The 72089-nt window shown below is 40.3% G+C and overlaps 2 protein-coding genes and 1 long non-coding RNA gene across 3 annotated transcripts; 1 reads left to right on the forward strand and 2 right to left on the reverse strand.

Annotated features, from left to right (window-relative positions):
• Positions 1-25234: 25234 nt before the first annotated feature.
• On the reverse strand, positions 25235-25782 carry LOC133853886 (uncharacterized). Its single transcript, XM_062289906.1, has 2 exons — positions 25365-25782; positions 25235-25257 (listed from the first exon to the last, which is right to left on the reverse strand). Exons 1-2 carry the CDS (start codon positions 25780-25782, stop codon positions 25235-25237), a joined length of 441 nt encoding a protein of 146 aa, XP_062145890.1.
• Positions 25783-29454: 3672 nt separating this feature from the next.
• LOC133853887 (uncharacterized) lies at positions 29455-41892 on the forward strand. The gene is made up of 6 exons (XM_062289907.1): positions 29455-29974; positions 30222-30346; positions 31714-31823; positions 35778-35932; positions 36059-36133; positions 41414-41892. Exons 1-6 carry the CDS (start codon positions 29455-29457, stop codon positions 41890-41892), a joined length of 1464 nt encoding a protein of 487 aa, XP_062145891.1.
• Positions 41893-65271: 23379 nt separating this feature from the next.
• Positions 65272-67160, reverse strand: LOC133853638 (uncharacterized). The gene is made up of 3 exons (XR_009896694.1): positions 67073-67160; positions 66305-66338; positions 65272-65722 (listed from the first exon to the last, which is right to left on the reverse strand). It is a non-coding gene; the product is annotated as an uncharacterized LOC133853638 (long non-coding RNA).
• Between the last annotated feature and the right edge of the window lie 4929 nt (positions 67161-72089).

A 72089-nucleotide genomic window follows, 5' to 3' on the forward strand; every position in this document is an offset into this window, starting at 1 on the left:
TCCTGTCCAGACGCTCATCTATCCACTGTTCCATCCATCCGGACGACGTCCCATACTGTCCAGACGCCCAGACAGACCTAGCATCATTCGTCCAGATGACGTGGATTTTCGTCCGGACCCTTCACTGCATCGAGAAGCTTCTGTTCCAGCTTGCATCCGTCCGGATGTCTCAGCAGCCCGTCCGGACGACGTCCAGTGATCGATCAGCTTCAGATTTTCTTTCCAAAGTTCAAATAAGGGAAGATTGATGCAACCGTCCGGACGGCATGGATTCCCGTCCAGACGCGCTTCTCCTTAAGGCAAGAATCGCAATTCAAATACAACCGTCCGGACATTTAGCCAGCTTGGTCCGGACGAGTGCTCATCTGATATGGAAATTGCGAGTTGAAGATTAACCGTCCGGACTGCCATTCCCCTTGGTCCGGACTCGTGAAAGCTTTATATGGAAATTACTTGCAGCGGATGTACGACCATCTGGACGACAGTACCTCACCGTCCGGACGCGGCTCTCAAACAGGATAGATTTTCAGCGAAAATCTTAGAAATTCTGTGGTACAGTTGTCTGTCCGGACGGCCCAGGTTTACCGTCCAGACGGCGTCCGTACATATTACAGCAATCGCCCATTTGAACCCTCAGCCTATAAATAGAGGCCCATGGGCATTGAGAACTGCAAGAATTCGGTATTGAAATCCACTAGAGCTTAGAGAGTTATTTGTGAAGTTATTGGAGCTAATTTGTTCTCTCTCAAGCCATTGCAAGTGTGTTGTTGCTGTGTTACAACTGAAGTCTATCTTAGGGGTTGGCCCTAAGGTAAAGGATTCCATTGAAGACCCCTTCAGGTAGGAGACCTGGTTGGGAAGCATTCGTGTTGGGTTACACGTTAGAGAGCAAGGTAATTCCACTGCATCAGGGGTACGTGAGTGTTACTGCTTTGTATCTAGCTTTGTCTTCTGAATAGTGGATATCCTGGGTTTGGCTGCCCCGGAGTGGTTTTTCTCTTAATTGATTTTCCACTTCGTCAACAAAATATCTATCTATTTTAATTCCGCATTGTGATATTTTGTTGCACACTATAGCACACACTTGTTATTATTTTAGAAGTCAATTCCATTTTCAATTGGTATCAGAGCTTGGTACACTCTGAGAAAATTAATTCCTTGAGTGTTATTTTTTGACTTCTATCATGTCTAATTTGAGTATGGATAAAGTTGCTTCTATTTCTCATGATATGACTGTTCATAGAACCATGTTCATTAAGCCTATCATGTCTCATAATCATACTCAATCTATTTGTGGGGTTAAAGGGGTAAATCAGTCTATACCTACATGCCACTACTGTGGTATTACTGGTCATATTCACCCAAATTGTTTCCAGATTAGATCTCAAAAACCTTGGAACAAAACTCTTGTTCCTATAAAAGATGAACCAGGCGTTGAAGAACAAGTTAAAATGTTAAGTGATCAAGTTAAGCTCATTAGTGAGAAGTTAGTCTACCTCACCCCAAATGAGCAAAGATTTGTCCTGGTCAATAATCATAAGAAAGCTTCCAAATAAGTCTGGGTAAAAAAGGAAGATAATCTGTGTTTAGTTTCTCATACTGCACTGAAAATTCTTGATACTTGTTTGTGGTATTTAGATAGTGGCTATTCTAAACACATGACAGGTGACAAGACTTTACTCAAAGAAGTTCAGATGGGCAAAGGTGGACGGATCACCTGTGGAGATGGGAGCCAATCCAAAGTCATTGGAAAAGGAATCATCGACATTCCAGGTCTCGAAACATCTCAGGAAGCTTTATATGTAGAGGGGTTCAAGGTAAATCTCCTTAGCATCAACCAATTCTATGACAATAATTTGGTGGTTCAATTCTCCAAGAAGGAATGTAATATATTTGACAGCAGTGGCAAATGGCTTATGGGGGGAGAAAGAACTGCTGACAATTGCTATGGTCTTCCTGGTCTTACTACAGATCCTCAGATTTTCTGTAACAAGGCAACCATAGATAACAGTGAGCTGTGGCACCAAAGGTCAGGGCATCTGAATTTCTCCGATATGTTGACAATTACAGGCAAAGACATTGTTAAAGGTCTGCCCAAAATGGAGAAGACTGAAAGAGGAATCCGTGGTTCTTGCCAACTAGGGAAACAGACTCTAGCAGCCCATAAGAAGACCTCAGGTATTCAAACTTCCAAAAATTTAGAATTACTGCACATGGATCTCATGGGTCCCACTAGAACTGCTAGTCTAGGTGGGAAAAGGTATATTCTGGTAATTGTGGATGATTTCTCTTGGTATACATGGGCTATTCCTATTCGGGAAAAATCTGATGCTTTTGATGCAGCTCAGCATTTATTCAAGAAGATTCAGGTTGAGCAAAATTGCCAGATTATGAGAATCCGCAGTGATCATGGAAGAGGATTCGAAAATTCCAATTTTGAAGAATTCTGTCTCTCATATGGAATCAAGCAAGAATTTTCTTCTCCTATCACTCCTCAGCAGAATGGAGTTGTTGAAAGGAAGAACAGGGTAATTTAGGAGATGGCTTGTGTGATGATCCACTTTAGGAATCTTGCTTAACACTTCTGGGAAGAAGCGGTGAACACTGCATGTCATATTATCAACAGGGTCTAATTTGGCGAGGTAAGAAGCCCACGGTTAAGTATTTCAGAACTTTTGGAAGTAAATGCTATATCCTTCGTGACAAGGAGAATCTTGGGAAATTTGATCTGAAGAGTGATGAAGGCATATTTTTGGGATATTCCTCAACCAGTCATGCCTACAGAGTTTTCAATAAAAGAACATAGACTGTGATGGAATCCATAAATGTTGTCATTGATGATGAAGAGGTTGAAAGACCAAGTAGCGGGAAAGAAAATCAGCTTGTTTCAGTTGAAGTTACAGAAGGAACAACTGATATTGTCAAGTCATCTCCAAGTGTGTCTTCGAATGAGCCTCCTTCCCCTCCCACGGCTTCAGATACAACTTCCAGTACTTCTGAAGATGAAGATACTTCTGCAGATCCTCCCAAGCGGTCATGGGTGAAGAACAATCACCCTCCACATCAGCTTCTTGGAACCATAGATGAAAGGCAGAGGCTAAGAAGCAGAGTCATTCATCTTACCAGTGAAGTAGCTAATCAAGTCTCCCATAGCTGCTACCTTGCCCAGACAGAACCAAAGAAAGTTGATGAAGCCCTACAGGATAAAGGCTGGGTGACTGCCATGCATGATGAGCTCCATCAATTCACTAGAAATGATTTTTGGACCTTTGTTCCCCGTCCTGTAGAACAGAATATCATTGGTACTAAGTGGATTTTCAAGAATAAAACAGATGAGCATGGCACTATGGTTTGGAATAAAGCCCGCCTTGTTGCACAGGGATACACTCAGATAGAGGGAGTAGACTTTGATGAAACCTTTGCTCCAGTTGCCAGGTTAGAATCCATCAGAATTCTTTTCTCCATTGGTTGTCATCTTGGGTTCAAGTTGTATCAGATGGATGTAAAGAGTGCCTTTCTGAACGGTGTTCTTCAAGAAGAAGTTTAGGTAGAACAGCGGAAGGGTTTTCAAGATCCTCATCATCCCCATCATGTGTACAAGCCGAAGAAGGCTTTATATGGGCTTAACCAGGCTCCTCGGGCATGGTATGAGCGCCTCACCAATTATCTCCTGGCTAAAGGATTTAAGGGGGCAAGCTGATCGAACCTTGTTCATCAGATATCAAGGTACTCACAAGCTCATTGCTCAGATCTATGTTGATGATATCATTTTTGGAGCTACCTTAAACTCTCTTGCCCATGAGTTTTCTGAAGAAATGAAGCAGGAATTTGAGATGAGCATGATTGGTGAGCTGAACTATTTTCTTGGCCTTCAAGTCAAGCAAACTGCTGAAGGCATCTTCATCTCTCAGTCCAAGTATGCTAAGGATCTAGTCAAACGGTTTGGTATGGATGGAAAGAGTCGTGCTCGAACTCCCATGAGCACCAGTGTCAAGATTAGTAGTGATCTTGCAGGAAAATTCGTTGATCCATCCCTTTACAGAAGTATGATAGGAAGCCTCCTGTATCTTACAGCCAGCCGACCAGACATTGTCTTCAGTGTGGGAGTTTGTGCTTGCATTTAGGCAAATCCAAAGGAATCTCATCTCACTACAGTCAAGCGTATCATCCGGTATGTAAATGATACCCTTCTTTATGGCATTTGGTATTCTAGAGAAACAAATCTTGTTGTTGTAGGATAATCTGATGCAAATTGGGCTGGAAATGCTGATGATAGAAAAAGCACCTCCGGAGGATGTTTTTATGTGGGGAACAATCTTGTAGCATGGATGAGCAAGAAACAAGCCTCTATATCTCTCTCCACTGCTGAGACTGAATAAATTGTTGCGGGTAGCTGTTGTACCCAATTATTGTGGATGAAGACACTACTAGGTGACTACAGATTCTCTCAAGATACTATGATTATCAACTATGATAATACAACTGCTATCAACATCTCCAAGAATCCAGTTCAGCACTCTCGGACCAAGCATATCGATATTAGACATCACTTCTTGCGTGATCTTGTGGAATCCGAGGTAGTGTCTCTCTCTTTCATCCCTACTGAGAACTAATTGGCTAACATTCTTACCAAACCTCTAGATGGTAGCAGGTTTGAGTCCCTTCGGAAAGCCATTGGTGTTTGTGCCATGTCGTAGACATGTGTTTCCATGCTAGGATGAGCTTTTTGTCTTGTCCTTTGACAGCATGATGTTGTATTTTTTTTTTTTAAAAAAAAAAAAAAAAATTTGGGGAGTTGTGTAGCAGGTTGGTTCTTTCTAAGGTATGTCAGCTATCACACGTATTTTGCTTGAGTTATTAGTTCATTATGCATTGATGAATTATTCTTACATATGGTTGAGAACATAAGTTTAACATATGCAAAAGTTTTCCTGCTCACTTGTAATGATTGATAGTTTCTTTCCTCATGCGATGAAAATGTGCACTATCCGAGACTCCCTTAAAGGTACATCCTTCCTTCTCTGACTTTTTGTTTCTAGAAATTCTGGATAAGAGAAGAAGTTTTTGATAAGATGGTCAAATTGACCACATGCTAGTTGAACCTAGAGCCTAAAAACTCTGGCATTCTCCCTAGGTTGCAGCACCATAAGGATCAAGCGGTAATACATCTGATTTCTACCCTTTCATTGTATAATCACTACTTATGTGCTGAATTTGCATTTTGCCTTGCCCTCTATGTGCAAGTAAAAATTTACCTTGTCCTTCATGGTACAAGTAAAACAAATCACGTGCTGCACCTTAGGGGGAGTGTATCAGATGAGGGTGCCTAGGCCCTAGTAAGTTATAAGGTTTGACTTTTGACTTATCTTTCACTGATTTTCTCTCTTATCTAGAAAATCTGGTTGTTTTTTGTCAAATCATTGAAAGTCATACCTTATGGGAAATGTCTTCACACACCCACACATTACATGCGCTGAGAAAGCTATTGTCATTATTATGTTTGCATAATTTTGACATACTCTGTGACTATTTTCTCAAGACAGGGGTCCATGCGTGTGCTATTATACTTGTGAAGGACCTAACCATGCTGCTCTTCCTTCTTCAGTTCAGCTTGATGTTTCCTTACTTCGTCCTTCCTTTTTGTAAAACTTATGGACTATATTACTCTGTTTACCTTGGTCCTTCTGAGACCGTTACGGGGAGTAATTTTTATTTTTATTACTCTGTTTTACCCTTTGTCCCTTTGTGACAAAAAGGGGGAGTAATTTTTATTAATTTTTATTTTTGGACCGGGAATGTAATTCCAAACCGGTTAAGTGATTTTTGTCCTAGAATGGCCAAAAAGGGAGTTTGTTAGTTTGTGATTGGCCTCATTCTATTTGGACAAAATCACTTGTATATAAAGATGCTGTTTTACAAGGGATTCCGCTATTCAGAAGTGTTTCAGAAGATTCTACAGTCAGAAAAGTCGGTTCCCTACAAGCCGCCCAGACGACGTATCATCCCGTCCGGATGCTCATCTGTCCACTATTCCATCCGTCCGGACTACGTGCGATACCGTCCGGACGCCCGACAGACCTAGCATCATTTGTCCGGACGACGTGGATTTCCGTCTGGACCCTTCACTGCATCGAGAAGCCTCTGTTCCAGCTTGCATCCGTTCGGACATCTCAGCAGCCCGTCTAGACGACGTCCAGTGATCGATGAGCTTCATATTTTCTTTCCAAAGTTTAAATAAGGGAAGATTGATGCAACCGTTCGGACGATGTGGATTCCCGAACGGACGTGCTTCTCCTTAAGGCAAGAATCGCAATTCAAATACAACCGTCCGGACATTCAGCCAGCATGGTTAGGAAACGCGCTCATCTGATATGAAAATTGCGTGTTGAAGATTAACAGTCCGGACGGCCATCCCCCTTGGTTCGGACGCGTGAAAGCCTTATATGGAAATTACTTGCAGCGGACGTGCGACCGTCTGGACGACAGTGCCTCATTGTCCGGACGCGACTCTCAAATAGGAAATATTTTCAACGAAAATCTCAGAAATTCTGTCGCACAGTTGTCCGTCCGGACAACCCAGGTTTACCGTCCGGACGGCATCTGTACATATTACAGCAGTCGCCCATTTGAACCCTCAGCCTATAAATAGAGGCCCATGGGCATTGAGAACTGCAAGAATTTGGTATTGAATTCTACTAGAGCTTAGAGAGTTATTTGTGAAGTTATTGGAGCTAATTTGTTCTCTCTCAAGCCATTGCAAGTGTGTTGTTGCTGCGCTACAACTGAAGTCTATCTTAGGGGTTGGCCCTAAGGTAAAGGATTCCATTAAAGACCCCTTCAGGTAGGAGACCTGGTTGGGAAGCATTCGTGCTGGGTTACACATTAGAGAGCAAGGTACGACCACTGCATCAGGGGTATGTGAGTGTTACTGCTTTGTATCTAGCTTTGTCTTTTGAATAGTGGATATCCTGGGTTTGGCTGCCCCAGAGTGGTTTTTCTCTTAATTGAGTTTCCACTTCGTCAACAAAATATCTGTCTCTTTTAATTCTGCATTGTGATATTTTGTTGCACACTATAGCACACACTTGTTATTATTTTAGAAGTCAATTCCATTTTTCAGAAAGAATTTGTGGAAATCTAACACATGCACGGCTCCAGCTTTTAAAAGTCTTGTACACCAAAGTGCCGCACCACATGTGTTTTATGTTAAGAATATTTGTTCTGTATGGCACATCCCACGTGTCCTTCGGTGTAAATTGAAAGTTAATGGACTTCTAATTTACCAAGTGTGTGCAATAGTGTGCAACAAAATATCACAATGCGGAAATTAAAGAGACAGATATTTTGTTGACAAAGTGGAAACTCACTTAAGAGAAAAACCACATCGGGGCAGCCAAACCTAGGATATCCACTATTCAGAAGACAAAGCTAGTTTCAAAGCAGTAGCATTCACATGCCCTTATGCAGTGCTCATACCTTGAACTCTGACGTGTAACCCAACATGAAACGCTTCCCAACCAAGTCACCTACTTGAAGGGGTCTTCAATGGAATCCTTTACCTTAGGGCCAACCCCTAAGATAGACTTCAGTTCAGCATAGTAACAACACTTGGCAATGGCTTGAGAGTGAGCAGAATAGAACAATAACTTTTACAATAAACTCTCTAAGCTTCTATGGAATTCATTGCCGAATTCTTACAAACAACATGCCTAGGGGCCTCTCTTTATAGGCTACAGGAATCCAAATTCGTGTCTGACTTGAATTTCCTAGGCGGCATCCGGATGGTAGCTGAGGGCATCTGGAAGGACAACTATGCAACCTGCTTTTCAAATTTGCACGATATTCTTTCCTGAATAGGGTCGCGTCCAGGCAGTGTTTCCCTAGCGTCCGGACGGTTGCACTTTAGCTACACGCAATTTCCATATCAAGGCTATGAGCATCCGGACTATGAAGTTTGATGTCCGGACGGTCGACCTGATGCATGCTCTTTCCATATATAAGACTTGAGTGTCCAGACCATGAAATCTGACGTCTGGACGGTTGAACTTTGTATGTACGACTTGCCTTATAAAGGATAGAGTCCGGATGGGAACACACATCGTCCGGACGGTTGCAGCTATCTTCCCATATCTATGTTTTGGAACGAAGTCCTTTTCCTTGTCGAACACTGAGAGGCATCCGGCCGTGTTGTTAAGAAGTCCGGACGGATGCAAGTTGGAACAGTTTGAAGGTTCTCGACACAAAGGAAGTTCCGAACGGAAAGTTCTCGTCGTCCAAACGGATGATGCTTGGACAGTCGAGCGTCCAGATGAAATATCATGTCGTCCAGACCGATGCAAGGGATCCAATTTCTATGACTTGGAATTTGAGCAGAATCTTCTAGAAACATTTATCTAAATATGAAGACTCTGAAAATATTGAACCCCTGATAAAAAGCATCATTACATGAAAGTGATTTTGTCCAACAGAATGCAGCCAATTACAAACCATCACAAACAAAAATATATGCTCTCCATGCACTGCACCACGTGCTCTTCAACTAGACAAAATATTATTCTCTTCAAATTTGCTCTAAAGCTTCTAGATTCTTGGTACAGTTTGACCAAACTGTGAAAGATAAATAAGCTTTCTTTCCAATTTCACATAAAGACCATCATTTTCTTTCAATGAACTGCAAAACATTAAGATTCCAAAACTAACCAAAGATATCAGAAAATAACAAAGCTAAAGGTTTTGCAAATGCAAATTAAGAGGTCCAAATATACAATATTTGGCACTCATCAACTATATATATGTTGTATTTTAACCAAAACTGATTGATCAAAGGAATATAGCCGCACTCATTCCTGTGGACGTAGGTGAATTGCTGAACCACGTTAAATTTGTGTCTTACTTCTTTCTTACTTTCTTCTTGTTTTGATTCCATGTTATTTGTCATTGTTGTGTACTGTAACAACAATTGGTATCAGAGTCAGGTTCATTATGATGACTGGGGTTGGCACATCTTCTGCAAAATTTGACGTGATGAAGTTCGATGGAACATGCAACTTTGGGTTATGGCAACGGCGTGTCAAGGATTTGTTGGTGCAACAAGGGATGGTGAAGGTGTTATATGGGACGAAACCAGATAATATGCAGGACATAGATTGGAAGGAACTTGAGGCGAGAGCGGTGGCTACTGTTCGGCTTTGTCTAGGAGATGACGTGATGTATCATGTCATGGATGAAGAATCCCCGGTGGGAGTTTGGTTGAAATTGGAAAGCTGACCACGTCTAAGTCTTTGACGAGCAAGCTTTATCTAAAGCAACATTTGTACGAGCTGAAGATTGCGGAAGGCTCAAATTTGAGCCAACACATCAACATATTCAATCAGATAATTTGTGATTTGAAGAGGGTTGATGTGAAGTTCGAAGACGAAGACAACACATATATGCTGTTGAATTCACTCCCAGCTTCTAACACGTATGAAAATTTGGTTACAACTCTCACATGGGGGAAAGTGTCCTTGGAGTTAGAGGATGTTACAGGAGCCCTGCTGGCTTTTCATTAAAGGAAAAAAGTTAGTGACAAAAGTTCTCAAGGAGAAGGGCTAGTTGTGAAGGGTAACCAGGAGTGTGGAAGAAACAGTAACAAGGGGGGTTCGAAGGGAAAGAATTCTCGATCAAAGTCTAGGAAGAGGAAGGACGTCAATTGCTACAATTGTGGGAAGAAAGGGGTGCATAAAGTGAGATTGTCCAGATTGGAAAAAGAACAAGGATGATGAGAAAGAAGGTTCCTCAAGGTATGCAAATGTAGTGGAGGAAGACTCAGACGCTATTGATGGTATGCTCTCTATTACTTTAACTTCAGAGCATCCTGTGGATTCTTGGCTTATGGACTCGGCATGTTCGTTTCACGTGATGTCCAACAGAGATTGGTTTGACACCTACAGGTTAGTTAATTCTGGTATAGTTACTATGGGTAATGGTGCACATTGTAAAATTACTGGCATAGGTAGTATCAGAATTCAAATGTTTGATGGTGTGAATAGAACGTTATGTCATGTTAGACATGTACCAGATGTAGAAAAGAATTTGATTTCAATGGGTACTTTATACTATAACAGGTTTAGTTATAAGTCTGAAGGTGGAATACTGAAGGTAACTAAGTGGGCAATGGTTGTGATGAAAGGGCAGAAAAATTCAAAGAACATCTATAAACTATTAGGGAGTACAGTTGTAGGTGGAGTAGCTTATATGGAGTCTGAATCTGATTGTACTGTTTTGTAGCATATGTGGTTGGGTCATATCGGTGAGTGGGGCATGTTAGAACTTCATAAGATAAATCTGTTGAAGGGTGTCAAAACGTGCAAACTTGAGTTTTGTAAGTTCTGTATTCTGGGGAAGTAGAATCGGGTGTAATTCAAGATAGCCACACAAAAGACAGAGGGTATTTTGGATTATGTTCATTCAGATGTTTGGGGACCAGTGAGGACAACATCATTGGGAGGGCACATGCATTTCTCAACTTTTATTGATGATTTCTCCATAAAAGTTTGGGTGCACTTCATACGGCACAAGTTAGAGACGTTTGCCAAGTTCAAGTTGTGGAAAGCTGTAGTGGAGAACCAGACTGGGAGAAAGATAAAGTGCCTCAGGTCAGATAATGGTACCGAGTACACAAATGACAAGTTTAGGGATTTTTGTGAGCAATATGGGATAAAGAGACACTTCACAGTACGCATGACACCGCAACAAAACGGTGTGGCGGAAACAATGAATAGGTCAAATGCAGAGAGAGCACGATGTCTCAGGTTGAATGCTGGACTTGTAAAGAATTTATGGGCAGACACAGAGAGTATGGCTTGTTACTTGATAAATAGGTCATCGAGGGTAGCACTAGAAGGCAAGGTTGCAGAGGAGGTATGGACAAGTAATGAGGTAGATTACTCTAGTTTAAGAGTATTTGGTTGTCCAACCTATGTGCACATACCTGGTGAAAAAGGATTGAAACTTGACCCAAAGTCTAGACAATGTTTCTCTCTCGGATATGAGAAAGGGGTTAAGGGTTACAAGTTGTGGGATCTGAAGGCAAACAAAGCGGTGATCAGCAGAGATGTGGTTTTTGATGAATATTCCATGTTGAAGAGAACTCAGGGTGAAGAGCAGCAGGTGCCAAAAAGCAGTAGCAGTGTTAAGCAAGTGTTGCAGGTGGAGCTAGAGAGTCCTGTACAGGAGAACATCTCTCAGGGTACAGAGACCTCTACTTCAAACGTTGAGTAGCACACTATAGCCACAGACAGACCCAGATGCACTATCAGTCCACCAACCAGGTATTGTTTTAAAGATATGGCTTCTTATGCTCTTGTTATTAGCAGTCGAGATCCTACTACTTTTCAAGAGCCTGTCAATAGCCAAAAGAAGAGTAGATGGGTGGGTGCTATGGTGGAGGAGATGAAGTCTTTATATAAGAATTAGACGTGGGGTTTGGTCGAGCTTCTAGGGCGATAAGGTGGGATGTGGTCTTTTGTTTACCAAAATATATAAATAATAAATAAGTACTCGCAATAGGACGAATCCTTGTAGGATAAGGCTACAGAGAAGGTATCGAACCTCAAGTACTGCAGGGGTATTGTTATCAAGTTTGTGAAGATTAAAAATAACTAAAGAAAAGATTGTTGAGTTTGTGATTAACTAAAGTGCACAAATGTAAAAGAGAATTGAAATATAAGAGAGAGAAAGAGTAGAGTATTGACTTCACCACTATCCGCACAACAATGTTTAATCATATTTAATTAGAGAAATTCATTTTTTGCATGCTATAAATAAATAAGAAATTACCATATTAAAGAATAAGTATAATCCATCTTCGGTTGGCACAGACCATCCACCTAACCACTAAGATGCGGTATGACCCGTCTTCCTTAGGTATGGATTAGCTGCATCTTTAATAGGATACATACAATCAATGGAATAGTGTAACCCATCTTTAGTTGGCATAGATCGTCTACCTAAATTACACTAAACTAGGGTGTAGTACGATCCGTCTTCCCTAGGCATGGCCTATCTAATCCTCTTGATCACATGTCAATTAAACCCGTTGTATAATCGTCATTCTTATAATAACAGAAAATAAGAATGATTTGAGTTCAATAAAGGTAAAAAGCTTTCTAAGACAAGAAAAGAATTCTACCAATATTGATTATGAACTTGAAGAACAATTGCATTAAAAGATTAAGAGCAATATCGAATTGTTGCAATTCTCATAATTATACAATCAACATGCATAAACTACAATTCTCTAAATTAAAATACAATCAAACCATTGTGCTTGGATAGGGCTACATCAATAACCTACAAAGGTTTTTAGCCGCTCATGACGCTGCTGCAAAGGCCTCCTACCATGACTACTTCTCTTCAACTCTTCAAGCCTTTAAGAAGTTTTTCTCTGAATTAGCTCTAGGTAGCAATGCGTCTTTCTTCAATGTTTGGAGGCCTATTTATAGAGATTAGGAGAGACCTAAAGCCCCTAGTAATCCAAGAAAAATCGGAACTTAGTCTTCTAGTCCAAGTAGGAGATTGAATATTCAATCCTAGTAGGAAAAGGATTCCAAATTCGTCCAGATTTGCGGTCTTTTATGATGGGGCGATTTTGGCATAGTAAACGTTCGAATTAGGAAAAAGCTTCTTCTAACATATTTGTTGCATTTTTTATTAGCTTTTTCCAACACCACCATTTTCATTGCAATCCGATATCTGAACCAAAAGTTATGATCAAAAACTGAGACATGTGCAGAATCTAAATTTGAATCCAATCTGATTTTGACTCTTAGTGGAGAAATTCTAATTTAATCATTTCCTTGATTTGACTAATCTTAACACCACATCATATAAGTCTTCTATTCTGATTGGTTAAGCTTACCAATATCTTTTAGGTCTTCTCAAAGTGTGCTTTAAGCCCAAAATCAATGGAATTAATTGCTTCATTATTTAAAACCTAAAAAAAATAAAACAACACAAAATCAAACAAATAACAATGAAAAATTAAATGGACTTCTAATTTAACAGTGTGTGTGAACAGTGTGCAACAAAATATTAAATGCGGAATTAAAGGAGACAAATATTTCGTTGATGAAGTGGAAACTCAATTAAGAGAAAAACCACTCCGGGGCAGCCTAACCCAGGATATCCACTATTTAGAAGACAAAGCTAGTTACAAAGTAGTAGCACTCACACACACCCCTGATGCAGTGGTCGTACCTTACACTCTAACGTGTAACCCAACACGAACGCCTCCCAACCAGGTCCCCTACCTGAAGGGGTCTTCAATGGAATCCTTTACCTTAGGGCCAACCTCTAAGATAGACTTCACAGCTGATCAAATCACACACCGGCAAAGCTAGAGAGCTAGCAGATCTTCAATATCTCCCTAAACACCCTCTCTAAGTTAGAGAATTCACCACTGAATTCTATATTGAAAGCATCCCTCAAGCCTCTTATTTATAGGCTTAGGAAACCCAAAAACACGTCCAAAATAGAGTCTGAAACACGCGCGTCCGGACGGGAGCCTTGGGCTGTCCGGAGGGGTCAAGTTTTTCTTGTCCGGAAAGTAATTCTGGGATTTTCTGCAGGGCCGTCCAGACGGGAAAATCTTTCCGTCCGGAAGCTTATAGTGGCCGTCCGGTTGGTCAGTTGACAGAATTTTTTGTTAACTTTCCAACGACGCTGATTTTGTCCCAATCCGATATTTAAGTAAAAAGTTATGATCAAAATACCGGAGGGCATCCGGACAGCTTGACCGAGAGTCCGGACGGTCAACCGCAACCGCCTTTCCAAAATAGTACTGAAAGCTCCCATAACAAGGCCACGTCCGGACGGTGTTGCCCTAGCGTTCGGACGGTTGCACTTTGGCTGCACGTAATTACCATAATAAGGCTTTGGAGCGTCCGGACCCTGAAGGGTGACGTCCGGACGATTGAACTGGTGCATGCAATTTCCATATATGAAGCTTGATCGTCCGGACCATGAAGGCTAACGCCTGGACGGTTGAACTTGGTATGCATGTTCTTGCCTTATAGAGAACATTGTCCGGACGGGATCACACATCGTCCGAATGGTAGCAGCCGTCTTCCCATAACTGTGTCCTGAGGCAGAAACCCTAATACTTGTCAAACACTGAATGGCGTCCGGACGGTATCACCACGTCGTCTGGACGGATGTGCTGGAACACTGGGGTCTTCTCAAACTCTGAAGAGCATCTGGACGATTTGCCATTACGTCTGGACGGATGAAACCTTGACTTGTTCGAAGCATCTAGACATTGATGAGCATCCGGACGGAAACATCTCGTCGTCTGGACGGCTGCCAGGGAACCGAAATAAATCCTTGAAAACTTCACAGAATCTTCTCGAAGAACATAGGTGAAGAGTAGACTCTGGATAAAGCAGCATCCCTGTGAAAGCAGCAACATTACATAGAAGTGATTTTGTCCAACAGAATGCAGCCAACACAAAAACTAACAAACAATGCTAAGGAATTAGCATATGCAAGTTAAGGGTCTTGAATGTGCAACATTCACCATTTATTAGGGTGTAAATGGGTGTTCAAGAAAAAGAAAGCAGTATCAGAAAAAGGGGGGGAGAAGTTCAAGGCTCGTTTGTTAGCAAATGGGTACTCATAGCAGAAGAGGGTAGACTGTGAGGAAATATTTTCTCCAGTAGTCAGTGTAGCACCCCAGATTTTAACACATCATAGATTTTAAGACATAAAATATGATGTCTTAAAATCGGAATTTAAGATTTGATAAATAATATAAAAGAATATATGGATTTACAAGTATAAATATTCACTATGAATATTTATAGGATTAAATATTCATTAATATTGAGATATATTTATAGTTTTCAATTGGCTAGTCTAAACAACCAAACCTTAAAACTGAAAAGGGTTTTAAATTGGCTAGTCTAGACAGCCAACCTCTAGCCCTCTCTAGGGTTTCCTCTCTTACAAAAGACAAGCAAGAACACCTATGCTACGTGAACTGCTGCAAAAAGCATAGAAAGAGAGGCATTTGGCTTGGAAAAATCGTTGATTGGGGTTCTGGGTACGACTCTGCGTTTGTCAGTTCTACAGCATGCGTTCGATTGCACACTAGGCGCAATCGAGCGTACTTGGGTATTCATCAGGCTATCGCAATGTAGCGCATGAGTGTTGCATGCTGTTATAGGTGGGTGTGCGCTCGAGCGCACTCCTTTGGAGTCCAGATTTTCCAGCCTTCTATGCATTTTTACTAAAAATTGCCATTTTTCTCTCAATATCCTGTAACATTAATGTTAGTTTGTAATTGGCCACATTCTGTTGGATAAAATCACTTCTTTGCAATGATGCTGTTTAACAGGGATTCCGCTATTTAGAGTGCTTCCAGAAGACTCTGCACAGTTTACAAGTCAGAAAAATTGGATCCCTTGCAGCTGTCCGAAAGACGAGATATACCGTCCGGACGCCCAACTGTCTAAAGTATCATCCGTCTGGATGACGAGAACTTTCCACCCGGACCTTCATCTGTGTCGAGAAGCTTCGAACTGCTCTAGCTTGCATCCGTCCGGACGTTTTAGAAGCATGTCCAGACGCCACTTAGTGTTCGACCAGCTATGGGATTTCCTTCCAAAACACAGATATGGGAAGATCACTGCAACTGTCCGGACCACATGGATTCCCGTCCGGATGCGCTCATCCATAAGGCAAGTATCGGATTCAAAATCCAGACGTCCGGACGCTAGTCTTTATGGTCCAGACGTGCTAGCATCAAATAAGGAAATTGCGTGCATCAGATCGACCATCCGGACGACCATTCCTTTGTTCTGGATGCGTGAAGCCTTAATATGGAAATTGGGTGCAGCGAAGGTGCGACCATCCGGATGACAAGGCACCACCGTCCGGACGTGGCTCAAATTAGGAAAGAATTTCAGCGAAATTTTGGAAAGCCGATTGCACAGTTGTTTGTCCGGACTCCCTATGACTACCGTCCGGACGACGCCTTGGTTTTATCAAGCCAGATGCTCATTTGAACCTGCAGCCTATAAATAGAGGTCCATAGGCTTGAGAACAACAAGAATTCGGTATTGAATTCCTTAGTGCTTAAAGAGTTATATTGTAAAGTTATTGTGTTGAGTTAGTCTCTCTGAAGCCATTGCTGTGTGTACTGTTGCTGCGCTGATCTGAAGTCTATCTTAGGGGTCGGCCCTAGGGTAATGGATTCCATTGAAGACCCCTTCAGGTAGGAGACCTGGTTGGGAGGCATTCGTGTGAGGCTACACGTTATAGTGCAAGGTACGACCACTACATCAGGGGTATGTGAGTGCTACTACTTTGTAACTAGTCTTGTCTTCTGAATAGTGGATATCCTGGGTTTGGTTGCCCGGAGTGGTTTTTCTCATATTGAGTTTCCACTTCGTTAACAAAAATCTTGTGTCTTTTAAATTCCGCATTGATATCATTTTGTTAACACTTTGTGCACACACACACTCATTTATTTTAGAAGTCAATTTAAAATTTTCAATTAAAACACAAAACCTAGCCAAAAACATTAGAAAATAGCACAACTAAAGGATTAGCTCATGCAAATTAAGGGGTCCAAATATACAATATTTGGCACTCATCAAATACCCCCAAACTTACATTTTGCTAGTCCCTTAGCAAAACAAAATGAAAAACAAAATCAAAGCATGAAACCTAAGTCAGGTGTGGTGGGAGAAATGATTGCATTAGCATATGCAACAAGCCTTTTAAACCCTTAGGACTCCCTAGTGGACAAGTGAAATCTCGTGAGGGTTTATCAGAAATGATACCCACAAACATTTTAAAGCACTATGTTGTCAATCAAGCAAAAATTTCCATGCAAACACATGGCTCATACATCATGAGCATGTTGAACAAAATGAACATCACATCAATAGGACATAAAAAATCAATCAACTCATAACTGGAATATTGAGATAGCACATGTTCAAATAAGTGCAGAGTGAGATTGACATAGACTCATGAGGCTTCAATTTTTCTCAAAGCATGTGTACCCAAAGACTCATAGAAGTTCTATCAGATGAAAATAAACAAGGCTTAAATCAACATATGCAATTTTTTTTTTATTATTATTTTCAACATATTGTGTAGGTTGTGCAATGCTTGAGTCCCTTAAGCTTTCTAATTGACCTATGTAATGAGTGTTGGGCTAGTGACTCCCAAGCCAGATGGTTTTAGGGCACTAGATGAAGAAACATCCCCAAGGGCTTAATTACTCAAGTCAAAAAGGCTACAAAGCCAAACTATCCATACAATCAACTAACTTGAAATTCTCTTCTTTTTACGCGAACACTCAATGCTTAATGAGGCAAAAGGATTGGTTACTCAATGAGAACTCAAATTGATGATATTATTCTATATATATATATTTTTTATTATGCCAAGGTTTCATCAACAAGTCATCCTACAAATCTCAAGACACACATTCTCAAATCAAATTTCATACCTCACAGACCCTATGCTAATGTGCTTGTGATAAACAATACAATACCGATTGGGCGATGCAAGTCGGGCACAACGTAGGAGAACTCTCCCCTAAACTTGGATGGCAGACACTACCCTGAAAATCACAACAAAAATAGAACAAGCAAGATCAAATGAAAAGGAAAATAACGAGGGTTGCCTCCCACAAGTGCTAAGTTTTCAGTCTTCAGCCAGACTCTCCACAACTGACGACAATCACTCCGAGTAACTTTGATTCTCCAAAAGGGTCGTCTCAACCTCCGAGCTCTGCAACTCCAAGAATGGTTTCAGTCTTCGTCCACTAAACTTAAAAGTAGTACCATTCTTTGGATCCTCAATCTCAATGGTCCCATGAGGAGAAACTGATCGAATAATAAATGGGCCTGTCCATCGAGATCGGAGCTTCCCTGGAAAAAGAAGTAGAAGTGAATTGTAAAGGACTTTCTGGCCAGGTTCAAAAGATCATCTCAAAATGCTCTGGTCATGAGCCTTTTTCACCCATGCCTTGTAGAACTTCGCACAATCATAGGCATTGTTAGTTTGTAATTGGCCTCATTCTGATTGGACAAAATCACTTGTATGTAAAGATGCTTTTTAACAGGGATTCCGCTATTCAGAAGTGTTCCAGAGATTCTGCACTGTTTGAAAGTCAAGAAAAATTGTTTCCCTGCCAGCCGTCCGGACGACGTGTCATCCCGTCCGGACGCTCATCTGTCCATAGTTCCAACCGTTCAGACGTCGTGCCATACGTCCGGACGCCCGATAGACCAAAACATTATCCGTCTGGATGACGTGGATTTCAGTCCGGATGACGTGGATTTCCGTCTGGACCCTCCTCTTTATCGAGAAGCTTCTGTTCCAGCTTACATCCATCGGGACGATTAAGTAGCCTGTCTGGACGACTCTCAGTGATCAAGCTTCAGATTTTCTTTCCAAAAGCAAATACGGGAAGCTTGCTATCACCGTCCGGACGACGTTGATTCCTATCCGGACGCACTACTCCTTAAGGCAAGTTCGTAATTCAAACTCAACCATCTGGACGTTAGTCTGCCATGATCCGGACGCGCGTCCAACAGATATGGAAATTGCGTGTAGAAGATCAACCGTTCGGACGTTCATCCCCATGGTCCGGACGCGCGAAGCCTTGTATGGAAATTACTTGCAGCGGACCTGCAACTGTCCGGACGATAGTGCCTCATCGTCCGGACGCAGCTCTCAAACAAGAAAGATTTTCAGCGAAAATCTCAGAATTCTGGTTGCACAGTTGTCCATCCGGACGGCCCATGTCCACCGTCTGGACGGCGCCCGTATTTATCAAGGTAGTCGCCCATTTGAACCCTCAGCCTATAAATAGAGGCCCCTGGACATTGAGAAATGCAAGAATTCGGTATTGAATTCCACTAGAGCTTAGAGAGTTATTTGTGAAGTTGTTGAGCTGATTTGTTCTCTCTAGAGCCATTATTGTGTGTGCTGTTGTCGCGCTTAAACTGAAGTCTATCTTAGGGGTTGGCCCTAAGGTAAAGGATTCCATTGAAGACCCCTTCAAGTAGGAGACCTGGTTGGGAAGCGTTCCTGTTGGGTTACACATTAGAGAGCAAGGTACGACAACCGCATCAGGGGTATGTGAGTGTTACTACTTTGTATCTAGTCTTGTCTTCTGAATAGTGGATATCCTGGGTTTGGTTGCCCTGGAGTGGTTTTTCTCTTAATTGAGTTTCCACTTCGTCAACAAAATATTTGTCTCCTTTAATTTCACATTTAATTTTTTGTTGCGCTTTGCCGTACACAAGACGGTAAGGTGACATGCCAATCGGGGTCTTAAACGTTGTCCGGTAAGCCCACAATCCATCATTCAAACGAAGAGACCAATCTTTTCTTGACGGGTTCACCATCTTTTCCAAAATCCTCTTGATCTCTAGGGTTGAAATTTCCACTTGACCAATCGTCTGAGGGTGATATGGAGTGGCACCTTTATGTGTGATGAAATACTTCTTCATCAGTTGCTCAAAAATCCGGTTGCAGAAATGCTTACCTCCATCACTAATAATTGCTTGAGGAGTACCAAAATGAGCAAAGATAGTGTCTCTCAAACATTGAACTACAACTCTGTGGTCATTGGTCTTGCATGCAACAACCTCCACCCATTTGGCCACATAGTCCACAGCAACAAGAATGTACAGATACCCAAAGGAGTTTGGGAATGGTCCCATGAAATCAATGCCCCACACATCAAAAATCTCAATAATCAGAATGGGGTTGAGAGGCATCATTTTTCGTTTTAAAATACTCCCTAGCTTATGAGAATGCTCACACGAGACACAATAAGTGTGACCATCTCAGAAAATGGTTGACCAATAAAATCTGCATTCTAGAATCTTTGCAGAGGTCTTCTTTGCACTGAAGTGGCCTCCATAAGCATGATTGTAACAACCCGCACTTTTACAAAAAGGCGTAAGTGAAAATTTCAATTTTCAAGTATCATTATGACAACAACAACGACATCATCAGAGTATAAATTGACAGTGGAATACATTATTTTCTTTTACAATAACACATCAGAGCTGACTGAATAACCTCAATATATAAATAATAACCATTTGTTTTGATATAATAAAATACATCCAATTAACAACATACGTACCACATGCGGTACAAACATTACATAACCATTGTATATAACATTTACAAACTAAAAATCTCATCCATAACCTAGCAGCTCTTGCCTTCGTTCCTGCAAAACTCGCTTGTGATTGTGGTTAACACCACAATCCCATACTGTGGTTGAGTGAGTCAACGGTCCTTAACCACATAGTGACACACTGATTTATATAACCATATACAATGCATCCAAACGTTGACAGTTATATCGACATACATATCATCACACATTCACATATAATCATGCTACACATTCACATAACCATATCCACATATTATCATACTGGTTCATCTACTTTACCTCTTTACTACTCATAGCCACATCTCTTCTTAATACATTATTAGCGCTATCTTCTCCGCTAATTTAACACATTATTAGTCAACCACATACTTCATTCTTCTATCACTACTTTTCTCTATTACTCCCTCAACCTTTGGTTCATCCATCGGTCTTATCAGTGTATTGATGCCTTGGTACCTAAACTTTCGTTTATCCGTTGGTCTCCTCAATTCACTGACGCCTTGGTACCTAAACCTCCATTATTTTTATCAAGACTTATATCATACCACAGTATAATCATACAAGCAGCATCACATTCATAATCTCAACCAAAACATGTTACACTTATTAAATGCCAGACATCAATTAGCATATAATCAAATAAAACAAAGATCACTACATTGCTAAAGACTAAACCACACGTATCACCCTCAGTGAGTAAGAAACACTCACAGTTCTTTCCTGCTACAAAGATTGGTCCACAGATATAATCATTGCAATATACATATATAATACAAGCAAATGGTGAATCAGTACAATTCACTAAACATAGATTTTAACCCTTTACTCATTTCTGATTTCTTAATTCGATAATTGTTTTGATATAGTAACGGCGTACAAAATCCTTCAATCATAATGCTATATATTTCATGTGGACATTATAACTGCATTCATTATTAAATTACCAAAATACCCTTAACCATAACAATTACCAAAATTCAGTTCCTTTAAAAACACTAATTTTAGCATCACATAATCAATACATAGTTAACACTACACAGCCTTAGCTAGATTAGCAAATCCACAATATCCCCACATCACAGTCCATTCGGCCAACTACCACAATTCTAAGATTCCCAACTATTCACACCAATAGAGTTTATATTTAAAACCCAAATCACCCAACCTTTCACACTACCCCAATATTTGGTCAATTAGACTGCAATCGCTTAACCAACAACAAGGGATTAAACTCCACTTTGAAAACCTTATTAAAAAAATAATAACTTAAATCATTAAAGGATAAGAATCTTATCCGAAATATCTAAAATATCTTTTTAGGATATTTTGTAAAATATCTCAAAATATCTACTAGGATATTTTGTAAAATATCTCAAAATATCTTCTGGGATATTTTGTAACATACATAATCGTAAAACATGTTATTCTTTTCGTTTCTTAATCGGTTCTACCTCTTATCTTTTAAAACGTCATTTCCATTTTCTTATCTTTTCTACTAATCAAGAGATAACATAGAGAGGATCTTAGAGATTCTTACCTTAATCAAAATCTGAGAGAGAGAGATCCTTCTTTCCTCTTTCTTGCTAGACACCCGAGAGGAAGAGAAAGAGAGGAATTAAGAGAACTTCTCCCACAACACTCACACACACCAAATCCGGCCAAGATAGAGTCATGGAGATCTGTAATTCTCCTTTTTTTGTACCAATCCGAGAGGTAGAGAGAGTTAGAGATATCTATATATATTCGTGAAGAAGAAAAGAGATTTCTTCTTTTGAACCGAAACTAAAAGGGAAAGAGCAAGAGCTCTTCATGCTATGGCATCCATGGATGGAGTGATGCAAAGAGGCATGAAAGAACTAGAGAAATCAAGAGAAGAGAAGGTAGAGACTTACCAAAAGTTGATGTCCAAGGGAGAAGAAGATAATCCTTCTTCTTTGATTTCTTTCCTTTTTGATTCTAATCATGCACAACAAAGAAAGGGAGAAGGCTGCCACTGATTTGAGGGAAGATCAGAGCTTCCATGCTCTGATTTCTGTTGCAAGAACAAAAGAAGAACACTAAGAGAGAAAGAGAGAACCAAGAGAGAGATTTGAGAGAATTTCTCCAAGAGAAGAAGAAGATGAGATTTGTGAGAGGAGCCATCCTTATATAGAGAAATAAATGGTCCAGATCAATCCATTTTGATCTGATCTAATGGCTAGAAGACTAACTTGAAGGGCAAGTTAGTGAGTCATCACAATCATAATTACATTTCATAAAAGACAAGAATCTTAGTAACCTTATCCTATAGTTAGGTAATCTTATCCTTAAATATTTACTTGACCTTATAGTAACTATTAAACTACCATAAAAGACAAGAATGGACACTTGTCAACTCAAGAAAGCATCAGAAAATCAATAGGATGATGTGGCAGTGACGTGGGTTGCCACACATGCATGCTAACCAGTCCAGGGGCAGTAGGTTCACGGACAGTTTCGGCAACCTACAAATATCTGATTTCTATGAAACTTTATAGGTAGATAGAGGACTCCAAGTTGAGTGTTTTGCCTTTTGAATTGACCAAAACGGAGTTCGTTTGGCCCTATTTTTGTTATTCCAAAGTTTAAGGTCTGTTTTAACATGCCGATACACTTATACATACATTTTCAATAAACATTTAATCTCTTTGAACATATATTTATGAATATTTATGAATAAATATACATATTTAGTTTATTAGGCCATAAGTCTTATTTTAAGATACTAAATTCAATATCTTAAAATATAGGGTGTTACAATGATCATGACAAAAGGAGATGACATTGGATTGGTCATGCTCAGGGATACATCTCCTAATGATCTGATTGGGACAATACTTGAAAAGATAAGGATCGTCCCAGAAAAAGTACTTCACCATGGTCATAAACTTGGACTTATATTGCCACCCCCAATGCAAAGGCATATGACCGGTGACAAGATAGTTCACTATATCAGCAAACCACGGTGAAGGAGTGTGAGCAATGTGCATCAATTGCTCATTAGGGAAGGTCTCAAAGATGGGGGTAGCCTCCTTAGTGAAATCCACGGTAATCCTCAAAAGATGATCAGCCACCACATTTTTGGAACCCTTCTTATCCCGAATCTCTATGTCAAACTCATGTAGCAGTAATATCGATCAAATGAGGCAAGATTTAGCATCTTTTTTGGAGAAAATATACTTCAATGCTGCATGATCCTACTAGATAATGACTTTCAATCCTAGCAAGTTAGATCGAAACTTGTCCAAAACAAAAACGATTGGGAACAACTCCTTCTCAGTGGTCAAATAGTTAAGTTGGGCATCATTCCGAGTTTCGCTCGCATAGTAAATGACATGGGGGAGCTTATCAATGCGCTCCCTAAAATAGCTCCAACGACAAAATCTGATGCGACACACATTGTTAGTTTTTGTGTTGGCTGCATTCTGTTGGACAAAATCACTATCATGTACTGTTGCTAATTTCACAGGGATGTTGTCTTAATTCAGAGTCTTCAAATATTCAGAGTTTATTTCTCTGATATGGAAAGGGCCTTATTATGACAAGATCAGGGTCACAAGCGTCAAGAAGGAATTTTTGGACTCCAAGAAGACTCTGCAAAGTCTACAACTCAGCAAAAGTCGGATCCTGAGTTTATCATCTGAACGGCCTAGTGAAAAGCCTGGACACTCATCAGTCTGTAACATAAACAATGATGCTTTCAATTAGGGGTTCAGTCAGTTTTCAGAAGTCTTCTTCAAAGATATATTTCTAGAAGATTCTGCACAGTCTACAAGTTAGTAAAATTGGATCCCCTGCAGTAAAATTGGATGACGTGGATTCCCGTCCGGATGCTCAACTGTACAAGCATCATCCGTCTGGATGACTAGAACTTTCAGTCCGGACCTTCTCGTGTGTCGAGAAGCTTCGAACTGCTCCAACTTGCATCCGTTTGGACGTTTCAGCAGCATGTCTAGACGCCACTCAGTGTTCGATCAGCTACGGGATTTCTATCCAAAACACATATATGGGAAGACAACTGCCACCGTCCGGACGATGTGGGTTCCCGTCCGGATGCGCTCATCCATAAGGCAACTCGCGCATTCAAATTCAGACATCCGGACGACTGTCTTCATGGTCAAGACGCGAGAGCTTCATATATGGAAATTTGGTGCATCAGATTCACCATCCGGACGACAAATGTCATGGTCTGGACACGCTAAGCCTTGATATGGAAATTGCGTGCAGCTAAAGTGCGACCGTCTGGACGATAGGGCAACACCGTCCGGACACAGCTCAATTCAGGATAGAATTTCTACGAAATTTGGAAAGCCGATCACACAGTTGTCCGTTCAGACGGTGCTAGGTATTTCAAGCCAGAAGCTCATTTGAACTTGTAGCTTATAAATAGAGGTCCCTGGGCTTGAGAATGGTAAGAGTTCGGTATTGAATTCTATAGAGCTTACAGAGTTTATTGTGAAGATTATTGTGCTGAAGTGCTCTCTTTGAAGCCGTTGCCAAGTGTTGTTGCTGTGCTGAAAATGAACCCTATCTTAGGGGTTGGCCCTAAGGTAAAGGATTCCATTGAAGACCCCTTCATGTAGGTGACTTGGTTGGGAGGCATTCGTGTTGGGTTACATGTTAGAGTTCAAGGTACGACCACTGCATAAGGGTATGCGAGTGTTACGGCTTTGTAACTAGCTTTGTCTTCTGAATAGTGGATATCCTGAGTTTGGCTGCCCTGGAGTGGTTTTTTCTCTTAACTGAGTTTCCACTTCGTCAACAAAATATCTGTCTCTTTAATTTTCGCATTGTGATATTTTGTTGCACATTATTGTACACACTTGAAAAAATTAAAAGTCTTTTAATTTTTACACATGATCTCAAAAAGTGTACCCTATCTGGGTGGCTGAATAATGGGTGTGGACGTCAAAATGTTCTTCAGGACCACAAATGCCTTCTTGAAATCCTCATCAAATACGAATGGAGCCTCCTTCACCAACAACTTGCACAAGGGCTTGGCGATCTTGCTGAAATCTAGATGAATCGGCGGTAGAATCCTGCATGGCCCACACCATACGTGGAAGTGGAAGATTGGAAATCAGATCCACCTTCACTTTGTCAGCCTCAATCCCCTAATGAGAAATGACATGCCCAAGCACAATACCTTGCTTCACCAGAAAATGGCATTTCTCCAAATTGAGTACCTGGTTCTTCTCCTTGCATTGCACCAAAACCAAAGTGAAGTGGTGCAAACACTCCACCATTTGATCAATAGATGGGAGTGGAAAATGATCCTTCTTAGTGACGGTGTTCAACTTGAGGTAGTCTATGTAAACTCTCCATCCTGACTGAATCTGAGTTGGCACCAACTCGCCATCCTTGTTTTGCACTACCATCACTCCAGCTTCCTTAGGCACAACATGAATTAGGCTCACCCACTTGCTATCAGAAATCGGATAGATGATACCTGTATCCAACAACTTTATCCCTTTTCCTCTCACAACTTCCTGCATAGCTGGGTTGAGCCTCCTCTGTGGCTCCCTTGATGGTTTGGCGTCTTCCTCCAAATGTACCTTATGCATGACGACCGAAGGGCTGATTCCTTTGATATCTTCAATGGTCCAGTCGATAGCTTCCTTGTGCTTTGTCTAGACATCCAATAACTTCTTCTCTTAAGCAGCAAGTAAATCTGAAGCTATAATCATAGGCAAAGTCTCTCCTGGACCTAGGAACTTATACTTGGCAATTGCCTGGGTGTTCACCATGGTAGAATTCTTCATGTCATTGATAGATTGGCCTGTGAGCTGCATGAAGGCCTTGAGAATGTCCTCCAAAGTAGACTGTGAAGAAGAGGCTAGGGCTTTAGTAGGTGCGCACACAGGTGCAGGATGTGCTGGACGACTCTGATTGTAAACCAGTTGATGGAATCTAGGGGGGTATTGATTATGGGCATGATGAGGTGCCCCCCCTTGAGTCATGGGTTGGTTCTGCTTCCACAAAAAATTAGGGTGGTTTCGCCACCCAGGATTGTAGGTCTCAGAGAAGGGTCCATTGGCTTGCTTCTTAAAATCATTGAAAGCGTTCACTTGTTCCATCGGAGACTCGACAAAAGTCTGCAAAGATGGACAAGTCTGTGCTAAGTGCATAGGACTAGCACAAATGGAACAACAATCACCATGGAATGTGTTGGCAGGATTGATGGACTTTCCTACTACGAGAGCATCAACCTTCTTTGTGTGAGCATCTTTCTTCATCTTCAGCTCTATGTCTTCCTTCACCTCATAGATGCCTCCTTTCTTGGGGATACGGGCAGATTTATCCTGACAACTCAAAAAATCCCACTGTTGTGAGTTATCGGACAACTAATCTAATGTCCTATAGGCTTTATCTCCCGTCAAACTCAGAAATGCTGCTCCATTCATTGACTCGATCATACTACAATTGGATTGGGCAATCCTTGGTAGAAGAACTGCACGAGTCTCCACTTCTCATATCCATGTGGAGGGCACTTTATCAACATCTCATGAAACCTCTCCCAACTTTCTGAAAAATTTCTCATCCTCCTCCTAAGTAGAAGAACTTATCTCCTTTTTGTAGTCATTCACTTTGGACATTGGGAAAAACTTATTATAGAACTTGTTCATCAGGGTCTCCCAAGTTCTCCCAAGATGTGATAAGCATGTTTGAGTCCAACCATGCCTTGGCTCTATCATGAAGAGAGAAAGGAAATAATCTGCGGTGAATCGACTCCTTAGAAAAGTTTTGGAACTTGAATGTGGCACATATGTCCTTGAACTTTTTCACATGGCTATGAGGATTTTCAAGATCTAAGCCATGGAATGAGGGTAGGAGTTGGATGACATGAAGTTTAAGATCAAAGTGGGTGGCATTGGTTGGTGGCAACACTATACATGAAGGAGAGTCCGTTGCAACGGGTGCGAACAAATCCCTAAGTGATCTAGTATAATCCACATTTTCTCCCCTAGGCTGCTCATTCTCTCCTGTAACGCCCCAAATTTGAACTTGCAAATTCATAAGCAGAAACCTCCAGTTTCCATGTGACATTTCTATATCAGAGATAAACTCTCGCAGCGGAATTTTTTTTTTCTAAAGTATTAGGAACTGATAGCATAACACGTTAGAGCTAACTGAAATACCTCGATATAGGGGCGGAGGCACGTATGTTGCATGCCCACCCCCAAAAATTTCAAAGCCCTCAATTTTTTTTAGGTTAAGCATTGGCCCCTGCAAAAATAGAATCAGGCCCCCCCTAAAAAACCTTTACTCTAACTACAAATATAATTTTTTCCTTGGTTTTTTTTTAAAATATATATATATATATATATATATATATATATATATATATATATATATATATATATATATATATATATATATATAAAACCCTGCAAGTCCACGGCAAACGCAAGGGATTTAAAAGGAAAAAAAAATAGCAATAACAAAATAGCAAATCCTCCTCAACACAGCAACCCAACCTGGCAATGTCAATCAAAAAATCAAAAAATACACTGCACAAGGAAACACCGCCAGCTGTCCATGGTCCACGTACCACTGGTCCACCAGCACTGTGGTCTACTCGTCTGTCACTCTGTGAGTTATCTGCTAGATCTCACTTCTCTGTAGGGCCGTAGGCTATTTTGCAATTTTTGCTTTAAAATTTGGGGCTTTTCTATGAACAAAAAGAAGAAGAAGAAGAAAGTGTAGAGAAAACTAGAGAAGTGAGGAAGATAAAAGGGGACGAGGAGACGGAGGACGGGAAGAGTGAACTGTGAAACTGAAGGTTGTGATTGTGATTGTGATTTTGTGAAGGCTTGATTCGCTTGAAGTACTCGTGCCTTTTTGCGTTGACAATACGTTGGGGAGAGAAAAAATATTAAAGGCAGAAAGTGAGAAGCCAAGAAGGTCCTAGAAACTAAGAAACTAGAAGTGAATACTGTGGGTCATGAGTGAATCAATGGGATATTGGGCTTAAAAAAACCACTTTTTGATAAATTGATAAATTGTGTTTGTCATTTTGTTGGATCACTTGGATGAGTGCATTGAGTGGTGCTGTCGTGGGGACCATCAACCATTGGTGGGGAGGAAATTAATTGAGAATTAAATATTGTACATTGGGGAGGGAATTAATCAATGACCTTTTTTTTAAAAAAAAAAAAAAATTAGGAATCAAATTATTTAAAATTTCAAATGTGATTATGTGATTAATATGATAAATAACCAATTAATCAAATATGTTTTGTTAGTATTTGTCTTTGAATGATAAAATTTTTTATATGTTTTTATTATTTAATTTGTTTTTTCAATATTTAGTCTAGATTGAATTCTTAAGAAACTTACAAAATACATACACAAAAAAAGGAACTAAGTACGCATTTTTTTTTTTTTAATTGTGGTCCATCACTTATTCTTCTAATTCATTATTATTTTTTATTGGTTTGCAGCATTCAGCTAGCACATTATTGTCTTTGATTTGTTTTCAAGAAATCCTTCAAACTCAAGATAACGTTGATTCACTGAAAGGTACTCATTTTTCTTATACTCTATTAATTGTGCTTAATTTATTTGTCAAATAGTTTATATTTTTTCTTGTTTGCTATTTTGATGGGTTATTTGATTTGGTTAATTATTCGTTGCTTTTTGCCTTTTTCAATTGTTAATGCTAATAAGAATTATTATAATTAAAAAATTCTAACAAAGATCTTATATTTCTAAGGGTACTTTTCGGTTAATTTATTAATTTATAATTTTTTTTTACAGATTAGAAAAATATGAGCAGACCAAAAACAATCGATTCATTCTTTAAGGGTCATTCAGAGGTTGAGAGTGATACACTTTTAAATAGACCGTTAGCAACGGATCTTAATGAGCGGCCTTTTAAATGTCCAAGAATCCTTCCTGAAGAAATTGATGCCACCATTTTGCAACGTGATCAAGGGAAACGTCCTCAAATATGGGAATATCCTATAAACTTACAAGATGAAATGCGACGTGCTTATCTTAGAGCTGGACCATGTCAACCTATTCTTTTACCTACTGAATATCCACCTTTAGGATCGGAGAATCATCCTCATCGATTTCAAGCTTCTTGGTTTTAGACATAGTCAAGTTGGTTGGAGTATTCGGAATCAAAGGATGCCATCTTTTGTAATTCATGTTACATTTTTGCTAAGAAATCAACAGGCCGTTCGAGATCAGATGCATTTAAAGTGAAAGGTTTTAGGAGTTAGAAAAAGATGAACGATGGAATGAAATGTCCTTTAATGGGGCATGTGGGGACAGATCCAAATTCACCACAGAAAATTACTGTGAAATGTTGTGAAGATCTGAAGAATTATTCACGGCATATTGTCAAGTTGATTGAAAAGCAGTCATCACAGGATATAGAGAATAATCGATTGCGGCTCAAAACCTCAATAGATAGTGTTACATGGCTAGCATTCCAAGCATGTGCATTTAGAGGTCATGATGAAAGCTCCGACTCAAAAAATCAAGGTAACTTCATTGAATTGATAAAGTTACTAGCAATTTTTAATGATAAAGTTGATGGAGTTGTGTTGACAAATGCTCCATGGAATGCCAAATATACATCACCCCAAATTCAAAAAGAAATTTTGCGTATCTTTGCAACTAAAGTGCGAGATGTGATTCGTAAAGAAATTGGGGATGCTAAATTTTGCATTCTTGTTGACGAAGCTCGGGATGAGTCAAAAAGGGAGCAAATGGCAATCATTTTGAGATTTGTTGATAAAGATGGTTTTATTCGAGAGAGATTCTTTCTTATTGGCCATGTCAAAGATCTACTGCATTAACTTTAAAAAAGAAGATATGTGATGTCCTTTCTTGTAACGACCTTAAAATTCAGACTATTCGAGGTCAGGGATATGATGGAGGTAGATGTGTGGTGAATGGAATGGGCTACAACCTTTATTTCTTAGAGAATGTCCATATGCATATTACGTGCATTGCTTTGCTCATAAGCTACAATTAGCTTTGGTTGCAGCATATAGAGAAGCAAAATCTGTTCATCAGCTCTTTGAGAATTTGAATTTTACTATCAACATTGTTGTTGGTTCTTCAAAACGCAATGATGAATTCCAATCTACTCAAGTTGCAGAGATTGAAAGTGTTAGTATTTTGGCCTCATTCTGTGTTTGGACAAAATCACTTATATGTAAAGATGCTGTAAACAGGGATTCCACTTGTCAGAGCAATTTCAGAAGACTTTGCACTGCGAAAAAGATAGAAGATTTCAGATTCCCTGTCAGCCGTCCAGCTTGCATACGTTCGGACCTTTCAGCAGCCCATCCGGACTTCCATCGTTGATCGATCAGCTTTAGATTCTTTCCAAGTTCAGAATATGGGAAGATTGATGCACCGTCCAGACGACGTGGTTTACCGTCCGGACGCACTCATACATAAGGCAAGAATCGCAATTCAAATATCACCGTCTGGACGTCAGTCAGCATTGGTCTGGACGTGCATGCATCTAATATGGAAATTGCCGATTCGACTTCAACCGTCCGGATGTCTGCCTCTCTTGGTCCGGACACACGTATAGCAGATATGGAAATTGTGTGTTGAAGAATTGCCGTCTGGATGTTCATCTCCCTTAGTCTGGACGCGCTAAGCCTTATATGGAAATTACTTGCAGCGGACGTGAGACCGTCCGAACGCAGGTCTTAAACAGGAAAGATTTTCAGCAAAATTTTGAAAAATCCTTTCGCACAGTTGTTCGTCCGGACGGCGTCCGTACATATTACAGCAGTCGCCCATTCTGCATCTCAGCCTATAAATAGAGGCCCCTGGGCATTGAGAACTGCAAGAATTCGATATTGAATTCCACAAGAGCTCAGAGAAGTTCAAGATCCCTCTGAAGCCGTTACAAGTGTGTTGCGCTATAACTGAAGTCTATCTTAGAGGTCCGCTCTAAGGTAAGGAATTCCATTGAAGACCCCTTCAAGTAGGAGACCTGGTTGGGAAGCGTTCGTGTTGGGTTACACATCAGAGAGCAAGGTACGACCACTGCATCGGGTTAATGTGAGTGTTACTATCTTGTATCTAGCTTTGTCTTCTGAATAGTAAAATTCCTGGGTTTGGCTTCCTCGGAGTGGTTTTTCTCTTGATTGAGTTTCCACTTCGTCAACAAAAATTTGTGTGTCTTTTATTTTCCACTGTGCTTAATTTTTGTTGACACTTGTTGCACACACTTTGTTTTTAGAAGTCAATTTCAATTTTCAATTGGTATTAGAGCTTGGTACACTCTGAGAAGATTAAATTTCTTGAGTGTTATTTCTTTGACTTCTATAATGTCTAATTTGAGTATGCATAAAGTTGCTTCTATTTCTCATGATATGTCTGTTCATAGAACCATGTTTGTTAAGCCTATTATGTCTCATACTCAATCTATCTGTGGGAGTAAATGGGTAAATTAGTCTATACCTACATGTCATCACTGTGGTGTTACTGGTCATATACGCCCTAATTGTTTCCAGATTAGGTCCCAAAAACCTAGGAACAACACTCTTGCCACTAAAAAAGATGAACCAGGTTTTGCAGAACAAGTCAAAATGTTAAGTGATCAAGTTAATCTCATTAGTGGGAAGTTAGCATGCCTCACCCCTAATGAGCAAAGATCTGTCCTGGTAAATAATCATAAGAAAACTTCCAAACAAGTCTGGGTCAAAAAGGAAGATAATTTGTGTTTAGTTTCTCATACTGCACTGAAAATTCTTTATACTTGTTTGTGGTATTTGGATAGTGGTTGTTCTAAGCACATGACAGGTGACAAGACGTTACTGAAAGAAGTTCAGATGGGCAAAGGTGGACAGATCACCTATGGAGATGGGAGTCAATCCAAAGTTATTGGAAAAGGAATCATTGATATTCCAGGTCTCGGGGCATCCCTGGAAGCTTTGTACGTAGAAAGGCTCAAGGCAAATCTTCTCAGCATTAGCCAATTTTGTGACAATGACTTAGTGGTGCAACTCTCCAAAATGGAATGCAATCTATTTGACAGCAGTGGTAGATGGCTTATGGGGGGAGAAAAAACTGCTGACAACTGTTATGGTCTTCCTGGTCTCACTACAGATCCTCAGATCTTCTGCAATAAAGCAACCATAGATGACAGTGAGCTGTGGCATCGAAGGTTAGGACATTTAAATTTCTCCGATATGTTAAAAATTGCTGGCAGAGAAATTGTTAAAGATCTACCCAAAATGGAGAAGACTGGGAAAAGAATCTGTGGTGCTTGTTAACTGGGGAAACAGATTTGGGCAGCCCATAAAAAGACCTCAGGTATTCATACTTCAAAAAATTTAGAATTGCTGCACATGGATCTCATGGGTCCCACTAGAACTGCTAGTCTAGGTGGGAAAAGATATATTCTAGTTATTATGGATGATTTCTCTTGATACTCTTGGGCTATCCCCCTTCGGGAAAAATTTGATGCTTTTGATGTAGCTCAACATTTATTCAAGAAGATTCAAGTTGAGCAAAACTGCCAGATTATGAGAATCCGCAATGATCATGGAAGAGAATTTGAAAATTCCAAATTCGAAGAATTCTGTCTCTTATACAGAATCAAGCAGGAATTTTCCTCTCCTATCACTCCTCAGCAAAATGGAGTTGTTGAAAGAAAGAACAGGGTTATTTAGGAGATGGCTCGTGTGATGATCCACTCAAGGAATCTTGGTCAACATTTCTGGGGAGAAGCAGTTAATACTGCATGCCACATTATCAACAGAGTATACTTGATGCCTGAAACAAACAAAACTTCCTATGAAATTTGGTGAGGTAAGAAACCCACTGTAAAGTATTTCAAAACTTTTGGAAGTAAATGCTATACCCTTCGTGACAGGGAGAATCTTGGGAAGTTTGATTCCAAGAGTGATGAAGGTATATTCCTAGGATACTCCACAAACAGTCGTGCCTACAAGGTCTTCAATAAAAGGACAGAGACTGTGATGGAATCCATAAATGTGGTTGTTGATGATGAAGAAGATGAGAGACCAAGCAGCAGCGAAGAAAGTCAGCTAAATACAGTGGAGCCAGCTCAAGCTGATTGTACTAAGTCTTCTCCGAACATGTCTCTAGAGAAATCTCCCTCTCCCACAGCTTCAGACACCACCTCTTGTACTTCCGAAGATGAGGATATTTCTGCTAATCAGCCTAAGCAAGCATGGGTAAAGCACAATCATCCTCTTCAGTAGCTCCTCGGAACCATAAATGAAGGGCGTAGGCTAAGAAGCAGGGTCATTCAGCCCAATAGTGAAGTAGCCAATCAAGTTTCCTACAGCTGCTACCTTGCTCAGTCAGAACCCAAGAAAGTTGATGAAGCTCTACAGGATGAAGAATGGGTGTCTGCCATGCATGATGAGCTCCATCAATTCACTAGAAATGATGTTTGGACCTTGGTTCCTGTCCTGCTGAACATAACATCATTGGCACTAAGTGGATCTTCAAGAATAAAACAGATGAGCATGGCACTGTGGTTAGGAATAAAGCTCGCCTTGTTGCCCAGGGATATACTCAGATAGAGGGAATAGACTTCGATGAAACCTTTGCTCCAGTTGCCAGGTAAGAATCCATCAGAATTTTGCTCTCCATTGCTTGTCATCTTGGGTTCAAGCTATACCAGATGGATGTTGTTAGTATTTTGGCCTCATTCTGTGTTTGGACAAAATCAATTAAGGGTAAAGATGCTGTAAACAGACATTCAACTATTCAGAGTCTGCAAGTCAGAAGAATTCAAGTTCCCTGTCAGCCGTTCGGACGATCGAGCCATCCCGTCCGGACGCCCATCTATCCACTGTTCCATCCGTCCGGACGACGTGTCATCCAGTCCGGACGCCAGACAGACCAGCATCATCCGTCCGGACGAAGATTCCATCCGGACCCCATACTGTATCGACAAGTTTTTGTGCCAGCTTGCATCCGTCCGGACGTTTCAGCAGCACGTCCAGACGCCTCCCAGTACTCGATCAGTTTCTGATTTCTTTCCAAGTTCCAAGAAAGGGAAGATCAATCAACCGTCCGGACGATGTGGTATCCCGTCCGGACGCACGCCTCCGTAAGGCAAGAATCACAATTCAAATATGACTGTCCGGACGTCTGACAACTGTGGTCCAAATGCGCGTCCATCAAAGAAGGAAATTGCCGATTCGACTTCAACCGTCTGGACGACTGCCTATCATGGTTCGGACGCGCGCATTACCGATATGGAAATTGCGTGTTGAAGAATAGCCATCCGGACGCTCATCCCCCAAGGTCCGGACGCATGCATTACCGATATGGAAATTGCGTGTTGAAGAACAGCCGTCTGGACGCTCATCCCCCATGGTCCAGACGCTAGAGAGCCTTATAAGGAAATTACTTGCAGTGGACGTGCGACCATCCGAACGATGTGCCATCCCGTCCGGACGATGTCCTTAAACAAGAAAGATTTCTCCGTGAATTTTTCAGAAAATCTTGTCGCACAGTTGTCCGTCCGGATGGCCTATGTCCACCGTCTGGACGATGCCCAGGTATATTTTTCCTGACGCTCATTTGAGCCCCCAGCCTATAAATAGAGGCCCCTGGGCACTGAGAACTGCAAGAATTCGGTGTGAATTCCATTAGAGCTCAGAGAAGTCATCAATCCCTCTGAAGCCGTTTTACAAGTGTGTTGTGCTATAAATCGAAGTCTATCTTAGAGGTCGGCTCTAAGGTAAGGAGTTCCATTGAAGACCCCTTCAGGTAGGAGAACCTGGTTGGGAAGCGTTCATGTTGGGTTACACGTCAGAGATCAAGGTACGACCACTACATCGGTACATGTGAGTGTTACTGTCTTGTATCTAGCTATGTCTTCTAAATAGTGAAATTCCTGGGTTTCGCTGCCCCGGAGTGGTTTTTCTCTTAACTGAGTTTCCACTTCGTCAACAAAAAATCTGTGTGTCATTTACTTTCCGCTGTACTTTAATTTTTGTTGACACTTATGCACACACTTTATTTTTAGAAGTCATTTCAGTTTTTCAGATGTAAAGAGTGCTTTTCTGAACGGTATTCTTCAAGAAGAAGTTTATGTAGAACAACCAAAGGGCTTTCAAGACCCTCATCGCCCCCATCATGTGTACAAACTGAAGAAGGCATTATATGGGCTTAAGCAGGCCCCTTGAGCATGGTATGAGCGTCTCACCACTTATCTCCTGGCTAAAGGGTTCACAAGGGGACAAGCTATTCGAACCCTGTTTATCAGGCAACAAGGTACTCACAAACTCATCTCTCAAATTTATGTAGATGAGATCATTTTTGGAGCTACTTTAGACTCTCTTGCCCATGAGTTCTCTGAGGAAATGAAGCAGGAATTTGAAATGAGCATGATTGGTGAGCTGAACTACTTCCTTAGCCTTCAAGTTAAGTAAACTGCTGAAGGCATCATCATCTCTCAGTCTAAGTGTGCTAAGGATCTGGTCAAACGAGTTGGTTTGGATGGAAAGAGTCGTGCTCGCACTCCCATGAGCACCAGTGTCAAGATTAGCAGTGATCTTTCAGGAAAATCTATTGATCCATCCTTTTACAGGAGCATGATAGGGAGTCTTCTGTATCTTACAACCAGCAGATCAGACATTGCTTTCAGTGTGGGAGTTTGTGCTCGCTTTCAAGCAAATCCGAAGGAATCACATCTCACTGCAGTCAAGCGTATCATCAGTTATGTCAATGATACCCTTCTCTATGGTATTTGGTATTCTAGAGAAACAAATCTTGTGGTTGCAGGATACTCTGATGCAAACTGGGCTGGAAATGCTGATGATAGAAAGAGCACTTCAGGAGGATGTTTTTATGTGGGGAACAATCTTATAGCTTGGATAAGCAAGAAACAAGCTTCTATATCCCTCTCCACTGCTGAGGCTAAGTATATTGCTGCTGGTAGCTGCTGTACCCAATTACTGTGGATGAAGACAATGCTGGGGGACTACAGATTCTCTCAAGATACTATGATTATCAACTGTTATAATACTAGTGCTATCAATATTTCCAAGAACCCCGTTCAGCATTCTCGGACCAAGCACATCGACATCAGACATCACTTCTTACGTGATCTTGTGGAATCCGAGGTAGTCTCACTCTCATTCATCCCCACTGAAAACCAATTGGCTGATATTCTTACCAAACCTCTAGATAGTAGCAGGTTTGAGTCCCTTCGAAAAGCCATTGGTGTGTGTGCCATGTCCTAGACATGATGTTCCATGCTGGGATAAGCTTCTTGCCAACATGATGTTGTAATAAAAAAATTAAAAAAAAAAAATTAAAAAAAAAAAAAAATTTGTAGCAGGTTGGTACCTTCTAAAGTATGTCAGCTCTCTCATGCATTTCTTTCTTGGATTATTAGTTCACTATGCATTGATGAATTTTTCTTACATATGGTTGAAAACACAATTCTGACATATGCAAAGGTTTTCTGCTCACTTGTTTTGATTGATAGCTTATTTTCCTCATGCGATGAAAAATGTGCACTATCTCCGACTTCCCTATAAGGTACGTCTTTCCTTCTCTGACCTGTTGTTTCTAGAAATTCTGGATAAGAGAAGAAGTTTTTGTTAAGATGACCAAATTGACCACATATTAGTTGAACCTAGCACCCATAAACTCTGGCATTCCCTTTAGTTTGCAGCACCGTAAGAAACAAGCAGTTAATCATATGATTTGTGTTTTTATAGTCACTACTTATGTGCTACATTTGCTTTATGCCTTGCCCTCTACGTGGAAGTAAAACATTTACGTTGTCCTTCATGGTACAAGTAAATCATTTAGGTGCTGCATCTCAGGGGGAGTGTATCAGATGAGGGTGGTTAGGCCCTAGTGAGGTTTGACTTTTGGTCTGTCTTCCATTTATTTTCTCTCCTGTCTAAGAAAATCTAGTTGCTATTGGTCAAAATATTGAAAGTTATACCTTATGGGAAAAGGTCTCCACACACCTACACATTGCATGAGCAATAGTGCTACTTTCGTTACTCGAGTTGCAAGGGAATCTGTGCCTATCTTATTCTTGTCTATCAACTATATGTTTGTATAATTTTGACATGCCTTGTGTCTAATTTCTCAAGACAGGGATACATGCATGAGCTCTTATACTTGTGAAGGACCTATCCATGCTGTTTTTCTTCTTCTTCCATTCAGCTTGATGCTTTCTTCCCTTTTGTTTGTAAAACTGGTTGACTTATATTACTCTATTTCCCGGGTCCTTCTGAGACCGTTAGGGAGAGTAATTTTCATGATAGTTGGTTTTTATTACTCTGTTTTACCCTTTGTCCCTTTATGACAAAAAGGGGGAGTAATTATTATTTTTGGACCGGGAATGTATTTCCAAACCGGTCAAGTGAGTTTTGTCCCAGAATGGCCAAATGGGGAGTTTGTTAGTATTTTGGCCTCATCCTGTGTTTGGACAAAATCACTTAAGTGTAAAGATGCTGTAAACATGGATTCCACATGTCAGAGCATTTTCAGAAGACTCTGCACTACGAAAAAGATAGATGATTTCAGATTCCCTATCAGCCGTTCGGACGACGTGTCATCTCATCCGGACGCCCATCTGTCCACTGTTCCATCCGTCCGGATGACGTGTTCATCCCGACCGGATGCCAGACAGACCAACATCATCCGTCCGGACGACATATCTTTTCCGTCCAGACCCTCCACTGAGTCGAGAAGTTTCTGTTTAGCTTGCATCCATCCGGACCTCTCAACAGCCCGTCCAGATGTCCATCAGTGATCGATTAGCTTCAGATTCTTTCCAAGTTCAGAATATGGGAAGATTGATACACCGTTCGGACGACGTGGTTTACCCTCCTGACACACTCATACATAAGGTAAGAATCGCAATTCAAATATCACCGTCCGGACGTCAGTCAGCATTGGTTCGGACACGCATGCATCTAATATGGAAATTGCATGTTGAAGAATTGCCGTCCGGACGTTCATTCCCCTTGGTCCGGACGCGTTAAGCCTTATATGGAAATTACTTGCAGCGGACGTGCGATTGTCCGGATGTCAATGTCTCACCGTCCAGATGCAGGTCTTAAACAGGAAACATTTTCAGCGAAATTTTCAAAAAATCCTGTCGTACAGTTGTCCGTCCGGACTGCCCAGGTTCACCGTCCGGACTGTGTCCGTACATATTACAGCAGTCGCCCATTTTGCACCTCAGCCTATAAATAGAGGCCCCTGGGAATTGAGAACTGCAAGAATTCGGTATTGAATTCCACAAGAGCTCAGAGAAGTTCAAGATCCTTCTGAAGCTGTTACAAGTGTGCTGCGCTACAACTGAAGTCTATCTTAGAGGTCGGCTTTAAGGTAAGGAATTCCATTGAATACCCCTTCAGGTAGGAGACCTGGTTGGGAAGCGTTCGTGTTGGGTTACACGTAGAGAGCAAGGTACGACCACTGCATCGGGTTAATGTGAGTGTTACTATCTTGTATCTAGCTTTGTCTTCTGAATAGTGGAATTCCTGGGTTTGGCTGCCCCGGAGTGGTTTTTCTCTTGATTGAGTTCCACTTCATCAACAAAAATCTGTGTCTTTTATTTTCCGCTGTGCTTAATTTTTGTTGACACTTGTTGCACACACTTTGTTTTTAGAAGTCAATTTCAATTTTCAGAAAGTATGATTGCTTCTAATGAAATTGAGACTGGAAGGGGCGCAAACCAAATTGGTACTTTGCAACGACTTATAGATACTTGATGGTCTTCTCATTTTGATTCTATTTGTAGCATGATAAGAATGTTTCGTGCAACTTGTTCAGTTCTTGATACTATCTCAAAGGTGGGAACCAACTATTCTCAACGTGGTGACGCTGAAGCGGCTTATATGGTATTAACATCATTTGAATTTGTTTTGATATTGCATTTGATGAAAGAGATTATGGGATTTACTAATTGTCTTTGTCAAGCTTTGCAACAAAATTCTCAAGACATTTTAAATGCCATGAAAGTGGTTTCAACTACAAAATCACTTCTTTAGAATTTGAGAAATGAAGAGTGGGAGTCTTTGCTTCATACGGTTAAATCATTTTGTGAAAAAAATGAAATTGATGTTCCTGATTTGAATGCTCGTTACATTAGAGCTCGAGGTAGATCATGTCCCCAAAATGAAGAATCTTTCATGACAATTGTAAAACCCCGTATTTTAAGATATTAAATAAAATATCTTAAAATATGATTTAAGACCTAATAGTATAAATAGAATAAATATGGAATATTTATTAGATAAATATTCATTAATCTTTTTATTCATCAATTTTAAGTATAAATGTTTATAAGATTAAATATTTACTAGAAGTATAATAATGGGTCTAATTTATTAAAGAGATTTAAATAAAATAAAATTCGGATGAACAGTATGTCGATCGATCAACCAAAATAGTCGATCAACCCACTTCGACATGAATAGTATGTGGATCAATCGACAATTTTGGGGGATCGATTGACATACTGTTCATCCGAATTTTATTTTATTTAAATCTCTTTAATAAATTAGACCCATTATTATACTTCTAGTAAATATTTAATCTTATAAACATTTATACTTAAAAATTGATGAATAAAAAGATTGATGAAGATTTACCTAATAAATATTCATATTTATTCTATTTATATTATTAGGTCTTAAATCATATTTTAAGATATTTTATTTAATATCTTAAAATACGGGGTATTACATCCCTCCCCCCTTAACAGAATTTCGTCCTCGAAATTCATAAACCTAATATCATACAAAGTTTATATTAAGGGAAGATTCAAAATTGCTAAATCTTAAGTCTAGTGATACAAATTTTAAGCGTAAGATTTAATATTAATCTATGGGTTATTCTAACTCTGATCATTACGAGAGGGAAAACGACATAAGAATATAATGTAGTTGGACCAATTTTATATGTCGAGGTTATGCTCAAGCGAAAATAGGAAATTATGTTAAGGTTTAAAGTTTAGAAATGAGAATAAAGTTAAAAGGTATTTTTAGTAAATTATATTAATCTATTATTCTTTATATTAAATTATATTGCAGAGAATATTTATTTGTAAATGCTTTCCTGAAGCCAGAAGAATTACTGTGAGTATTTCTTACTCACTGAGGATGATACGTGTGGTTTAGTCTTTAATAACAAGTGATTGCTGTTTTATTTAAATGTATGCAAATGGTTTGGCATTTCATATGTTTATCATGTTTTGGTTGGAATTATGCGTATGATGTTGTTTACATGATAAAGTTATGAGTTATGAATGGGTTAATAAAAAGACCGGAGGTTTAGGTACCAAGGCGTCAGTGATTGAGGAGACCAACGGATGAACTGAGGTTTACGTACCAAGGCGTCAAGCAATTGACTAAGACCAACGGGTAAACCGAAGTTTAGGTACCAAGGCATCAAATCACTGATAAGACCGACAGATAAACCAAAGGTTGAAGGAATAATGATAATAAGCTGGCAGGCACAAGGCCCACAGAGGGAGCACAAGTCTCCATAAAGATGATAAGCTGGCGGGCACAAGGCCCACAGTGGGAGCACAAGGCCCCGTAGTAGACTGGCGAGCACAAGGCTCACAGTCGGACACAAGGCCCTAAGAACCAGTAAGCAAGTATATGACTTAAGTAAATAAAGAGTTAAAGCAGATAAATGAATGTGATTAAATGTATGTGGATATAACTGTCATCATTTGATTGCATTGCATATGGTTAAATAAATCAGTGTATCACTGTGGTCGAGGACCGTTGACTCACTCGGCCACAGCATGAGATTGTGGTGTTAACCAAAATCACATGCGAGTTTTTGCAAGAATAAAGGAAGTAGCTTAAAGACGAGACTTTTAGCATATAATCGTTATTTGGAGAAAACAGTAGTTATGTGTTTATTAAGTGCCGCATGTGGCACATATGTTATTATTTTGAATGTAATTATTATATCAGAACAAAATGTTATTATTTTTATAATGTGGTTATTTAGTCGGCTCTAATGTGTCATTGTTAAAGAAAAGTTATATTCCGCTGCTAATTTATAACTCTGATGAGTTAGTAATGTCACGTGGAAATCGAAAAAAAATTTACTTACGCTTTTTGTAAAAGCGGGGCGTTACAACAATGGAGCATCATTTTAGAATTGATGTGTTTATTGCTGCAATAGACTTCCAATTGTAAGAACTGGATAATAGATTTAGTGTGCATGCAGTGGAACTTCTTCGTCTTAGTGTCGCTTTAAGCCCTCTAGATGCATACAAATCATTTAAGATCGATGATATATTCAGATTAATTGAGAAGTTCTATCCTCAAGATTTTACTGAGCAAGAGAAAGTCATTTTGAGATTTCAATTGGATCATTATAAGCTTGATGTGCCAAAACATTCAGATTTTCAGAATATGTCCACTTTATCTGAGTTGTGCAGAGGATTAGCAATTTCAGGAAAATCGAAGATTTATAATTTGATTGACTGTTTGATTCGTCTAGTGTTGACTCTCCATGTTTCTACCGCTACTACTGAACGAGCCTTTTCTACCATGAAACTTGTAAAAACTAGATTATGTAGTAGAATGGAAGATGAGTTTCTAGCAGATAATTTGTTAGTTTATATCGAGAAAGAAATTGCTAAGGATTTCACGAGAGAGATGATAATGGATGAATTTTATTCCATAAAAGACCGGCGACGTTGAGTTCAATTCGAATGAGATATGAAGTTCTTTTTTGGATTTTTTTTTGTACATTTCTATAGCAAACTAGAACGCTTTTGTATTCGGAAGAAAAGTTATTTTTAAATATGATTTTATAGACATGTAACTTTTGTATACAATTATAACTTATGATTTAGTACGAAGTTAAGTTTAACTGTTTAAGACTTGTTTTCTTTTATTTTACAAGCGGGTTCACATATAGAAGGGCTATATATACATATTTATTTATTTAGGTTCGGGCCCCCCACCAATTAATTCCTGGCTCCACCCCTGCCTCGATACATTTATTAAAAGCTACTTAGGTTTATCTTTACTTGCCATATGCACACTAGGTGCATCAAAATTAGTGCCACAGATGGCACATAAGCATATAACATAAAACATGCCAAACATGACATCGTTATAAATATTTACATGCCATAAAACAAAACACACATAAATACAACTTGTAATTTCTAAACTAGCACATAATAGTTCGTTGATGGTTTCAAAAACCATCAAAACGGGCATATGGGTCCATGCCTTCATTTTCCATATCTGCATCAATAACTATGCAAATATGACGTCATCATATTTACATAGACAAATAAGTGAGTCATCCATTTTCATAACTAAGTTACCATCAAGTTAATAACAGTTCATAAAAAATACAAATGCAAAGGTTGTATGAGTATGCGTTGTAGTAACCATTTAGTCTGTGTTTTATGATCATCTTTCTTCAAACCTCTCGTTCTAGGTCATCTAAACCCGTTCATGTCCATTGCCTCACACTTAAAGTCTTACCAGTTTTTACTAGAATCCTATTGGTCCCAGCATTAGTTATATATTAGGCCTTCAGACACCTCTGGGTCACTTTGAACCCCTTGGGTCCACTGATTAGACTTACTTCCACTTGCTACTACATCATCTTGTTGATGGCTATCTCCTCAGCCATTTTATTAATTGGACATAACATGAAATGCATGAACAAACACCCATGCAATGAACACATACCACAAATCCTAATGAAACGTAGAATCATCCTCAGTAAGTACATCCATACTTACTCTCATTGGTGTAGTTTCTTAGCTCGTTTTTTGTAACAAATATAAACAAAGAAGATAATATATTCATCAATCCAGGGTATATATATATATATATATAATGATATTATGATGCAAGGGGTAGGGTAATCAGGTGGCAGAGCCTCCTTGCAGGAATACAAATGCTAAGATAAGTGTGCAAAGGGATAGGGAAATCAGACGGCAGAGTCGCTTTGCAGGAATGCAATAATGATAAAATAGATAAATATATATATTAACAAGAATATATTCACTATTTTACAAAAGTCATTAAATCAATTAAAATCATTACTTTGATTCATGGTTAAGCACCGAAACATGGTGACATAATGCTCAAACATAATTCTTAGCAATTAATATAGAATGCTATATAATAAATACACAAGTAATAAAAATTACCTATGATGATCTAGACCATCACAAGGTTAAAATAAAACGAGAATAATATACATATATATCCACAATTTCATAAAATTCACAATAATATCAAATAAGATCAAAGAGAGGTATTTGTGTTCTTTTAGGTCATTTTCTTGAATTCTTTTCCTTTCAACCTTATTTCTTTTGTGTTTTATATTTTAGACATCACATTAACATCAAATATATCTTAGAAATCACTTATGGAACACTTGAACACATAGAAAACTTACCAAACTATTAGTTTTTGTGTTGGCTGCATTTTGTTGGACAAAATCACTTCTATGTAATGATGCATTTAAACAGAGATTCAGCTATTTAGAGGTCTTCTAGAAGATTCTGCACTATTAGTTTTTGTGTTTGCTGCATTCTGTTGGACAAAATCACTATCATGTAATGTTGCTGATTTCATAGGGATGCCGTGCCAGTTCAGAGTCTTCAAATATTCAGTGTTTATTTCTCTGATATGGAAAGGGCCTTATTATGGCAAGATCAGGGTCATAAGCATCAAGAAGGAATTTCTAGACTACATTAAGACTTTACAAAGTCTATAGCTCAGCAAAAGTTAGATCCCGAGTTTATCATCCAAACGGAAAATGCCTGGACACTTATCAGTCAGTAACATAAACAATGATGCTTTTAATCAGGGGTTCAGTCAGTTTTCAGAAGTCTTCTTAAGAGATATGTTTCTGGAAGATTCTGTGCAGATTTCAAGACAATGTTGTCAGATCCCTTGCATCCGTCCAGATGACGTGGTATTCTATCCAGACACTCACCAGTCAAGCAACATCCGTCTAGATGACGTGATATACCATCCGGACGCCCAACTGTTAAAGGCATCATCTGTCCAGACGACAAGAACTTTTCGTCAGAACCTTCCACTGTGTCGAGAAGCTTCGAACTGCTCCAGCTTGCATCCATCTGGACATTTCAGCAGCACGTCTAGACGACACTCAGTGTTAGACCAGCTGTGGGATTTCCTTCCAAAACACAGATATGGTGTTAGAATTTTGGCCTCATTCTGTGTTTGGACAAAATCACTTAAGTGTAAAGATGCTGTAAACATGGATTCCACTATTCAGAGTCTGCAAGTCAGAAGAATTCAAGTTCCCTGTAAGTCGTCCAGACGATCGAGCCATCCCGTCCGGACGCCCATCTGTCCACTGTGCCATCTGTCCGGACGACGTGTCTAGCTCCGGACCTCCAAGACAGATCAGCATCATCCGTCCAGACGAAGTGTTTATTCTGTCCGGACCCCATATTGTATCGAGAAGTTTCTGTGCCAGCTTGCATCCATCCAGACGTTTCAGCAGTACGTCCAGACGCCTCTCAGTACTCGATCAGTTTTCGATTTCTTTCCAAGTTCCAAGAAAGGGAAGATCAATCAATCGTCCAGACGATGTGGTATCCCGTCCGGACGTGCGTCTCCTTAAGGCAAGAATCACATTTCAAATATCACCGTCCGGACGTCTGACAGCTGTGGTCCGGACCCACGTTCATCAAAGAAGGAAATTACCGATTCGACTTCAACCATCCGGACGACTGCCGATCATGGTCCGGACGCGCGCATTACAGATATGGAAATTGAGTGTTGAAGAATAGCCGTCCGGACGCTCATCCACCATGGTCCGGACGTGCGAAGCCTTATAAGGAAATTACTTACAGTGGACGTGCGACCATCCGGATGATGTACCATCCCGTCCGGATGAGGTTCTTAAACAGAAAAGATTTCCGCGCGAAATTTTTGAAAAATCTTGTCGTACAGTTGTCCGTCCGGACGGCCCATAACCACCGTCTGGACGGCGCCCAAATATATTTTGCCTGACGCTCATTTGAGCCCCCAGCCTATAAATAGAGGCCACTGGGCATTGAGAACTGCAAGAATTCGGTGTGAATTCCATTAGAGCTCAGAGAAGTCATCAATCCCTCTGAAACCGTTTTACAAGTGTGCTGTGCTATAAACCGAAGTCTATCTTAGAGGTCGGCTCTAAGATAAAGGATTCCATTGAAGATCCCTTCAGGTAGGAGAACTTGGTTGGGAAGCGTTCGTGTTGGGTTACACGTCAGAGATCAAGGTACAACCACTGCATCGGTACATGTGAGTGGTACTATCTTGTATCTAGCTTTGACTTCTGAATAGTGGAATTCCTGGGTTTGGCTGCCCCGGAGTGGTTTTTCTCTTGATTGATTTTCCACTTCGTCAACAAAAATATGTGTGTCATTTATTTTCCGTTGTGCTTTAATTTTTTTTGACACTTATGCACACACTTTATTTTTGAAGTCAATTTCATTTTTCAATTGGTATCAGAGCTTGGTACATTCTGAGAAGATTAATTTCTTGAGTGTTATTTTTGACTTCTATATTTTGATATGTCTCAAACTCTTAATTCTGTTCCCACCTTCGATGGTTTGAACTATGGCTATTGGAACGCTCGGATGCGATTCGTTTTAAAATCTATTGACTGTTGGAATATTGTTGACTCTGGTTGGACTAAACGAGAGGATTTAACTCCTGAAACAATCCCTCTGAAAAACGCCCGACTTTCTAATGATAAAGCCCTCCATGCTCTATGCCAAGTACTTTCTCCCTCTGAATTCGCCAAAATTTCAAATTGCGAATCAGCCAAAGATGCATGGCAAATCATGGAAACAACATATGAAGGCATGAAACTTGTTAAATCTGCCAAACTTCAAATGTTGATTTCAAGATTTGAAGAAATTAAGATGTTGGAAGAAGAGATTTTTGGAGAGTTTTACTCCAAGTGACCTTAGAAACTCCATGGTGAGTCTTGGGAAACCTATCTCGGATGTAAAACTCAACCAAAAAATTCGGAGCATAGTGAAAATGAGGAAGAGCTCAAGGAGGCCTACAAAACACTTTACATAGAGTATAAGAAGCTGAGGGAAGGCTGAAAGCAGCACCTAAATGATTTGAACAGTTTGCAGACCAAGAAGAGTTCATTGCTGCTCAAAGTACAAGAGCTCGAGGAAAAGCTACTAGAGACATAGCTCTAGCTAGAGAGAGTCACTGATGAGAAGTTGACTCGTATGCTGTCCATCCAGAAGAGCCCAAATGACAAGACTGGTCTCGGGTATGTAGCTTCCTCTTCTGATGTTCCTTCTTCCTCAAAGACTGTATTTGTGAAGCCTACAGTCCCAGAGCTTCCTCCCGCTGTTGAAGATAAACAGAAGGAGAAGGTCAATGATGATGTTCCAGGCACTCAGCAGCCTCATTCTATCAGAAGACCTCCTATTTTCCATCACTGAGGTCTAAGTGGGCATGTTCGGCCTCAGTGGTCCCTCTTCAAAGCTCAAAAGGCCAAAGCCAAGAAAGAAAAGCGCCCAGACAAGCTCATTATGGCGCTAGACCTACGGCTCAGCATCAGACTCCTTAGCATCAGGCATCCTATCAAGTACCATGGGGACAAACATCAAGGCATCAGTATCAAGCCCCTTGGTCTCATGCTCCTCATCATCAGCAGCCTCAGCAGCTGTTTGTACTAGCCAATCACAGTGGCGCCTACAAGAGCAAACCCAAGCAAGTGAGAAGGCCTCAGAAGATGCAATACTCCAGTGAGCCTCCTATCTAGATGCAAAATATGATGGAGTGGATGATGCAGTCTTGCCAGCAACCACCCACTAGAAAGCAGACTTGGATTGAGAAGGACAGTTACCCCATGAGGGGGAATTGACACACCTAGCAGGTTCGGGTGTTTATGCCTAGGATTTGGTTCCTAATCCTATGGCATCAGCTTAGATTGCTTATATGCAATCTAGGAACCAGGTATGTTTGCCCCCTATGTCTCTTGAGAGAATTTTGCAGGTATCTATTAGGAAAGACAAAAAAAGCAGGTCGAGCGACTGTTTTTATGTTGTCATCATCGAGTGTACAACAGGTGTGATCTTACCTTTGCATATGATGTCATTTCCATATTGCATGTTGTGTTTGTTTTTAAATTAATAATAAAAAAAAAAATTGGGGAGAATTTGCAGGATTTTTTTTCCTTGGCTGTTTAGATATTGTATGTATCTTTACCGGATATCTCAATTCTGTGAGCATTAATTCACCTTGCTTAGATATATTTGAGAGTTTATGACTATTTTGGCCAAGTTATTTTTCCTGGTTGTACAAAAATAGGATAGCTCCTTTCCTCATGTGATGAAAAAGTGCACTATCCGAGACTCCCTAAAGGTACATCTTTCCTTCTCTGACTATTTGCTTCTAGAATTTCTGAATAAGAGAAGAGGTTTGTGATAAGATGGTCAAATTGACCACAAGCTAGTTGAACCTAGGATCTAAAAACTCTGGCATTTCCTCTAGCTTGCAGCACCATAAGAATTGAGCAGTTATTCGTATGAATTTTGTGCTTTAAAATTGTCTATTCACTGCTTCTGTACTGAATTTGCAATATGCCTTGCCCTCTATGAGCAAGTAAAAATTTATCTTGTCCTTCATGGTACAAGTAAAACAATTCGGTGTTGTATCTCAGGGGGAGTGTATCAGATGAGGATGGCTAGGCCCTAGTAAGAGTAAGGTTTGACTTTTGGCAAATTTGTCATGGATTCTCTCTCTTCTTTAGGAAATCCGGTTGCTCTTGTCATGATTTTTCAAACCTTGTGGGTTCAGTCTTCACAGACACACACAGGCATTGCATGAGTTGAGTTGCCTATTTGAATTTTCTATGATCAAGAAAATCATTTATGCTAATTGAAATCTCAACTCTCATTTATATCTCTGTTTAGTTTTTGAGATTCTCTCTGATTATGTTATCAGTTGATTATACAAGCGTGTTCTGACACTGACTTGAGGAAATTTGATCTCTGAAAATTTTTTCTCAGTTTTTCTGGTGTTTCAGTGTGGAGCGTCCGGACGGTCTCCATTGACGTCCGGACGGATTAGTGGTCCGGACAGCACTCTCTTGGAGTCCGGACGGGGATGGAACCCAATCGTCCAGATAGGACCTGATTGAGTCCGGACGCTGCGGCAATCACCGGATGGACGGTTAATTAAACCGTCCGGACGCGCGCGAACTGTCTGCATGTTCCCAATGCAGTGCGCGTCTGGACGACGTAAATGCACCGTCCGGACAGGGACCCCACAATGTCTATAAATACCCCTGATCGCCGCATTCTCTTCATACCCCACAAAATCTGAACTTTTGGCTATGTGTGAGTTATTTGTCTTTGAGTTCTTTGACATTTTGCATATTCCTCTCATTTTCCAGGTATTTTTCTCATCTTTTTTCTCTTTAGTTTTTTTGTTTAAAAACTGTTAGAATATTATTTTTTTGGAATATGAGATGCATAAATCTGCCATATTGAAATTCCTTGGATTTAGTTGTGATTTTATTCTGTACACAAGTCCTTTTACTGCTGTTATTTTGCCAAATTTTTGTTATCCTAACAAGAATATTTTTGGAATATTTTTTTTGGCAAAATTCTTGTTGGATCTTTTGCAGAATCATGTCTGCCGGCAGTCCACCCCCAGGGTCCGTCAGAGGCTTGTGGAAGATAGGGCTGCAATTCAGGCCAAGATAATGGACCGCACTGTCATTGCTAAGCGGAACGTCCTTCGGGCTGACATCATGGTGCCACCGCTGGACAACATTCTTGCCATTATCCAGACATACAATTGGGGATATCTCCACAGCTGTGCTTGTGTGGTGTACACCAAACTGGTCAAGCTGTTCTACGCCAACCTGGAAGTGGTGCAGAACGATGATCACGGAGTGGTGCTTCAGTCCTGCATTGCAGGCCATCTCATCACTGTGATCCTCAGGTCATCAGTCACATCATCTGAGTCCTAGTGCTCGAGATTTCGGCCAGCCCATACAATGAGGTGGTGCTTCCTCCATCCCTGGATGATCTCAGGAAATTCTTCCATGCCATCCCTCACGGCGAGGAGCGCTCTACTGCCATCAGGATTGGTGCTTTGTCTTCTGATCCTGAAACGGGCCCAGTTTGTCTATGCAGTCCACCTTCACTTGCCTTTCTGCCTGTGCAAGCATATTTTGGGTGTTATGTTAGAGGCCCGTGATGAGGGAAATGCTGGTCTTCCGTTTGGCTGCCTACTCACTCAGATTATTCTTCAGTCAGGAATCAATGTCATTGGCGAACCGAAGATGAAAATCTAGCAGCCAATCAGCAAGCAGACATTGATGAAGTCCAACGCGTAGCTACGGAGAGATGACTCCGATGATGAGGTGCCCCCACCTGCTGCTATGCCGGCTGGCTTTCCGGATATGGCTTCATCCTCAAAGACTGTTCCTCCATCTGAGCCGAAGGTCAACTATGCTCAGATTATGGAGGCTCTTGCTGTTCTTCAGGGGGGATGAGCAATATGCATGTGTCTATGTCCACCATGCAGCAGTCCATCACTTCTATGCAGCTAGAAGTGCACTCCATCAACAAGCGTGTGGAGCAGAACCAGCAGGACCTCAAGGAGTGCCTGAAGTATCATCATCCCAGTAGCAGTGATGATGAGGCTGATGCAGACGGCACTTTACCTTTGCTTGAGGATGTTTGATTCCCTTTTGTTTTTATTGTCTCTTGTTATTTTGGAACATTTTATTACTTTTCTGTTGTTATAACACTTGGACTTATATTACTCTGTTTCCCGGGTCCTTCTGAGACCGTTAGGGGGAGTAATTTTTATTTCAATTCGTCATTTTATTACTTTGTTTTACCCTTAGTCCCTTTGTGACAAAAAAGGGGGAGTAATTTTTATTTTGGACCAGGAATGTATTTCCAAACCGGTCAAGTGATTTTTGTCCCAGAATGGCCAAAGGGGGAGTTTGTTAGTATTTTGGCCTCATTCTGTGTTTGGACAAAATCACTTAAGTGTAAAGATGTTGTAAACAGGGATTCCACTATTCAGAGTCTGCAAGTCAGAAGAATTCAAGTTCCCTGTAAGCCGTCTGGACGATTGAGCCATCCCGTCCGGACGCCCATCTATCCACTGTGCCATCCGTCCGGACGACGTGTCTACCGTCCGGACCTCCAAGACAGATCAACATCATCCATCCGGACGAAGTGTTTATTCCGTCCGGACGCCTCTCAATACTCGATTAGTTTTCGATTTCTTTCCAAGTTCCAAGAAAGGGAAGATCAATCAACCGTCCAGACGATGTGGTATCCCGTCCGGACGCGCGTCTCCTTAAGGCAAGAATCGCATTTCAAATATCACCGTCTGGATGTTTGACAGCTGTGGTCCGGACGCGCGTTCATCAAAGAAGGAAATTGCCGATTCGACTTCAACCGTCCGGACGATTGCCTATCATGGTCCGGACGCGCGCATTACAGATATGGAAATTGCGTGTTGAAGAATAGCCATCCGGACTCTCATCCCCCATGGTCTGGACGCGCGAAGCCTTATAAGGAAATTACTTGCAGCGGACGTGCAACCGTCCGGACGATGTGCCATCCCGTCTGGACGAGGCTTTTAAACAGGAACGATTTCCCCTCGAAATTTTTGGAAAATCTTGTCGCACAATTGTCCGTCAAGACGGCGCCAAGGTATATTTTGCCTGACACTCATTTGAGCCCCCAGCCTATAAATAGAGGCCCCTGGGCATTGAGAACTGCAAGAATTCGATGTGGATTCCATTAGAGCTCAAAGAAGTCATCAATCCCTCTGAAGCCGTTTTACAAGTGTGCTATGCTATAAAACGAAGTCTATCTTAGAGGTCGGCTCTAAGATAAAGGATTCCATTGAAGACCCCTTCAGGTAGGAAAACCTGGTTGGGAAGCATTCTTGTTAGGTTACACATCAGAGATCAAGGTACGACCACTGCATCAGTACATGTGAGTGTTACTATCTTGTATCTAGCTTTGTCTTCTGAATAGTGGAATTCCTGGGTTTGGCTGCCCCGGAGTGGTTTTTCTCTTGATTGAGTTTCCACTTCGTCAACAAAAATTTGTGTGTCATTTATTTTCATCTGTGCTTTAATTTTTGTTGACACTTATGCACACACTTTATTTTTGAAGTCAATTTCATTTTTCATATGGGAAGATCTCTGCAACCGTCCGGACGATGTGGATTCCTGTCCGGACGCGCTCATCCATAAGGCAAGTATCGTATTCAAAATTCAGACGTCTAGACGCCAGTTTTCATGGTCTGGACGCTCGAGCTATTTATATGGAAATTGCATGCATCTGATCAACTGTCTGGACGACCATTCTCTTGGTTTGGACGCGTGAAGCCTTGATATATAAATTGCGTGCAGCTGAAGTGCGACCGTCCGGACGACACGGTAACACCGTCCGGACGCGGCTCAAATCAAGAAAGAATTTCAGCAAAATTTTGGAAAGCCGATCGCACAGTTGTCCGTCTGGACGTCCTATGACTACCGTCTGGACGACGCCCAGGTTTATCAAGCCAGACGCTCATTGGAACCTGCAACCTACAAATAAAGGTCCCTAGGCTTGAGAAATGCAAGAATTCGATGGCGAATTCCATAGTGCATAGAGAGTTATATTTTAGAGTTACTGTGCTGATCTGCTCACTCTCAAGCCGTTGCCAAGTGCTGTTGCTGTGCTGAAATTGAAGTCTATCTTAAGGGTTGGCCCTAAGGTAAAGGATTCCACTGAAGACCCCTTCAGGTATGAGACCTAGTTGGTAGGCGTTCGTGTTGGGTTACACATTAGAGTTCAAGGTACGACCACTGCATAAGGGTATGTGAGTGCTATTGCTTTGTAACTAGCTTTGTCTTCTGAATAGTGGATATCTTGGGTTTGGTTGCCCCGGAGTGGTTTTTCTCTTAACTGAGTTTCCACTTCGTCAACAAAATATATGTCTTCTTTAATTCTGCATTTTGATATTTTGTTGCACACTCTTACACACACTTGTTTATATTAGAAGTCCATTAATTTTCATGCACTGTTTACAAGCCAGAGAAATCAGATCCCTTGCAGCAGTCCGGACGACGTGATATACTGTTCGAACGCCCAACTGTTCATAGCATCATCCGTCTAGACAACGAGAACTTTCCGTCTGGACCTTCCTCTGTGTCGAGAAGCTTTCTAACTGTTCCAGCTTACATCCGTCCAAACGTTTCAGCAACAAGTCCAGACGCCACTTAGTGTTCGATCAGCTATGGGATTTCTTTCCAAAACGCAGATATGGGAAGATCATTGCAGCCGTCCAGACGATGTTGATTCCCGTCTGGACGTGCTCATCCATAAAGAAAGTTGAGCATTCAAAATTCAGTCGTCCGGACGATAGCCTTCATTGTCCGGACTCGCGAGGTACTAATATGGAAATTACGTGCATCTGATCAACCGTCCGGACGAGCGAAGCCTTGCTATGGAAATTGCGTACAGCTGAAGTGCAACTGTCCAGACGCGGCTCAAATCAGGAAAGAATTTCAGCAAAATTTTGGAAAGCCGATCGCACAGTTGTCCGTCCAGACGCCTTATGTCCACAGTTCAGACGACGCCTAGGTTGATCAAGCCAGACGCTCATTTGAACCTCCAGCCTATAAATAGAGGTCCTTAGGCTAGAGAACTGCAAGAATTCGGTACTGAATTCCTTAGTGCTTAGAGAGTTATATTTTAGAAGTATTGTCCTGAGTTAGTCTCTCTCAAGCCATTGCCATTGTGTGCTGTTCCTGGGCTGAATTTTAGTCTATCTTGGGGATTGGCCCTAGGGTAAAGGATTCCATTAAAGAACCCTTCAGGAAGGAAAGCTGGTTGGGAGGCGTTTGTATTAGGTTACACGTTTGAGTTCAAGGTACGACCACTGCATTAGGGGTATGTGAGTGCTACTACTTTATAAGTAGTCTTGTCTTCTGAATAGTGGATATCCTGGGTTTGGCTGCCTCGGAGTGGTTTTTCTCTTAATTAAGTTTCCACTTTGTTAGTATTTTGGCCTCATTCTGTGTTTTGGACAAAATCACTTGTTTGTAACGATACTCCACAGGGATTCTACTATTCAAAAATGCTTCAGAGTCAGAAGATTTTCAGTTCCCTGTCAGCTGTTCAGACGATTGAGCCATCCCGTCCGGACGCCCATCTGTCACTGTTCCATCCGTCCGGTCGACGTACCATACCGGCCGGACTCCAGACACACCAAGCATCATCCGTCCGGATGACGTATCTCTCCATCCGGATCTTCCACTATGTCAAGAAGGTTCTATCCAGCTTGCATTCGTCCGGATGTTTCAGCAGCATGTTCGAACGCCTCTCAGTACTCGAACAGTCTCAGATTATTTCCAAGTTCCAATAAAGGGAAGATCGATCAATCGTCCGAACGATGTGGTATCCCGTTCGGACGCGCGTCTCCTTAAGGCAAGAATTGTAATTCAAATATCACCGTCCGGACGTCTGACAGCTGTGGTCCGGACGAGCGTTCATCAAAAAAGGAAATTACCGATTAGACTTCAACCGTCCGGACGACTACCTTTCATGGTCCGGACGTACGCACATCAGATATGGAAATTGCGTGTTGAAGTTCAGCCGTCCGGACGCTCATCCCCCATGGTCTGGACGCTCGAAGCCTTATAAGGAAATTACTTGCAGCGGATGTGCGACCGTCTAGACGATGTGCCATCCCGTCCGGACGAGGCTCTTAAACAGGAAAGATTTCCCCGCAAAATTTTCGAAAAATCTTGTCGCATAGTTGTCCGTCCGGACGGCCCATGTCCACCGTCCGGACGGAGCCCAGGTATATTTTTCCTGACGCTCATTTGAGCCCCTAGCCTATAAATAGATGCCCCTGGGCATTGAGAACTGCAAGAATTCGGTATTAAATTCCACAAGAGCTCAGAGAAGTTCAAGATCCCTCTGAAGCCGTTTCAATTGTGCTGCGCTACAACTGAAGTCTATCTTAGTGGTCGGCTCTAAGGTAAGGAATTCCATTGAAGACCCCTTCAGGTAGGAGATTTGGTTGGGAAGCGTTCGTGTTGCGTTACACATCAGAGAGCAAAGTACAACCACTGCATCGGTACATGTGAGTGTTACTATCTTGTATCTAGCTTCATCTTCTGAATAGTGGAATTCCTGGGTTTGGCTGCCCCGGAGTGGTTTTTCTCTTAATTGAGTTTCCACTTCGTCAACAAAAACTATGTGTCTTTTATTTTCCGCTGTGCTTGATTTTTGTTGACACTTGTTGCACACACTTTATTTTTAGAAGTCAATTTAAATTTTCAATTGGTATCAAAGCTTGGTACACTCTGATAAGATTAAATTCTTGAGTGTCATTTATTTTTCACTTCTATTTGCTACTATGTCTCAAACTCTTAATTTTGTTCCTACCTTCGATGGTACGAACTATGGCTATAGGAAAGCTCGGATGCGATTCTTTTTAAAATCTATTGATAGTTGGAATATTGTTGAAACTGGTTGGACTACACCAGAGGATACAACACTCGAGACTGTCCCTCTGAAAAACGCCCGACTTTCCAATGATAAAGCCCTCCATGCTCTATGCCAAACACTTTTTCCTTCTGAATTCGCCAAAATTTCAAACTGCGAATTAGCCAAAGAAGCATGGCAAATCTTGGAAACAACATATGAAGGCACGAAACTTGTTAAATCTGCCAAACTTCAATTGTTGATTTCAAGATTTGAAGAAATTAAGATGTTGGAAGAAGAGACCTTTGAAGAGTTTTACTCCAAGATGAGTGACCTGAGGAACTCCATGGTAAGTCTTGGGAAACCTATCTCGGATGTAAAACTCATCCGAAAGATTCTAAGATCTTTTCCTGAGCGTTTCAGAATCAAAGTGATCTCCATTGAAGAAAGCAAGGATCTTGAGGAGATGAAGATTGAAGAGCTGGTGGGATATCTTCAAACATATGAGCTGTCTCTGCCCCCGGTCAAGAAGTTGAAGACCATTGCTTTAAAGGCTTCCAAGAAGAAGGTAGAAGCATCATCTGAAGATGACTCTGAGGATGAAGAAAAGGCTGTGGCTATGTTAGCCAAAAATTTCAAAACACTGATGAAAGATGATCGGTTCAAAAAGAAGTTTTCTGAAAGAGTAAAGAAATCTCCCAGAGAAGCTGAACTTGAGGAAGAAGATAAGAAAGATCCCAGAGGACCCTGATGTTTTGAATGCTCAGGCTTTGGGCATATCCGGGCCGATTGCGGGAATCTTAGAAAAGGCAAGGGGAAAGCATACAATGTGACTCTTAGTGATGAGTCAGAAGAAGAAGCTCCAGAGTCTGAAAAATTTCTGGCCTTTGTAGCCCCACATGTTGAAGAAGAAGACTCTTATTACTCGGAGCATAGCGATAATGAGGAAGAGCTCAATACAAGACACTCTACATAGAGTATGAGAAGCTGAGGGAAGGCCGAAAGCAGTACCTGAATGATCTGAACAATTTGCAGACCAAGAAGAGTTCATTGCTGCTCAAAGTACAAGAGCTCGAGGAAAAGCTACTAGAGACACAGCTCCAGCTAGAAAGAGTTACTGATGAGAAGCTGACTCGTATGCTGTCCATCCAGAAGAGCCCAAATGACAAGACTGGCCTCGGGTATGTAGCTCCCTCTTCTGATATTCCTTCTTTCTTAAAGACTATGTTTGTGAAACCTACAGTCCCAGAGCCTCCTCCCACTGTTGAAAATAAAAAGAAGGAAAAGGTCTACGATGATGTTCCAGGCATTCAGGAGCCTCATTTCATCAGAAGACCTCCCATTTGCCATCACTGCAGTCTCAATGGGCATGTTTGCTCTAAGTGCTCTCTCCTGAAAGCACAAAAGGCCAAAGCCAAGCAAGAAGTGCCCAGACAAGCTCATTATGGCACTAGACCTGCGGCTCAGCATCGGACTCCGTGGCATCAGGCACCTCACCAAGCACCAAGGTATCAGTATCAAGCCCCTTGGTCTCATGCTCCTTAGCATTAGCGGCCTCAGCAGCGGTTTGTACCAGCCAATCACAGTGGCACCTACAAGAGCAAACCTAAGCAGTTTAGAAGGCCTCAGAAGATGAAAGAAGAGCAATACTCCAGTGAGCCTCCTATCTGGATGCAGAACATGATGGAGTGGATGATGCAGTCCTGCCAGCAACCACCCACTGGAAGGCAGGCTTGGGTCGAGAAGGACAGCTACCCCATGAGGGGGTACAGACGCACCTAGCAGTTTTAGGTGTTCGTGCCTAGGATTTAGTTCCTAATCCTATGGCATCAGGTTTGATTGCTTATTTTACTGTTATATTTGCAATCTAGGAACAAGTCGTATTCTTATTTTTGCCCCCTAGTTCGATTTGGAGACCTTTGCATGTGTTTATTGGGGAAGACAGAAAAAGCAGGTCGAGCGACTGTTTTTCTGTACTGGCATCATCAGGTTTTATTTTGCCTTGCATATGATGTTTTTCCATATTGCATATTTTTAATAAAAAAATAAAAAAATAAAAAATAAAAAATTTAGGAGAATTTACAAGATAATTTTTTTTTTTCTTGGCTTATCAGATCATTGCATGTATTTTCTCTTGATATCTCAATTCCTTGGGTATTAATTTATTTTGTTGAGATATAATTGAGAGTTTCTGACTATGATTTGCCAAGTGTTTTTCCTGTATATGCAAAAATTGGATAGCTTCTTTTCTCATGCGATGAAAAATGTGCACTATCCACAGCTCCCCTATAAGGTACATCTTTCCTTCTCTGACTTTTTGTTTCTAGAAATTCTGGATAAGAGAAGAAGTTTTTTGATAAAATGACCAAATTGACCACATGCTAGTTGAACCTAGAGCCTATAAACTCTGGCACTCCCTATAGTTTGCAGCACCATAAGAAACAAGTAGTTAATCGTATGAAATCTATGCTTTACAGTATATATTCTCTGCTTAAGTGCTACATTTGCTTTATGCCTTGCTCTTTACGTGCAAGTAAAACATTTACGTTGTCCTTCATGGTACAAGTAAATCATTTAGGTGCTGCATCTCAGGGGGGGTGTATCAGATGAGGGTGGCTAGGCCCTAGTAAGTTATATGGTTTGACTTTTGGCTTATCTTCCAGTTATTTTCTCTTGTCTAGAAAATCTGGTTACTCTCTGTCATGTCATCGAAAGTCTTACCTTGATGGTTTCTATCTTCACACACACACACATTGCATGAGTTGAGGTGACTAGTTGAATTTTGCATGTGCAAGAACTTATTTGTGCTAATTGAATTCTCAACTCTCTTTTATATCTCTACTTAGTATTGAGATGCTCTCTAATTGTGTTATCAGTGGTTTATACATGCGTGTTCTGAAACTGACTTTGAAAAATTTGATTTCTGTGAATTTTTCTCAATTTTTCTGTTGTTTTAGTGTGAAGCGTCCGGACGGTCTCTATTGACGTCCGGATGAGTTAGTGGTCCGGACGGTACTCTTTTGGAGTCCGGACGGGAATGGAGCCAAATCGTTCGGACGGGACCTGTTTGAGTCCGGACGCTCACGGTAAGCATCGGGTGGACTGTTAGTAAAACTGTTCGGATACGCGCGACCTGTCCGCAAGTTCCCAATGCACCGAGCGTCCAGACGACGTAAATGCTCCGTCCGGATGGGGACCCCACAGAGGCTATATATACCTCAGTTGACCGCATTCTCTTCTCCATACCCCACACAATCTCCGCTTTTTGGCATTTTGTAAGTGAGTGTTTTTGGAGTTATTGGAGTAATTTCATCATTGTCTTTTGTGCATTCTCACTCCATTCCAGGTATTTTTCTAGCCTCTCTCTCTCTTTTTATTTTTGGAATTATGTGATGCATATCTATTTTTTTTGGGAGTAGTTGTGATGATTTTTTTTAGGACTAATATTATGATACACTCTGCTTATATTTTTGTAAAAGTCCTTTTTACTGCTGTTATTCTGCCCAATATTTTTCATAATCTAACAAGAATATTATTTTGGATTTTTGCTGCAAATCTTGTGGGTTTTCTATGCAGAATCATGTCAGCCAGCAGTCCACCTCGCAGGATCTGTCAGAGGACTATGGAAGATAGAGCTGTAATCCAGGCCAAAATTATGGACCGCGCTGTCATTGCTAAGTGGAACGTTATTCTGAAAATTGAAATTGACTTCTAAAAGAAAGTGTGTGCAACAAGTGTCAACAAAAATCAAGCACAGCGGAAAATAAAAGACACATAGTTTTTGTTGACGAAGTGGAAACTCAATTAAGAGAAAAACCACTCCGGGGCAGCCAAACCCAGGAATTCCACTATTCAGAAGATGAAGCTAGATACAAGATAGTAACACTCACATTAACCCGATGTAGTGGTCGTACCTTGCTCTTTGACGTGTAACCCAACACGAACGCTTCCCAACCAGGTCTCCTACTTGAAGGGGTCTTCAATGGAATTCCTTACCTTAAAGTCGACCTCTAAGATAGACTTCAGTTGTAGCGCAGCACACTTGAAACGGCTTCAGAGGGATATTGAACATCTCTGAGCTCTTGTGGAATTCAATACCGAATTCTTGCAGTTCTCAATGCCCAGAGGCCTATTTTTATAGGCTGAGGTGCAGAATGGGAGATTGCTGTAACCTGTACGGACGCCATCCGGACGGTGAACTTAGGCCGTCCAGACGGACTACTGTGCGACAGGATTTTCCAAAAATTTCGCTGAAGATCTTTCCTGTTTAAGACCTGCGTCCGAACGGTGAGACATTGATGTCCGGACGGTCACACGTCCACTGCAAGTAATTTCCATATAAGGCTTAGAGCGTCCGGACCAAGGGGGATGAACGTCCGGACGGCAATTCTTCAACACGCAATTTCCATATCTGCTATGCATGCTTTCGGACCATGAGAGGCGTACGTCCGAACGGTTGAAGTCCAATCGGCAATTTCCTTAACTGATGAGTGCGCATCTGGACCAAGGCTGACTAACGTCCGGATAGTGACATTTGAATTGCGATTCTTGCCTTAAGGAGACGGTGACATTTGAATTACGTCCGGACGGTTGATTGATCTTCCCTTTATTGGAACTTGGAAAGAATCTGAGACTGTTCAAGTTCTGAGAGGCGTCTGGACGGGCTGCTGAGATGTCCGGAAGGATGCAAGCTGGAACAGAAGCTTCTCGATACAGTGTAGGGTCCGGATGGAAAAGATACATCGTTCGGACGGATGACGCTGGTCTGTCTGGCGTCCGGTCGGGATGAACACGTCGTCCGAACGGATGGAACAGTGGACAGATGGGCGTCCAGACGGGAAGACACGTCGTCCGGACGGCTAATAGGGAAACTGAAATCTTCTATCTTTTTCGCAGTGCAGAGTCTTCTGAAAATGCTCTGACAAGTGGAATCCTTGTTTATAGCATCTTTACACATAAGTGATTTTGTCCAAACACAGAAAGAGGCCAAAATACTAACAAACTCCCCCTTTGGCCATTCTGGGACAAAAATCACATGACCGGTTTGGAAATACATTCCTGATCCAAAAATTAAAATTACTCCCCCTTTTTGTCACAAAGGGACAAAGGGTAAAACAGAGTAATAAAAACCAACTGTCATAAAAATTACTCCCCCTAACGATCTCAGAAGGACCCGGGAAACAGAGTAATATGAGTTTAAGTTTTGAACAAAATAACAGAAATTAATAAAATGTCTTAAAATAACAAAAAAACAATTAAACAGAGGGAAATCAAATATCCTCTGGCATGTGTACAGTCTGAGCTGCAGCATCCTCATCATCACTACTGTCCGGATGATGGACTCGAAGGCACTCCTGAAGGTCCAAATGGGTCTGCTCCACTCGCTTGTTGATGGACCGTACTTCGAGATGTAAAAAGGAGATGGGCTACTGCATGGTGGACATTCCTCCCTGAATGGCAGCTAAGGCCTCCATGATTTGAGAATAATTGGCCTCTGGCTTAGATGGAGCCGGGACTGTATGAGAGGATGAAGCCACGTCTGGAAAAGCAACATGCATAGCAGCAGGCATGTCATCATCAGAATCCTCCCGTCGCAGCTGCGTATTCGACTTCATCAATGTCTGTTTGCTGAGGGGCTGCTGGATCTTCATCCTAGGCTCTCCATTCACATTGATACCTGACTGAAGGATAATCTGAGTGATTAGGCAGCCGAAAGGGAGACCGGTATTGTTCTCATCACGAGCCTCGAGCATGACTCCTAGAATATGCTTGCAAAGACAAAAAGGCAAGCGAAGATGAACAGCATAGACAAACTGTGCCCTCTTCAGTATCAGATCACTGCGCCTGGCAACTGGCTAGAGATTGTGCTGAACAATTTTGGCCAACATACGATGAACCGGAGCTAGTGCACCAATCCTGATGTTGGTATGACACCCCTCACCCTATGGAACGGCATGGAAGAACTCTCGGAGATCGTCCATAGTGGGAGGAAGCACCACCTCATTGTAAAGACTGGCAGACAGATCAAGGACTGGTACCCTGAGGAACTGACTGATGGTCTGGGGATCTACAGTGATGATGTGGCCGTCAAGGTTGGCATAGAAGAGCCTGACTAGCCTAGTGAGGATGATGTAGGCACAAGTGTAGAGGTAGCCCCAGTGATAGGTCTGGATAGTCTCATAAATGCTATCCAATGGAGGCACCATGATGTCAGCACGGACCACGTTCTGCTCAGCGAGGACATTTCGGTCCATGATCTTGGCTTGGAAGGTACGCTGCTCTTCCTCTATCCTCTGGCGGACCCGGCGCTGAGAGCTGATGGCAGACATGATTCTGAAAAAGAACCAACAAGAGTTTTGCCAAAAATAATCCAAAAATATTCTTGTTAGTGTAATAAAAATTTTGCAGAATAACAGCAGTAACAAGGACTTTTGTAAAAATAAAAACAGAGAATATCACAATTAAGTCCAAGGAATTTCAGCATGGCAAATATCCCAAAAACATTCCAAAATAAAATCTAACAGTTGTAAAATAAACTGAAAGAAATAAGACAAAAAAAATACCTGGAATGAGAGTGGGAATGCACACAGAAAATGAGATCACTCCATAAACTAAAAAAAACGTACTCACAAGGTGCCAAGGAGAAAATTTTGTGGGGTATGAAGGGAGAAAGCGACGATCTGGGCAATTTATAGCCTCTGTGGGGTACCCGTCCGGACGGGGTTTTGATGACGTCCGACGCCGCCTCGGAAAGGAGCAAAACGGTTACCCACGTCCGGACGAATTAAATTACCCGTTCGGACGAGGATGACAGCTCACGTCCGGATGTGGAACAGATTCCGTCCGGACTCCAGAACGCCGTCCGTTCGGACTCCAAAACGGGAACCGTCCGAACTGCTGAACTCCACTCGTCCGGATCCGGACGCCAAGATGGACCGTCGGGATGCTCCACACTAAAACACCAGAAAAACTGAAGAAAATTTTACAGAGATAAAATTTTCTCAAGTCAGTGTCAGAACATGCATGTATAATCAACTGATAACCCAATCAGAGAGCATCTCAAAACTAAACAGAGATATAAAAAAGAGTTGTGATTTTAATTAGCACAAGTATTTTTCCTAGTCATAGAAAAATTTCAAATAGACAACTCAACTCACTCAATGCACGTGTGTGTGTGTGAAGATTCTTTTCCCACAAGGTATGACTTTCAATATTTTGACCAATAGCAACCAGATTTTTTTAGACAAGAGAGAAAATAAGTGGAAGATAAGCCAAAAGTCAAACCTTACTAGGGCCTAGCCACCCTCATCTGATACATTCCCCCTACGATGCAGCACTGATAAGTGTCGAATGTTGCACATTCAAGCCCCTTAACTTATATATGTTAATTCCTTAGCATTGTTATTTGTTTGATTTTGTGTTGTTTTAATGTTTTCAGGTTTTAAATAAAGATACAATTAATTCCATTAATTTTGGGCTTAAAGCACACTTTGAGAAGACTTGGAAGATATGTTTAAGCTTAACCAATCATAATAAAAGTCCTATATGATGTGGTTAAGTTTAATCAAATCAAGTGAAGGATTAAATCGGAATTTCTCCACTAAGAGTCAAAATCGGATTGGATTCAAATTTGGATTCTGCACATGTCTCAGTGTTTGGATCATAACTTTTGCGTCAGATATTTGATTGCAATAAAATTGGTGGCGTTGGAAAGATAATAAACAATTAAACAAATATGTCAGAAATAGCTTTTCCTAAATTCGGATGTTTACTATGCCAAAATCGCCTCACAATAAAAGACCGCAATTCTGGCCGAATTTGGAATCCTTTTCCTACTTGGATTAAAGTTTCAATCTCCTACTTGGACAAGAAGACTCAAGAGCGATTTTTATGGAATTCCAAGGGCTTCTAGGACTTGTGTGCTCCCTATAAATAGACCCTTAAGCTTCAAGAGAAGGGTGCTTGGTGCTTGGGCTTGTGATTAGATTTAGACAGAAAATTCTTCTCGGAGGCTTGACAAGTTGAAGAGGAGAAGAACATGGCAGGAGGCCATCCCAGCACTACGATGAGCGGATAAAGTCCTAATAGGGTGTTGATGTAGCCCTTTTCCAAGTAACAATGGTTTAATTGTATTTTAGTTTGGGATTTTCTCTATGCATGATGGTTGTATAATTGTGAGAATTGATTTTAATGTTTATATTCAATCATTGTGAATTTCTTATCTTGTCTTAGAAAGTCTTTTGTATTGATTGAACTCAATCCTTCATATTTTCTGTGATTATGTGAATGATTGTTATACAACGATTTTAATTGATATATGATCAAGAGGATTAGATAGACCATGCCTAGGGAAGACGGATTGTACTACACCCTAGTTTAGTGTAATTTAGGTAGACAGTCCGTGCCAACCAAAGATGGGTTATACTATTCCATTGATTGTGTGTATATCCTATTAAAGACGTAGCTAGTCCATGCCTAGGGAAGACGGGTCGTACCGCATCTTAGTGGTTAGGTGGACGGTCCGTGCCAACCGAAGATGGATTATACTTATTCTTTAGAGGTAATTTCTTGACTACTCGAGTGAGACGAGCCCTTTATCATGCATAGTATGAATTTTCCTTATTAATTTACGATTGACCATTGTTATGCGGTGAGTTGTGAAATCAATCCCCTATTCTTTATCTCATCCATATTATCTTTAATTTTATGTCTTTTACTTTTATGTATTTATTTTAAGAAAACAAAAATCAAATATCTTTTAAATTAAGTTATTTTTAATCTTGAAAAACTTGATAGCAATTCCTACGCAGTCCTTGAGATTCGACACCCTCTCTATAGCCTTATCCTACAAGGATTCGTCCTATTGCGAGTGGTTATTTATTATTGATATATTTTGGTAAACAAAAGACCACATCAAGCACCTAAGTGATTTACTTGTACCATGAAGGAAAAAGTAAATGTTTTACTTGCACGTAAAGGGCAAGGCATAACGCAAATATAGCACATAAGCAAAGAATATATACTGTAAAGCATAGCTATAATATGATTAACTGCTTGTTTCTTATGGTGCTGCAAACTATAGGGAGTGCCAGAGTTTATAGGCTCTAGGTTCAACTAGCATGAGGTCAATTTGGTCATCTTATCAAAAACTTCTTCTCTTATCCATAATTTCTAGAAACAAAGAGGCTAGAGAAGGAAAGATGTACCTTTAGGGGAGCCCGGTATAGTGCATTTTTTCATCGCGTGAGGAAAAGAAGCTATCCCACTTTTTGCATAAATAGGAAAAACACTTGGCTAATATAGTCATAAACTCTCAATTATATCTAAGTAGAGTAGATTAATGCTTACAGAATTGAGATATCAGGCAAAAAGACATGCAATATCTAAAACGCCAAGAGAAAATAAATCCTGCAAAAATTCTCCCCATTTTTTTTTTTTTTTTTAAAAAAAAACAACAAGAAATATGGAAAAGACATCATATGCAAAGGCACGATTTAAAAAAAAAAAAAAAGACAACAAGCAATATGGAAAAGACATCATATGCAAAGGCAAGATCAAACTTGTGTACGCTCAATGATGCCACTACAAAAAAACAGTCATTCGACCTGCTTTTTCTGTCTTCCCCAAAAAGTACCTGCACAATTCTCTCAAGAAACATAGGGGGCAAACACAACTAGTTCCTAGATTGCATATAACAATATGTCAAGTAAACTGAGCGATCAAACCTGATGCCATAGGATTAGGAACTGAATCCTAGGCACGAACACTCGAAACTGCTAGGTGCGTCTGTACCCCCTCATGGGGTATTTGTCCTTCTTGACCCAAGCCTGCCTTCTAGATAGGAGGCTCACCGGAATATTGCTCTTCTTTCATTTTCTGAGGCCTTATAAACTGCTTGGGTTTGCTCTTGTAGGTGCCACTATGATTGGCTGGTACAAACCGCTGGTGAGGCCGCTGATGCTGAGGAGCATGAAGCAAAGGGGCTTGATATTGATACCTTGGTGCTTGGTGAGGTGCCTGATTCCATGGAGTCCGATGCTGAGCCGTAGGTCTAGTGCCATAATGAGATTGTCTGGGCACTTCTTGTTTGGCTTTGCCCTTTTGTGCTTTCAGGAGAGAGCACTGAGGGCGAACATGCCCACTGAGACCGCAGTGATGGCAAATGGGAGGTCTTCTGATGGAATGAGGCTCCTAAATGCCTGGAACATCATCGTTGACCTTTTCCTTCTCTTGATCTTTAACAGTGGGAGGAGGCTCTGGGACTGTAGGTTTTACAAACACAGTCTTTGAGGAAGAAGGAATATCAGAAGAGGGAGCTACATACCCGAGGCCAGTTTTATCATTTGGGCTCTTCTGGATAGACAGAATACGAGTCAGCTTCTCATCAGTGACTCTCTCTAGTTGGAGCTGCGTCTCTAGTAGCTTTTCCTCGAGCTCTTGTACTTTGAGCAGCAATGAACTCTTCTCGGTTTGCAAACTGTTCAGATCATTAAGGTGCTGCTTTCGACCTTCCCTCAGCTTCTCATACTCTATGTAGAGTGTCTTGTAGGCCCTCCTTGAGCTCTTCCTCATTCTCACTATGCTCCGAGTAATACGAGTCTTCTTCTTCAACATGTGAGGCAACAAAGGCCAGAAATTTTTCAGACTCTGGAGCTTCTTCTTCTGACTCATCACTGAGAGTCATATTGTATGGTGTAACGCCCCAAATTTGAACCAGCAAATTCGTAAGCAGAAACCTCCGGTTCCCACGTGACGTTACTACATCAGAGATAAACTCTCGCAGCGGAATATATTTTTGTCCAACAGGCTTGGATTAAATAACACATTAGAGCTTTTTAAATTAAATACCTCTAGATATTCATTAGAAAATACTTATAACAAATACAAGGAAACAGGTGTCCATAATGACACAAAAGAATACATATAAATCATTAGCAATCTTGTCAACATAAAATGCTATAAACACAGAAGACTACAAACAAAATATAAACTATGCGTCCTTAGCTATAAAACCTCTTGAGTTCTGGTCTTTGTCTATTAACCTGCATTAACGGAATATATATATATATAGAAACAAAAACACAAAACAACCAAAGTGAGTCCACTGTTTCCAATAATAAGGTGAATACTGATTTACTTAATAAATTCCTTAACATGCAGATATGGCTTTATAGCCACGCGTATAATGCAAATGTATGGGTTGTATGAATATGCATCGTAGTAACCATTTAGTTTGGTATTTTATGATCATCTTTCTTCAGACTCTCGTACCCAGGGCCATTAAATCCCTGTTCGTTTACGCCCGTTGCCTCACACTTGATGTCTTAACTGTTTTTACTGGAATCCTACCGGTCCCAGCATTAGTTGTTATTAGAACTTCGGACTCGCACTTTTTAGGGTTCACTGATGAGCCTTACTCCCCCTAGCTACTACATCAGCTTTGTTCTTTTCTAACCCCCCAAGTCAACTGATGAAATGGCTATCTTATCAGCCGTTATTTTTTATTAGACACAACATGCTATGCATGATCGGCCACATGCAATGAACAAATTAAATAGAACAATAAACACAATATTATGGAAAAATCCACCAGCTTCGTCCTCAGTAAGTATAGAAATACTTACACTCTTCTTCGTGTAGTTCCTTTAAACTTCTTTTCTTCATATAAATCCATCCATGCAATAATATATTTATCAATCATCTATCAAACAAATCATTATTTATAGACCCTCATCTTTTTATATTTATTATTCATCACTTCATTACGTTTGAGACGATCACTCATAATAAATCTTAAAACCTTGGTTCATGATTTGGTGACGAGGCTATATAACCAATGCTACCAAATATGAACTTGAAGGATTAAAATATATCATAAGGACAATATGGAATAAATACGATCAACTCATGAGAATCATGAGGACAATGAAATGAAAAGGGAATATAAATACGATCAACTCATGGAAGTCATGAGGACAATGAAATATAAAAGGAAATATAAATACGATCAACTCATGAAAGTCATGAGGACAATGAAATATAAAAGTAAATATAAATACGATCAACTCATGAAGTCATGAGGACAATGAAATGTAAAAAGGAAATATAAATACGATCAACTCATGAAAGTCATGAGGACCGAAATATAAAAGGAAATATAAATACGATCAACTCATGAAGTCATGAGGACAATGAAATATAAAAGCAGTTTATAAATACGATCAACTCATGAAAGTTATGAGGACATTGAAATATAAAAGTAGTTTATATTACTTCTATTTTTAATTCTTTTTATCTCATAAGCTTATTGGGTCTTTAAACAACTCATAAAACAAGTAATGAAATCAAAACCTATATCATCAAATTAATGAAATTAATGATTAGAAGCTTACCAAAATACTTCTTAGCACATACTTCAAGTCTTGAACCACACAAAACTACACAAATCTCACAATTTTCTCTCTTGGTTGTAGGTGTGTGAGTGAGTGAAGCTTAATGAGTATTGCATCTTCCACCATGGTTCTATTTATAAGAGAATGAATGGTTAGGATCAAGTAGATACATTTTGATCTAATGGATGAGAATTGGTGCATCTTAGCCTTATCTCCAAAGCACATGGGTTTCATCATCACTAAGGTGGTGCATTCTAGATGTGGGATGTGGGCAACACTTGTGGTGATGAGTGCACACATTAGAGGAAGTGGGTGATGAGTTGTCCAAATCAAAGGAAGTATTAAATAATGCTATATATGAATTTTCGTCCAAATAGAGGCCAGCTTACTCCAAACAACGTTTTGATGGTCAAATCTAATCCGATCGCTGTGAAATTTTGAGGGTAGATAGATGACGTCATGACGAACACTTTTTCTTTTTTGTTCAACTCAATCCGAGTTCGTTATGACTTAGTTTTGGTCAATCAAAGTTTCTGGTTTACTTTGACAAGTTAAACCAAGATATTGTTTAGACCACTTTCATTTTATGATTACTCTAGATTCTATTCTAGACATCCTTTATTCTTTCATCATAAGAGGGGGAGGGAATAAATGTAGTGGAATGTTGCACTAGGTGTTGAATCATTATATCCTCCACTAACATATTTAATCATCTAACACACATTAATTAATGGCATTTCTTTAAGGTATAAAAATAGGTCTTTCACATGTTGAGTTGGGTGATGACTCATGTAATCATCATGATCATAGGAAGATAACATGTGATAGATGGGTTGGGTTTGTGGATAGCAATTAGAATGGGTTGGGTTAAGTCCAAAGATGGCCCATTAATGAATAATGTGAATTTCCGTCCAGAACAGGGGTCGTATTTTTGACGGATGTTTTCATGGCCTTAACGATGTCCAAACATCATGAAATTTGGAGGGAACCTAGAGGACTTCAAAACGAGTGTCTCAGTTTTTGAATCGACCAAAATGGAGTTCGTTTGACCCTGTTTCCGTTATTCCAAAGTTTAAGGTCTGTTTTGAGTTTTTATCAAATTGCAACTATAAACGTTTCTAAAAACAGAAATACATTATTTATTTTCATAAATAATCATAGTTATTCTTTTGCCTTAATTAAAAGTGTTTTAAAATTAATTTAAACCATTATAAATTATGTCTTAAAATCTGGGGCGCTACATTCCTCCCCCCTTAACAGAATTTCGTCCCCGAAATTCGTAAACTATGCTTCGCATAAAGTTTACATTAAGGGAAGATTTAGATTCCTAAATCTTAAGTCTAGTGATACAGATGTTAAGTGAAGCACCCAATTATGAAAAAAAAATAAATAAACAAGTATACAGTACCGTATGACAAATTATCATATATAGAATTTTAAGCTCATTACAGATTAAACTAGTATGTAGACTGCAGAAAAGAAAGCATTTATTTAACTAATCGAACTAGTATGGAAATTACTACAGCGGTTGCATTTATTTATCTCATTATAGGAAAAATTTCCTGTATAACATTTCCCTTTTGCGTTGATGCTTTCTGATAATCTTGGTGGAAAGCTTGCCAAATAAGAACATGGAAGCCTCGAAGGTGAGGAAGGTGGGGAAGGTGAAGAAAGCAAAGAAGTCTAGGCAAGCAATCAGGAAAGGATATGAGTGCGGTACTCATATCGTAGTGCTCTCTCTCTTCTGTCATAGATCGCCATCACCGGATTGAGAGTAGATGCCAGAAAAGTTTATGGTGATGCGAAGGAAGAGAAAGATACTTCATCTCAGAAGCATGATCAAGGATAATCTTGCTTCTAGATGTCATGATCAAAAATAATCTTGCTTCGTTGTTTGTGAATCTGGTTGTGATGCTGCATTTTTCTTGATTTAGGTTTGAGGTGGTGGTACTACATCTTTCTTCTCAAGAAGTGATGATAGGCTCAAACTAGAAGGAAAATTTTGGCTTTCGAAGTGTGAAGGTTTGAGAGCTGAAAGGTGTGCTTTGCAAGGGAGAAGATGAGTGAATTTATAGAGGAGATTTGAGTGGGGACGGTGCAAGTGGTGCCGACAATGGATCGTAATATCTCCATCCCTTTCTCAGAATGCTCATCCAGCTCTATCTCGAGATGCTCTTCCAGCTCTGCAAGGTGCGAAAAGTGCGGCGAGAAATCCAGAAAAGTCATTGGGTGAATTCGGAATTCGAGAAGGTGAAAAGGGTGAAAGCCGAAAAGAAAGAGGGTTCGCGATTCGAGAGCTGTCTACTAGTGGTAGTGGCGGCCATGCTCAGAATGACGTCAATTAGACCGCGTCTTGTCTACTGATTAAGCTCTCTTTCCTTCTCTTCAGATCTTTCGAATAACAGCTTCATTTCTATCTTCTCTCCTTCAGGTCCTTTGAGGGATATTTTCATTTCCTTAGTTTTTTTTTTTTTTCCAAAATGGCTTCTTCATCTTCTCAAAATAATTTTGATCTGAATGCTGTACCTGGAGTACCACTAGAAATCTGGCGTCCATTATTCTTATCTCAGAAAGGTCCTCTTATGACTAATGACTCTGTGATGCTGGATGATGCAGTAGCTGCATCTGTGGCTCAAGGCATCATAACTCCTCGAGATGAAAAGTTGTTGGCGAATAGGACCGATGCCCAAGCCATCAATGACTCCCTGGCATTCAGTATTCAGGGCGCCTCTTCTGTTTCAAATATGGCTCGCCGTCTGCAAGCTCGAGGGAACGAAATTCAAGCGTTGAAAGCTCAAATTTTGACTTTGCAGCGAATGTATATGGACTTTAGGCGAAGGAATAGGGTTCTACAGCAAGAAAATAGAAAGCTGAAGAAGGTGGTAGATTCCTATGCGAATGATTTGGGAAAGAGGTATGCTGACTTGGAGCAGTACACCAATCGTCTCCAAGGACAACACCAGGATCTCTTGCGTGCAGTCCAAAATCTTAGGGTTTTCCGCCCTGAGGCTTAGCCAGGTATTCTATTTGATCTAGCAATTCTTTACTAACAAAAATAAATAACTAACTATAGTATTATGAAATACCCGCAGGTATAAGCATACCGAACTCTCCGGGAATGATGCAGAAAGGTCCTATTTGCAAGTCTATGTTTTCTTTGAATCAGAAGTAGTTCATCTTGTAAGACAATAATTATTTTCTACGTACCATCCTTATCTCCTAACATTAAAAACTCTCTTAAGATTGTTGTAATCCTTTGAACTGTTATTTCTTCTCAATCTTTTACTAAGGTACAATTCTTATATGATATCATGATCTTCTTTCTTATTCCTGCATAATTACTATCATCCTCAAAATTTCATTAGATTAAAACCTTAGTATTACTCCAATCTAGTTATGCAGTCGATCAATACTCAAATTTGATAAAAGCTTATTCGTCAAGCAAGGATATCTAAGAGAATCAATGAATCACCTAATCAAAATTTTATTTAACTTAAGCTCTAGGAAGCCTCAATAATATATAAACTTCCCCAAAGTTCGTCAGATGCATAGGGAAAATAATCTCTCCAAAAATCATTAAATCATTTAATCAACTAATTTCCTCAAATATATATAAATCAGTAATTTACGCTTTATACACCCATCTTCAAAAGATACTAGATTTGGAATAATAGATCCCCATTAGTCATAACATATCTTTCCTTTACATTCTAGGGTTAATCGGATAAACCTCAAATGTGTTCAGCTAGGAATCAGACATTCACTTAATATTTAATTAAATCAGTCATCTCTAAAAAATCTATGTGTTGTCAACATCGGATATTACAATCAATTACCATATTCCTGTAGCCTGATTTAGGAACAACTTCCTTTTGTCTATCACATAGCATTACTCACTTTCCTAAAATTCAACTAGGCATCAATATGAGTGGTATATCATAACCTATTCTCCATATATGTTCATCTTAGGGAGCCTGTTAAGGCAATCTTAATCTTAACAGTTGAGTACTGACTTTACTTAAAAAGATATTGCAACTTTGATGCGAGCTTAATCCAATGGAAGTCATACCTGACACCAGTTTGGTTACAAATCTTTATTTGAGCTTATCCCATCTGAGACGAGCTTATAATTCCACCGACGTTGTTCACTTTGTCACCGTTGTTCGATTGAGACGAAGGACAATCAGTCAATCACTAATCAATCAACAAACATTAGTGTCGAGGACAAACAATCTATGACAGTTACATCATAAAACTTATCATCTAAGCTAAGGATTTAGAACAGATCATTCCTAAACATTTCATGTCATAGAATCAATCTATACCTCCACATCAAATTCTCAAGTATAAATATTTCATGTAGTGATCAATCCTCAGATCTGATAGTTAGAACATTTATTCCCAGAATTAGGGTTTACAGAGAGATTCGTCTTATGTGCATCACATATCAAAACAGTTATATCAATCAACTTAAACTCTAGAAAACCTCAACAATTTATCGATTAATAAATTCTAGCTTCTCCAGAGTTCATTAGATGCATAAGGATATAGTCTCTTCAAATATCTCCAAGTTATTTCATTAACTCATTTCCTTATATATCCTCGAAAATACAAATAATCCATTAACCTACTATTTGTAAACCTATCTCCAAAAGGTACAATAGATGCTCGTAATACAATTTAGCCATGAATCATTAATCCTTAAGATTTATCTTTCCTTACTTTCTAAGGTTAATCAGGTGTACCTCAAAATCTCAATATATGCCCTTTTGATTCTAAGGTTAACCTTATCATGATCATAGGACGACTATCAATTCTAAGCAACAGTTATTAATCTTATCAACCATGTTATTTCACACAAAAGCTATTATAAAAAGTTGTTTATTTTACTTATGGCTCTTGTGTTATTCCTAGACTCCTATGGTCAAGTCTAACGGTCCTCAGAGCAAACCGCTCTGATACCATTCTGTAACTTACCCAAGTTACAGTATGACATTGACTATTCACTAGGCCACAG

This window comes from Alnus glutinosa, chromosome 13, assembly GCF_958979055.1.
Source record: "Alnus glutinosa chromosome 13, dhAlnGlut1.1, whole genome shotgun sequence".
Classification (NCBI taxonomy): domain Eukaryota; kingdom Viridiplantae; phylum Streptophyta; class Magnoliopsida; order Fagales; family Betulaceae; genus Alnus; species Alnus glutinosa.

Coding starts and splice junctions, on each gene's coding strand:
- LOC133853886 (XM_062289906.1), bottom strand. CDS start 25,782: ATGCATAAGGTACATTTGGAGGAAGACGCCAAACCATCAAGGGAGCCA. Junction 25,258..25,364: donor CCATTTTCTGGTGAAGCAAG/GTATTGTGCTTG, acceptor TGGGCCATGCAG/GATTCTACCGCCGATTCATC.
- LOC133853887 (XM_062289907.1), top strand. CDS start 29,455: ATGAACGATGGAATGAAATGTCCTTTAATGGGGCATGTGGGGACAGAT. Junction 31,824..35,777: donor GTTAATCTCATTAGTGGGAA/GTTAGCATGCCT, acceptor ATCCTTTTACAG/GAGCATGATAGGGAGTCTTC. Junction 36,134..41,413: donor TATTGCTGCTGGTAGCTGCT/GTACCCAATTAC, acceptor GTGTGCATGCAG/TGGAACTTCTTCGTCTTAGT.